Raw genomic sequence first — 72089 nt, 5'->3', positions numbered from 1 at the left:
TCGAGTAACAGAACCTTTCGGATGAAAGGGCCTTTTGCGCGAAATGGCAGTGGCCTTTCGTGCGAATGGGTGTTTCTTTTCGGGCGACTGGTCTGTTTTAAACGCGTAAAATTTGATCGTAAACTGATTTAAACATAAACAGTAGAGTAGTTGTTGAACCAATTGAAAACTGGAAAATAAAATGGCCAAACAGCCAAGTGAGGACAACCCAGGTGTGCCAACACGATATGGAAAGAGTGAACTAAGTGTCGGAGGCTGGACAGAGCTAACTCACTTTGTGACTAGCAAACTGTTTGGGGTTCATCACCGATGAACTAATATAAAACAGAAAACGAGATCGGAAACAGAACTTACGAAAACAGTCCCTTTCATGCGAAAGTGTCACGACCCCCGACCCCACCCTGACCGGAATCGGGAGCCGCGAGCAGTCAAGTGGTACCGGTGATTATTTTGAAAAAAAAACATTGCAGCGGAAATTTCATCAGGACCGTGAGTTAGGAAAAATTTCAGAGTTTAGAAACACCGGATTTTATTTAAATAAATGGAATAAATTCCAGGTTTTACAAAGGTAGCTTTTAATACGGGATAAACCCCAAAAACAATATTTCTTAAGTTGATTTAATTAATAAAATAAGCCACTTCTTGAAGTCCTTTCAGTGTTGGATCCAATCCTTACTCCAATATACTGTAATTACCTGAAACGCGTTTTAAAAAGGTTTTGTCAGCGGGAAATACTAAGTGAATCATTCTATTTATTTAAAATGACTCGTTTATTATAATTTACAGTATTAAGAGTTTTTACATATGTTTCTGATATCTACCAACTACCCACAGTATTTGTCACTCGACCGGATCTGTGACTATGGTCATATCACCATTGGCTGCCCCAATGAATGACGTATATCACTTAATTTTAGGTTCGCCCACCTAAAGTGATAGAAACAGTAGTAATGTGCACAATACCCCACATACTGGCTGTAATTTGGTGATTACATAAACTTAATTACTGTAATTATAATTCTGAAAATAATTTGGAGTATTGTAAAACATTTGATAAAAAGAGAATGACTCACTTTATGTAAGATTGAGTTATCAAGCTTCTTGATTCTACTTCTTCCGATAATTAAGCATGCACTTTATTATTCTGGATCTTCTGATGATTTAATAGTTTGTTTGATTGTGAGTGTGTGGTTGGGAGTATTATGGTAGTTAAACATATAGTTTAACAGAATGGAATACGTATTTGTGTAAAACCCAAATCAAACCTTAACAGTAGTCACGAGATTCGAACCTTAACGAATTTCACAAAGTATAGTCTTATTCAGACAGTACTTTGGTATCCATTTAATGAACTCACAAAGTATAGTACTTTGGATTCCGTTTAACGAAATTCACAAAGCACAACACTTCGGCATTCGTTAGATGGTTCCTGAATCGATCGGACAGAACATCGCATCGGTGATTATTGGTTAGAACACCAACGTATAGAGAGAAGAAGAAGAGAAATGAGCAAGGAAGAATGAAATCCTAGGCTCCTATTTATAGGTAAGAAGTATGCCTTTCTTAGCTAGGAAGATTTCTTAGTCATTAAGGTTCCTTTTATTTATTTAGTTTTTCTTAACTATTAAGTTTGCTTAACTATTAAGTTTTACTTAACCATTAAGTTTACTTTAACCATTAAGTTTCCTTAAACATTAAGTTTCCTTAACTATTAAGTTTACTTAACCATTTAACTAAATAACTTATTTAGCTTAATAAATCTTGCTTAGCTTAAATTAGCTTAATTAATCTTGATTAGCTTAATTAATCTTGATTAACTGGTTGATTAATCTTACTAAACTTAATTAACAAATTAATTAATCTACTCAGCTAACTTAACTGCTAAGTTTATTTAACTTATTAAGTTTTACTTAGCTTTTAAGTATTCTAGCAGCTCCCTGCTTACGAGTTCTAATTTCTAGATACAAGGGAACCCGTATTAGTGTATTAACTCAATTCAACTTTAACGATAATCACGAGATAAAAACCCTCACAACGATTTACAAGTGCAATACTTAAAAATTCAGCGGATTCACAACGAATGACAGAGTATAGCCCGAGTTCGAACAGCACTCAAACATTCAAGTCGAAATCCCGATGAATAACAAAGTATAACTCAATTTGAGCAGTACTCAGCCAATCGTTGGATAGTTATAATCGATCGGATAAAGTATCGTACCAGTGATTAGAGTTATTACCCTAATAACGGGCAGAGTTTAGGGATTTAGAGGGTAAAATCCCGAGCTATTATTTACAAAAATAAAAGCTGATGGAAAGAAAAGAATTGAACAGCGATCGAGTTAATACCCGGCATCGTAGCAGCACTTCGTGAATCGTGTGTGTTAATTGTGGTAAACATAACAGAATTCGGTGTGTATAATGAATTCCTTCGTCGTTTTTGTGCCCAGAATCAAGTGCCAATGTCTGCTATTTATACCCGAAATTGGACATGCTTACGGACCGTAAGCCTTATCCCTTACGGTCCGTAAGGGGTACGAACCGACTATAGGGTAGCCACGTGTGGGACTAGGCTTGCTGAGTCACTGAATTCGAGAAATTCTTAACTGACAACGAGAATTAAAGATAATCGTCCACTAGGGTTTACCCCCCCTGGGTTTTAGGGGCCCTGATCCAGATTCCGATTGTTCTGAAATTTTTTAGAGTTTATGCAGAATTACTTGGGTGTCTCAGTTGGGGTTTCCTTATTGGATAATTATCATACTAAATATTATTTTTAGTGAGAGTTGTTACAGAAAGGGTACACCCTGTCGCGCGAAAGGGATCTTCTTTCGGGCGACTGGTAACTACTACGATGAAAAATGTGTGTTAGATCCATCCAAATCAGATCATTCCTTGGTGGAAATTAACCCTAATGCAAACCCTTAACTATGAAATGAGTTGAGGGTCTGATGGGTTCCATCTAGATCGTACAGAAAAATAGAATGAAAAGTGAGAACAAGTTGTGAAAATGTTAAAGTTTGTAAATCTTGATTTGAATCTCATACAGTGATGCTCCAACATCAATTTGCCCAAGCAAACTAGTGGAAACCATCTTTGAGATGTATTTAAATCAAGAGGGTTTGTAAGAGAATTGAAGAATTAAGATTAAAATACAAGAAATGTTTAAGAAACAAGATTGGAATGCAAAAAATATGTTAAAGAAATGAAAGAGATGAAGGAAAAACATACAAAAACCTTTTGATCATAGAGAGAGAGAGTTGAGAGTGTTTATGAAACTTGAGCAAGAGAAATGAGTGGGGTAGCGTGCCTATTTATAGGCTTTAGGGCGAACTGGGACGAGAGGGTGAGTATCGGCGACAGGCCCATTCGCAGGAGAGGGGCATTCGTGCGAGAAGGGTCTTTCCCTTTCTCTCGAGGTCCAAGTTCGGTTATGTGTTTTAACCGGTTTTATGTGTAACGAACATAAATGTGTATTGTGCAATTATGAAACATGTTTAATAGTGTTCAAAATGTCGATTGATTATAAATGTGCAAACAAGTCTAACATAAATAACATGAATATGAATAAAATACTTGCGTTTTCATTATGATCATTTGTCTCGGATTACAAAATGAAACGAGATAGAATACGACATGAGTACAAATTTCTAAAAATAGAATGTACAACGATACTTGCTCAAACGGGAAAGTACAAATGTGCGAGACGTTACATTTATCTCCCTAATCCATTTCTCCTTACCATCACCCCCAATTCCCCTAATATTCATCGATAAGAAATTCATTGGGAAACCACATTATTACCTTCTACCACTGATGTGTGTTAGGTGTGTTATGTGTGTTATGTGTTATTATTATTTTAAGCTCTTTTTAACACATTAGCCAAGTTTTAATTTTATAAAACACGATATTATACTAACACTAAACACGCATATGGGCAAGTGCACCCATCGTAAGCGTAGTATAGCGTTGGTAAGATACCAAGGTCGTCCAAGGACACAAGAGCTTTTGGTACCGGTTTATCCTCAACGTCTAATCAAATCAAAATTTTTAGAAAAGGTTTTGACATGAAAAATAAAAACTAAAAATGCTGAAAATTAAAAATAAAATAAAACAGATAGATGTCACACCCCATTTTCCACGTGTCTCACCGGTGGGCCCGGTGGGGGATTACCGTGACGATGTTGGCAACAATATAGTCAAACCACACAATTATATAAGTGCACAGCGGAAGCTTAAAGATAAATATATACTTCAACCTCTGGTTGTAATGTCAAATGTATTACAGAAGTCGAATATATCCACAGCGGATCAAAATAATAAATATTGTTCATTCAGATACGGCATCGAGTTTGCGAGACTATTCGTGATGCTTAGGAAGCTAATACCAGCCAATTTCGTATAGTACCTGCACTTAATCTTTTTGGGGAAAATACGTCAGTTTACACTGGTAAATACATTCAACTGACACATTTGAAAATGTTTATTAAAATTGATTTGAATGCACAAGGCACAAACTCTTTTATAACTTGGGAAAATTATTAAAATCTTGTGAACGTTTTACATGTTCTTTTATGCGTTCAGTAGCCCGGGTCGTGCCGGGTTAAAGATTTATAGACACACCACATTGCGTAAAACCGTAGTATAATAACCAACGGCTACGTCTTTTAATTTAATGTCGACAATGTATACCGGGTGTACGCCTACACCGGGATGTCGATGGTCGTGGCCATTTCGTAAAATGATGCCAAGGATATCCGGGACAACGGTCATTAAACCCCCCAAAGGCTTTTAAGAAACAAAACTGTTTAAATGAGCCGATCATATTATTTAATTAACCACCTAAGCGATGGAAAAATATAATGCTCAATCAAGCGGTATTAACATACCGTAACCCAAGCCCGTATAGGGGAAATAAGTTAAAGTATTTACCTTTGCAAGTATTATTCCTTAGTCTGACTAAATCACCGATAGCTTTTACTAGGCTCCTAATCTGGAACGAAGGTTTTAATTAACCTCTTAGAATCCTAACGGGTCTTTATATTGGCCGTAGCCTAGACCGGTTGGTTCCGGAATATAAATATGGTTTAATCGCGCGAAAAGGCGAAAACCGAGAATGGAATGTGATTCTGCCCCAAACAAGTTCAGAGACTTGTTTTATATGGGTTCAAGGTTCACACTCTGGATTTTGGGGTCCAAATAATATAATTTGACCCATATCGGCTAATTTACGAAAACTAGTTTCATAAGCCGAACCGTGCGCGCAATAGACGAAACGGTTAACCATGAGAGTCTTACGCTTATTTCCTAAGTCAATATGCCTTAAAGAGGTTGTGGTATCAGTAGGATACCTTCTGTGATGCCCGTAACGAGTTTAAGTTAATATTACGCCCCGTAGGGGTTTTCCGGTCATTTTAAAGACTTTTAAAGAGCTTTTCGAGTTCTACAGGAAATCTGAGTTTCCCGAACAGTTTATACAGTCTAAAATACTTTATTTATTATTTAAAATCAGTGGCAACTGGAATCGGGTCAAAAGACCTTGTAGAACTCAAGTTTTGGCCGAAAAGGGCATATTCGGTATTTACCGAACCATAGCCATAACCGCAGGTTATGAGCAAGGTAAAAATTATTAAAAATCTTTAAAATTCCAAAAATATTATTTTATAACAGTGGATAAAAGTTTTGGTGACGAAATCTTGGTTTAGATGGGCGTTATGCTAATTGCGCCGTTAATTACAAAAGTTTACTTTAATTGCGCTTTTTAGCATAACTCTCATTCTAGACCTCGGATTGACGTGAAACTTTAAGGACATGCTTATAATTTAGTAAGCAAGGTTATGGTCCATTCACGTGTCCGAAATACTCGTTTTATTTTCAAAAGGCCGTTACGGTCAACTTTTAGGCGATTAACGGAAATGCGTAAAAGACTCGGACAATTCATGAACCGATCACAGAGGTCTATACCATCATGTAACCTGGTCCTAAGAGAGTCCTATGGTATATCTATACCTCACTAAAACGGGTCAGAACTGAAGTCAAAGCAAAAGTCAAACTTTTGCGACATTCGGCTCCGAACCGGGTCAATATAGCAAATGGCCGATTCAAACGAGCGTAAACAAGTTTATATACTTAATATCATGTTTTATGATCATCAAAACAGGTTTCATAACATATACATTACAGATTATGTACAAAACGGCAAAATGACTTTCTGTTGACTTTTTAAGTGCACGTTTGACTCGACATTTGACATAGTTAGAGTGGTGATCAGAGGGAACCTTTTTATGGATTTATTACCCACATTAATACCAACTCATAACCACCTTTGATTCGTCATAAGACTGAGCCATCTCGGATTTATTTTAAAGTCAAACCGTATTTACGACGGTTTGGTTTCTAGTGATTTTCTAAGCATAAATTGAACTACAAAGGATCTAATGAACTTACAGAAGTTAAGACTTGCTTAGAGAGCAATGAAGAACACTTGAGAGCCTTTAGAATGACCAGAGAAGTGTTGTTGTGTTGTGATGAAAGTTATGAACACAAGTATGCTATTTATAGCCAAAGTCAAGGTCCAAGATCATCACACAACACCCTACAACTGATCATAGATGGTTGGCATGTGTCCTAGATGGTTATGGGTCGAGTAGGGGGCACCCATGCTGCACTAATTGTCCAAATGATCGTTCACAAGTTCAAAAGACAAGTCTGTCCAAACATTCTGTATCTGGGCGTCCCACGCGGCCCGCATGGGAGTTCCATGCATGTTTTAATGCGGGTCACCTGAGATTCAAACTTCAGGCGAGTAAAAGAGGTGGCTCGCGGCCCGCCTCAACTTAACCCGAAACTTCACGCGGGACGCGAGAGGTTAGATTTCCAGAAATTTTAAATCTTTTGTAATGATTATCAGAATCTGGTAATTAATAACGAAATCTTTCGTAATGATTTACCTGACCTTTCGGGTTTGAAGGGGTAACTTTGCGATTTGGCCCTCGGTTAATTACAACTAAGGACCTCGTGTTATTTACCCGCGTTGTTAAGTCCCCGGTTAGTTTATTAATTATTCGGAAAGCCTTAACTTTCATTATTGACGCTTTTAACCCTTCTTATACGAATTCGATCACAACCTTCTCGTTTAAAAACGGAACTTCGCGGAATTTTATACAGTATGTTCTAGTGAGCGTATAATACTGTTACAAAGCCTCGGGAGCGTTAAAGGGTCACTCAGAGGTATAATTAAACATGTTGACACAGTTAACCCCTGTAGCTTGTAATCTCTCACTTTCTTCCGCGTTTCGCTTCCGTACGATCCATGATTTATTCGTTTGAAGGTACAAGCACCATTTAGGGTTATTATACAGTATATTTACCCTTTGTTGACATTTATAACCCTCGAATTTACATACTTTCAAGGTTTGTCAATATTAGTCCTTTATTTAATATCAATGCCACGTGTAAACTAATGACACATGTTAACACATTATTGGACACAAAAATTCGAGGTGTTATAATAGACAAGATGAATCACTTGGATCCGACTCGCCTTTAATGTAACCTTTGATGAGTTCCGCACTTTTGCACTTTTTAAGAGATTATCTTAGTTATAGTAGTAGGCCCCTCTTTTGAAGGTGACGTTACCATCAACCCAGTGGTTTGAGTCAGCAAGGATACAATCCCAAAGGGTCGGAATATTGAAAGATAATTAATTAAGTTATTAATGCGTAATGTGGTAGGCCCCTCTTTTGAAGGCGAAGTTACCATCGGCTAAGTGGTTTGAGTCAGCAGGGATACAATCCCAAGTAGCCGGGTTAATGTATTAATAGTAGTTTACATATGAGGGGATCAAGCCATTCACACCCCCGCCATCCAATACTAGTGGGTATTGAAGGAGGTCCTAGTAAGCTTGACCCAGGTCCTTGCAGGATCTATACACTGAACAAGGCAAGAACCTTACCAAACCATTCCCTTAACCCCCGACCAGGTAGCCAACATATCTCTATATAGACCGTAGAGATATGAGTGGTGAAAATCTTTTATTTTATATAGACAGTAAAATAACGCCAAGACACCACGGACAAATGATAAGGAAGTTTCACCTTCAACATAAGAAACTAGTTATTAAAGTCATTAATACAAAACCAAATAAAAAGTGCGAAAAGATTAAAAATCAAAAGTATTACATTAAATGCTTGTCTTCACCAAGTGATGTAAGAGACTTAAGCAAACATGGCCTTTGATTGTCAAGAACTCTTACTATCAATCTTGGATCCCGAGATTACTACACACACTCTAAGGTGGATGATGTATGATGGTGGTGGATGTGGGTGTTGTAGTGGTGGTGGAGTGTGGGTGAAGTGGGAGAGAGGTGGTTTGCCAAGGGATTCCTTTGAAGTGAACCAAGCACCCCTATTTATAGTCTGCACAAAAGCTCGGACACGGCCCCGTGGCCATCCACTTTCTCTTTCTTCATTAACTACAATTGTCTGTATGAGGCTCCACACGCCCCCGTGTTGGCTGGGCACGGCCCGTGTGTAGAAGCGTATCTGTACTATCAAGATTTGCAAGATTCTGCGTATCTTAGCGTTGACCACGGCCCGTGTTGAGCTGGGCATGCCCCTGTGCTAGGAATAGAAGCTTCTACAACTTTGTCTTTTCTGCAGTCACCTGGCCACGCCCTCGTGCTCGCTGGGCACGGGGCCATGGTCAGCCTTCTGTTTCTTGTTTTTGCTTGGGAAGATGTTGTCGAGGGGTCGGGCATGCCACGTTTATTCCTTTTCTTTGTATTTCTGTTAGATTTTGCTGCATATTTGTTCCTTTTGTTTATTTAAGCTCATTTGGTCCTGAAAATACAAAAGGAAGACAAAAGCACACTTTTTACAACATTAGTACTAAAAAAGGGTTAGTTTTATGCATCATTTGATGTAATTTATATGTTGCATTTTACATACATTAACCACTACCACTTCCTTGATTTTATCTTGAATCTGTTGAAGATTAGTGCCCACAATCTTACCAAAGTCTATCGTGTCTTGGACTTCCCTCTCAATGATAACCTCTTGAGTCTCTTTAACTCCACTTACGGTGGTATTGGTGTGCTCAACAGCGACCTCATCTAAAGCAATTGTTTCCTCAGATCTAACACCTTTGGAGTGGGGACTATTATTAAGATTAAATTCCTTGTTACCTTGGTCTCTAACCCCAGTAACGAGCCCACTACCATTAACCTCAATTGGCATAAGAGACTTATAAAGGCCCAAAAGCCCATCAACAGGGAAAGAGTCCTCCGATCTACACCTTTTTATGGGCCTAGATGAAGCAGAGTCAACATTCTGAGACCACGCCTTCGCAAAAAGGGGCACACCAGGTCCTTTTTTGATCCGTTAGTATTTTTTTCTAGGGAAGAAAAAAAGAAGACCTTATTGGGATTCGAAGCCTCTCCCCCATGCACCGGTTGTTGTTCCTTTTCCCCATGCATCGACTCCTCAACTTCCTGCCTAATCAAATTCCCTTCCCCTTCCTCGGAAGCCAGATGATAGGAGAACCCTCCCCACATGCGCCGACCTTTAACTTGACAGAGTTCATTACTTCTGCCTCATTAGAACTCGTAAGAACATCACTGTCTTCCAAAGAATCCGGGATCCAGTCAGCCATCTCTTTCGGAATCCATACCCGATACTTCTTGTCCTTCCAAGAGAGGAAAACCTCATCCATAATCTTCTTCCCGTCGCCTACAAGAATTCCAACACATTCAACTGAGAGGTCATTATAATTTTCTTGAATTTGTTCCCCTTGACTAGCTTCCTATTGCTGGAATAGGTTGCCACTAATCTTTAGTTACCATTAATAATCAGTAGCAACTTGCTACTGACTTTCATGCAGTTTTCGAGATCAATTTTCATATAAGTTATAGTCATCTATGCATATTTGATGCATTTCTAATGAAGCAACATTTAGGCAACCTACAAAATCGATGCATTTTTAAGTTACCACTAGTATTTAGCACGGCCCCAGCCAGGGTGATGTGTCTGAATAACACATATAATTCACGTTAATTTCCTTTCATTTTGGATTGTTTTTATTGCAATCTAATAAGAATTGGTACCATCTGAATTTGGCGGTTTTGAGAATCAAAAGATGAATTAGAGAAAGTTGGATTGGATATAGGATGAAAGTCAAATAGAGTCAACAAAAGGACACCCAGTATGATTTGTACTAGGTCAATAGTACGGCTCATACTCACATAACTGACTTACTTATTCAATCAAGCCCATACGACAACGGTACAGCCTGTACCACTTATGGGTACGACTCGTACTAACATCCTAAAAACCCTAATTTCACCTTATGTTAGCGAAGTTGCAGAATAAGGTTAAGGAGGTCGTGTTTGGAAGTTTTAATGGTTATAGGACGAGAAAGAAGGTTGGGGAACATTGCTTAGAACCCGGGAGGGGTTAAAGGGATAGAAAAATGAAGGCCGAACCATTCAGTTAGCATTCATGTTGTTGTTCAGTTTGAGTATCTTTAGTTTCTCCAGTCTCATACTTTTCTATGAACATGTTAGGATCTAGTTTGTTTGATTATAACTTTGCTATGTCCGGTTAAACTTCTTTAAGTCATTTGGATTAATTAATGAACGAACATAAACAAGAAATTTTGTTCGGTTAGTTAAATAAACGAACACAAACAGAAGTCTTGTTCGTGAACGTTCGGTAATGTGTTCGTGAACACATGTTCGTTTGTTTATGTTGTTCATTACCGATTTCTAGCATTTATTTATTTTATCTAAACTTTTTTTTATTCTTTAATTCTTATTTATCTCATTACTTAAACAAATAAAATAAGAAACCCTATCTCCACCTTGTTTATGCACCGTTACACTTTCTTTCTCATTATTCACATCGAAAAAAATACTATCGATGTCCGTTCAACAATTAGGGCTTCAGGGTCTAGCGTCGCTCTCTCTCTCTCACATCCACATCTAGTCACTGTCGTCTTTTCCGAATTTATCTATGTCCATTTGTGTTTGTGAATCATTCATGAACACATTCATTTCCTTAATGAAGGAACATGAACATAAAATCTCGTTCGGTAAGTGTTCTTAAACCGTTTGTGAACACATTATATCCTTAATAAACAAACACGAATAAGGCCTTGTTCGTGTTCGTTCAGTTCGTTTACAGTCCTAATTGTCGACCATTAATCTAAGGTAATAAAACTTACTAAAATAATAGATAAATCGATAACTTAAATGGTACGTGTGAGCTACTTAGGGAATACATCTGAATAAAAAGGGTCTAGGAACTATTTAGGGTTTTCTTTGTTATTTTGTTCATGAGTTGTAATTCGCAGTCGCTTATTTGTCCAGACTTTAATATAAACAAGTTTTAAGTTATAAGGGAAGATAATAAAACTTGCTTCTTAAGATTATGCCTTTAGTCTGTGTCTATAACAATGTCTTTCTAGTTTTATGGGGTTAACATGTCAGACTTTTATTCGTTCTAGCACTTCACACACTGTTGTGTAATTCATCTAATCTGTAAAACATTTTTCATAACTAGAACCAATTTAAACAATATTTCCAACTTTAACGATTCTTGTGACAACTATCAATTTTCCATGTAATTCCGTACATGTTAAACGGTAATTTGTGCTTTAATAACTATGCTTGATTTGAATTAATGGCATGAATGATTTCTGATTATTGTCATATACATAAAAGTGCATCACATGTTGCATGATTCCATATCATTATTGCATGCAACACATTATGATTCAATTAGTACACGAAACAAAGTTAGCACAGTTATCAGACAAACTAGAAGTACTAATGGGAGTTCAGTACTCAGACAGACATGATGTTAAGACACAGAATGAGCCCGAAACCAAGAGTTACACTAGTATAGTGTGTAGGAAAGTAGGGATCATAGAATTGCCTTCCTAGAGATAGTTTACGTGCCGGAAAGTGCCTAAAACTCACACAAACTGCAGAATTCTGCATTCTCATCAAAAATCAGCATTCTAACACTAAAATATAATGTAGAATGATGCTTTAATGGTCCAGAATACCTTCATAAGTGTTTAGCACACTAAACTGGTTAATTTAGCACTTTAACGAACTGGTAACCAACCGAACAACCGGACACTACCCGAAAAACCAAATTTTCACTAGAAGCACCGTTTTATCATTTCCGAGCTAGTTATGGTCACCAAACATCATAATGTATCCTATAATTACATAACACATATAAACACTAATTCTTATACTTAGAATCTAACTTAAACATCTAACTTACCATCACAACTCAACTATATCCCCCCCCCCATAGTTTCGACGGTCACCAAGGGTGGACCCACCCTTGATTTTTTTGCCATTGTTTATTTAATATGTTGTTTGCTTTAGAAACATATTACACAAGGGTTATGCAAATGTTGGGGATTTGTTATTATAAACCACAAGTTCATTCCATAAACTCATTTCACCACTAAACAACTTCACACTTCTCCTCCCTTCTTCCTTGTTCTCAGCCGTGAACCACCACCCACACCACCCCCATTTTCACTTCAAAATCTTGCAATCCAAGGTGATTCTAAGGTGCTAGGAACTTGATTAAGGAGCTTTGAGGCATTGGAGCTTGAAGGACCATTCTCTAAAGCTTTTATCCACCTTGTTCATCATCTTCTCCATCTTTAATTCTTCCCTAGCCCTTGTGCTAGTAGTAAGCCTCTTGTAACTTGTTTTTACTTCTCATTTTGATGGTTAAAAGATTATGTAAATGGTTAAACATAAAGATCATGAAGAAACAAGAAGATAATCCTTCATATAAAGCTTAAAATCATAAGAATCTATGTTGTTTTAGTGAATTTGTGATACTTGACGATTGATTACTTGTGATTATGATGTTGATCATCATAAGAAGCTTGCTAGATTGTGATTAAACACATGATCTAGCAAGTGAGAGGATGAATCTTGTGAAAATCAAAATGATCATCCTTTATGTGAACATGAACATGAACTTGAAAGATGAAGTTGTTTTTGTATATGATGATGATGGATACATGTTATCAGACTTATAAATGGATGATTTCAAAAATGATTTTCTCAAGAAACTAAAGTTATTTGCAAGATTTACAAGACCGTGATTTTTAAAGACGTTAAACATGCTTTAAGTGTTTAATCAAAGCTAGAAACATGTTTGTAACAAGAAAAATGCAAAAGAATTATTTTGAGAAAAATCATTTTGTAAGTTGTAAAAGATTAAATTTTACAAGAAAGGGATTTATGAACAAAGAACCATGGTTTAAAGGGTAACTAAAACTACTAAATAACATAGTAAGTTACTACAAGTTTTTACAAAACTTCAAGTTCATGATGTAGTGTAAATTGCATGATTTTGGATCGTGGTAAGTCTTGAATGATTTGTTGATGATTGATGATGATTTTAAAAGAAAATGATATGCTTTTAAAGCATGGAAACCTCCATTTTTAATGGGAAACTATGGCAAAATTTTTGTAAAATTTAAACACTTAGAAAATAATTTTTAAACAAGTGTTTACAAGTAAATTTTAATCAAGATTTTCATATAAAAATTTGCCATAATTTTTGTTACAAAAATTATAAATATTGGAGGTTGATTTTTGATAAATAAAAGTGACTAAGTATATATTTAGGAAAATATATTTAGAAGTCACAATTTGTGTGCTACTTGTATATTATGTGTATTAGTTATATTATTGTAGGACTTGAAAATAATACAACTAACCAAAATACCAAGAATCATAATACAAAGAGTTAATTACTGTTTTCGTCCCTGTGATTTGTCAAAAATCACTATGTCAGTCCATAAGTTAAAAAATTGTGATTTTATTCCCTGTGGTATCACTTTCGTAACCATTTCAGTCCACCTCCGTTAATCCCATCCATTTATTTTGTTAAGTACACGTGAATTGACCATAATGCCCTCATTAATAAAAAACAAAAAGATATCTAAAATGAGTTAATTGCGGTTTTCGTCCCTGTGGTTTGTCAAAAATCACTATTTCAATCCGTTAGTTTAAAAATTGTGATTTTAGTACCTGTGGTTTCACTTTCGTAACCATTTCAGTCCAGTCTCCAAACACCGTCTATTTTACCGTTAAGTTTTTAATGAAATACCTAAATTACCCTTATGTTAATTAAATATGGACTTAAATGATTTTATTATTGGACTTATATGATTTTATTGTTGTATGACATATGGACTTAAATTGGATTGTAGGGTTCGACCCATCATGTCAGTAGAAGTAGAAGCCTGACACTATTTTTACATATATGGTTCTAAAATTTTAATTTTGGATTTTAGAATGAGAAAATGTCCAGGTAAAGTAGATGGTGTTAGGAGACCAGACTGAAATGGTTACGAAAGTGAAACCACAGGGACTGAAATCGTAAATTTTTAAACTAATGGACAGAAATGGTGATTTTTGACAAACCACAGGGACAAAACAGTAATTAACTCATTTAGATATCTTTTTGTTTTTTTACTAATAAGGGCATTATGGTCATTTCACGTGTACTTAACAGAATAAATGGATGGGGTTAACGGAGGTGGACTGAAATGGTTACAAAAGTGAAACCACAAGGATTGAAATCGTAATTTTTAAACTAATGGACTGAAATAGTGATTTTTGACAAACTACAGGGACGAAAACAGTAATTAACTCTAATACAAAATAATACCGAAAATTCCAAGAAAATAAATATATGAATTATACACGAAGAATGGACAATCGGACAAACGAACGTATGGACTACACTTATATATATATATATATTCCGGCAATAGATTTATATTTTGACAAAAGAGTTAAACGGTATTTTGGAAACCAAAGAAACGGAAAATTATGATTTTTACAATTATTACAATATATATCATATTTTTACCAAGTAGAAAATATATTATTTTGAATCGAGAAAAATAAATATATTTTCTTGAACAATTAGAAGATATTATTTTTGAAGAAAATATACATCTTTTCTTAAACAAATTAAGAATATATTATTTTGGGAGAAAAATGGATTTATAAATATTTTCTAAATTAATCTTGAAAATATAATATTTTTGAGGTATATATGAAAGTATAAGTATTTTTGCCAAGAAAGAGTTATAGATATTTTTCTATAAAAGTTTTCTTAAAATACATATATTTTAAGAATATAAATTGGTGATTTTTAGTTGATTAAAATATACAAAAATTTAGTATAAAATACTTAATAAATATAACAAAAATACTTATTCTCGTATGTACAAATACACACCGGAATACGCCACCAATACATGGCAAAATACACAAGTATAATTATACCCATCATTGGGAGAATACATATGTATAAATACATAATACACCAAGTTAAAATATATTGATTTAACAAATATTCCAATAATTGATAAATATAATTTAACCTAAAATATTATTATTTTAACTAATAATTGTATACTTTGGAATAATATAATGCACATCAAGACGCAACTCAAAGAATGTTAAGTCATATCAACTAACGCCAAGAGTCGTTACACGACCTAGCCGTCTAATAAAACATAGCACGTGTGTAGGTAGTTGCACGACTTCAGGACATGACCTTTGAGTTACACCATACAACAAGACGCAAGATTGTGAGTTCATGTCCCACTTTTCTTTTAACTGTTTTCGGTTCATAACTTCGGGGGTAAAATACATGTTACAATTGTTTACAAACGTTTACAAATGGTATTGTAAGTCCCGAAAATCTGGATCAAACAACGATATCAAACGATCAACAAGGATGGGCGGAATCCAAACTTGATGATCTTCAAGAAATAATCAAGAACAAGATGAAGATTTAAGGAAGATTGTTGAATTGAATGCTTAAACTTGCATACAATTAGAATTTTCTAATACAAGTTTCTAAAACAAATCAACCAACCCATGCTCCTCATTTCTATTTCCTATTTATAGGGAGGGTTTCCCCCAAAACCCTAGGCCCATAATTCCCCCAAAGCCCACTCTAATACCCAACATCTTCTAGAAGCTAGGTCCATTTAGCCAATCCTACTAATCCATAAACCTATTGGGCCTAACAATCTCCCCCTAGGTTTACTGGATTAGTTGCTGAATTCGTCAGGAGGACCACCAGGCAACGGAGCCGGATCAGCAAACACACGATTCTTGAACTTCTTCTTCAACTTAACTTTCAACAGATATCAGCATACCCGCATCGCTTTGTAGTTGCTCGATCGTCTGATCTTTGCTTGATTCTTGAGCTTGCAAGGACGAGATCTGAGCTTCCTTTAGGGCAGCATCTTGTTCCAACACAATCACTCTTCGTTGCAACTTCGCTACATCAAATGTCGTATCATCATCACTATCTCTTTCGTCAATAATTTTCATTTTGTTGGCTGCAAAGTGCATGGCTGCCTCATCATGCTCAGAGAAATTAGCACCACTGGAACTTCCTACATTGAACCTGATGCTGCTTGAGCTTTCTGGTTGCAAATGAGTTGTTTCAGGCATATCGAGATCTTGCGTGCTTGTTTCTTGAGTAGCAACAGTGACTTGTTGATCGGCGGGCATAGTAGGCTATGGATCTGAGCTTGGGCCAGAGAATGAATATAAGGAGTTGTTTCGGTTCTTCGTTTTTTGTTGGATGCTTCTTCAGCATCATCTGTCGAATCATCTTCAATCTCAGGAATAGATACGGAAGGAGGGTTTCTGATACTATTCTTCAATGATTCAATCAGGGCTTGAAGGTTTTCTACAGTCATTTACGTTGATTCTCGAACGGGTTCCTCAGCTTTCTCAGAGACAATCACTTCCACATCACTGTCGGAGTCAGGTTCTTCTTCACTAGAGTCTGATTCTGAATCTGAATCAAGTGTCTCAGCTTTCTCGTCAAACACGTGTATGTTGCACGTCACATTCTTTGGCAACTGTTGCATCCAAATGGCTTTGGTTCGAAAGGTATCGAAATCTGCAAACTTTGAAATTCGAACAAGTGGTCCAAAATATAATGAGAGAATCCGTGGTGATTAGAAGATGAGATTAGTCTGAAACGTGACTTGAAAGAGAGAATGATTACCAATTAATAGTGTTTCGGATTGGGCCTGAGATCAAAAGGCCAAGCCCCAACTCAAAACAATGGTCCGAATAACATTCGAGAGCAATGGGCCGGATCTGATTCGTTTTATCCGAAACAGTGGGCCCCAATCCGAAACAGTGGGCCAGACTAATACTTTAATGTTTTGCTTTTTCAAGAAAGAAAACATCTTTCTCAAAATCAACGATCCAACCAACCGAGCAACCTTTTTTTTATTCGTCTTTTTTTTTAATCAGAAAAATAAAATAATAATAAAGGGGTAATATAAGGAGGAGCTGCCATGAGATCAAACCGTTTTTGAACTGATTAACGAACACTTTTCAGCTCTTCGCTTACTTGGACTGGTCCACGCGATTGTTAATATGCGTGTCCTCTTAAATCTAACGCTCAATCTTCAACTTTTAGCTTTGTGATACGCTTAAGGTAGAATTATACTGTAACATCCGTGTGTCCCATTCCAAGGCATACCCCCGCGATCAAGGTAAGCACAACAGTTCATCGTAGCAGGTGAGTATACTGAGATCATCCTTAAATTTTTCAATGCCAGACTTCCTGGTGAATAGGTCAGTACTTCCGTACAGCAGAGAGACAAGAGAAGTTCTGACGGGGGTGAGACAGATACCTTTAACAGTACGAATTTGGCTTTAATAGCACACGGAATTCTCTTTTTAGTGAGATTTCTTCCGTTTTCAGGTTTTGGCCCTTTTGTGGCTCTTTTGCAAGATATCCTGACTGTGCCCAGGTCTGCATATAGTCTGGATGCAACAGAGGGACAGCCCTGATATCCCGGATGATTCATCAGCATAAAGACCCGAAACCTTAGACGTTGGCTATCTATCAATGCAGGATTTAAGACCATGAAATCATACACCGTTGGTCTGGTACCCATGAGATGTCCAGTCCATTATGTTTATATCACTTGGCTTCTTTTTGCTTTTCGAGCGTTAGACCTATCAACACATCGCAGTGGATCCTAGCATGTTCAGCTTCAAAACCTTACATGTGTTAATCAAGTTCTTTAGCATGAAAATTCATTTCATTTCCCAGCAACCTTTTCTCCCCCTCAAACTATGCATATGTACATATATGGGTTTTTTTTTCTTTTTTCTTTTTTGCTTTTCTCCCCCTCAAACTATGCATATGTACATATATGTCCCTCCCCCCCCCCCCCTAAATTTGTGCATCACACTTTATGCACAAATTTACTTATTTATTTACCTTAGTATAAAAACACTGTTTTTTTTTTGTCGCTCAGTCGGTAAAAACGCATCATTTTCAAAAGATCCACAAGCACATTGAATCTCGAGATGCTGACAGATTTTGTAAATTGATCCGCTGAATTAGCATAAGTGTGGATCTGTTTAAGTTTAAACAATCCTCTGTCATAGCAATCTCGAATAAAGTGCACCTTGATATCAATGTGCTTGGTTTTAGAGTAAAAGACTGGGTTTTTGATAATCTAGATGATGGCATCATTATCAAAATAAGTAGTAGAGTTTAGATAAGTCAAACCGAAATCCTTGAGCTGGTGTTATATCCAAAGAACCTGAGAGCAGCAGGCAGCAGATGCTGCAATACCCTTTGCTTCCGCTGCAAAAGTGAGTTGTTGCTTCTTACACTGCCATGAGATGAGACTGTCCCCCAAGAATTGGCATCCAGCTGATGTACACTTTATATCCCTGTTTTGACGAACTTGCAAGCCCAGAAACATTTTCACTTCTCCCAACGAGCGCATTTCGAACTTCTTTCTCATCATACGAAAATACGAATGGCCTTTAGATGTGCCATCTATGCGTGCATCTCTCCAAGATCCGGACCTTCAACTTGTTCAAACCTTGAACTACCAATCGTGCCTTGTTTCTCACTATCACGTCGGGATCATCTTGTTTGTTTCTGAATAGTCATGAGTTGATGCCCCTTGATTTTGCTGTGGATCGCACACCAGCAGCTTGAGATTGAGAAACTTCTAGATATGATACCAGATTGCTCCCCCTCACTTGATGCAGTAGCGATGTTGATCACTAGAGGATCTACAATGCAATCTGGGGGAATTTCTCCCAGAAACAGAGAAGTTCCTTGAGCATTTGAGGGTCCTGAGGAAACTTCAGTGTTACAGACTGCATCATCGGGGATAGTTATCGCAGGTTCAGAAACCGGCTTCTGAATCGGTCGAAGAACGAAATTGCCAGTCACTCTCGGTGAAGAAAACCTCCATTCCTATGTCGTGCATCTGTGATGCGCTCAACAGGTTGTCCTTCAGCTCCTGGACTTAATTGATGTCTGAAAAAGGGAGAACTCCATTATAGACCGTGCTCTTTCTGGTGAAATTTCTGGATTCTCCTTTGCGAAGTCAACACATCCTTCGTCGAATACTTTTATGTCATTCAACTGGGACATGTCTCCCGTCATGTGCCTGTAACAACCACTATCAATAAACCAAAGTCTAACGATAGCCCTCCATAGTTGTTCCTGCACAATCCGGAATGAACTGTTACATCATGTGAGTGGTGGGTACAACACTTAAGATCATTAATCCTCGTATAAGGATCGAGGGACATGAGTGATAGATCTATTTGGGTGTTGCGAGCCCCACCCCTGGGCCGGAAGTGGCCGAAGGTGGTAAGTATGTCTTCCAGCCGGAAGCCCGGTACAAAACCCGCTAGGTTTGAGCCTTCCTGCACCATTGCACACATATTAATGACCTTGCAAATCATTAACTGATCTGTTCATATACGCTTTCATACCGGTTTACAAATGCATAGTTACAAATGTTTACAAGGTTATTCGTGCACACATACAAACACATGAACTCGCTCAACTTTTGTTGATGTTTTCAAACTACATGTATTTCAGGGAATTGATGGATCTGGCGAAGGTTGAAAGTTTTCAAGATGTGTCTACAATAAATGATGTCATCTACACTTTTGTAGGGTTTGACTTGGATGTTTTATCTTAGATATGACATTCAAGTCAAAGACTTGGTTTTAATTATGTCTTTTGTCCAAGTATTTTATGGAACTTCAAACATTTGGTTGGTTTGTAATCTAAACTTGAAGTCTTTGGTTGGTACTAAAGAATGTGGTTTGTATTATTTTGAAACTTATTAATGGATGAACATCATGGTTTCTATCATATAGTTATTTGTGATAATTGAATGCAATGATATTAAGCAAGTCACACATAATATGCTTCCGCAAAAGTCAGGGTGTGACAATTCTAAATCTAAATGGTTTGTTTCCGAAATTTGATCATTTCTAAAACTTTCTAAATTCATATTTGTTATGCAATCATTAGTTTTCTTCTATCTAAATCAAAACTATCTTGTTTTCATCGATTAAATAGTAACATAGGACTTAGTATTAAGAGCTATCATGTCCACAGACTTGATACTCAGTATCTTACCTTTACGTTACTATATAATGATAGGTATACTTGTCTATACTCGTGTATTATATTTAATTGTTGATTTATTGTTTAATAAATATGAAACTTGAATTTGTGCATTTGTTCGGTTGTACTTTCTATAGGTACCGTTTGCACACGTCAAGGGACGTTGCCCCTGGACTCCACAAAGGGCAACCCCTCTAGACCCCTCTAACGGGGTGGTGCGCCCTTAGTTCTCAAAAGCATGTACTCTACATCTCTTAACTCCCATCAATATTTATTGTGATTTCTCATTTGGTCCTTAAGTAAAACCTTATTACCCAAAATAGCATGATGATACTAAGATCACCAACAAATATACCTACCAAAATTAGGTGATATTGTTTTTTTAATGATAAATTTGGATCACTGACGTACCACTGGAGTATCATCGTGCCACTAGTGGAACCATTGAATCATATCCATCTTCACTAGGCTATGATGTCTATTTCCCAATTCAGGAGGAAACTCAATTTGGGAAAAACCCTCTTGTAGAAATCGAATTCAGGACCTCATGGTCCTATGCTTTATCACACCCATAAATGCCACTAGGCTATATGCCATGGGTTGATATTGTTTCGATTATTTTTTTTTTTTTTGAACATTCAACTTCATTAAAAAGGACAACCAATCCGCAAAACACGGACGGAAGCCAAGCCAATTACAACATGTACATCGGGTTTACATACCAATCACTCCATTCCAAACTATTACAGCCAAACCTATTTTTGTACCAAAAAAACGTTCTCGACTTTATTTGGTGGATATTGTTTCGATTATGGAATTAGATTGCATCTAATTTAACTTTAAAAATAGAGTAAATTGTCATTTTAGTCCTAGGTCTGACTAAATTTGCCACTTTAGTCTAAATAGTTTTTTTCTTGTCATTTTAGTCCAAATAGTTTTGTTTTCTACTATTTTTGTAAGTCCACATCGATTGATTAGGAGAACGAAGCTATCCTTATAATAGGGTGGAAACCTTCTCTACCATGACGCGTTTTACCTAGGCGAGCAACTTGTCGGGTGAAAACAAAATCGTGAGTTCCTGGATGGGCAACCTATCGGGGGCGGAGCGGACAATATCTTGGCACGGTTTATTTGAGTTGTTACAAATGGTATCAGAGTCAGGGGTCGGGCCGGTGTGCCAGCGAGGATGTTGGGCTCCCTATGAGGGGTGGAGATGTAAGTCCCACATCGGTTGAGTAGGAGAACAGAGCCTTCCTTATAAGGTGGTCGAAACCTTCTCTACCAAGACGCGTTTTACCTGGGCGAGCAACTCGTCGGGTGAAAACAAAATCGTGAGTTCCTGGATGGGCAACCTATCGAGGGCGAAGCGGACAATATCTTGGCACGGTTTACTTAGGCTGTTACAATTTTAGTCCCTGACTTTTGTCATTTTTTTTCCATTTTCATCTAACCCACTAACTCCATTCAAAAAAATTAGTTAACTTAGGTGAATTTTGGTCAAACCATATTTTTCTTTCTTTCTTTTTTTTTTTTTTTTTTGCAGGTGCGATGGTATGGTGATGGTGTTCTGCTGGTTTACAGTGAAGATGATGGCGGTGGTTGTTGGTTTTACGATGATGGCAGTGGTGTTGGTTGATGTTGTGGGTGGCAGAAAAGTGGCCGGTGGTGGTGGAAATGGTGGGTGGTGATGGTGGTGGAGTGGATGGGTGAGTGGTGACGGTGAAGGCAGGTGGTAGCGATGATAGAAGGTTGTAATGGGGTGGGTGGTGGTGGTCGATGAAAATGACAAAAAGTCAGAGACTAAAATGGCAGAAAACAAAACTGTTAGGACTAAAATGGCAAGAAAAAACCTATTTGGAAGAAAGTGGTAACTTAATCAAACCTTAGGAACTACAATGACAATTTACTTTTAAGAATAACCGTGCTACATTATATAATCAAAACTCAGGGAGTAGACTAAAATGACAATTTCCTCTTAAAATTAAAAATAACGGTGTTACATTAAGTCATTAGGTTCTTTTGGTAGCTTTATAATGCTAATCACAATACCATTGTTTTCAAAGGTTTTAGATAACCCCTCGTTCTTGAATGTTGCTTCCTCAATCACATGCCTTACAACCCTTGCAAATTAATTTATTTAAAATTCGAAGATCATTGACCATGTTGATCATTATGGATAATGAAACATTAACCAAATCTATATAAAAATAATTAATAGACAACTTCAACATCAAATAATAAGACTACTCTTCATTATCATTATCTTACAAAATAAAGAATTATAATAATGATTGGGAGAATAATAAGATATCAAATTTCCTGTTGAAGGTTCAAATAACTTTCCGAATCATGATTGAATAGATTGATCATCTTATATTATGCTACCGACAGTCCATTTATTATATTTTCTAATTTTTTTTTAAATTCTAATTGCCAAATATGCTAAGTCGTTATTTTATTGTGTAAAAGGAAAAAAAAGTATTAAACTAGTAAGTTCTACTAGCGTAAAAAAAATATATGTTACAAAACTATAGAGACCGGTTAACGTACAATATTGGTTATTGTGCGTTGCGTATAGGAGTATCTCAGCCACACGATTGACCTGCCCTAAGCCTTCAATTGAACGCGGTGGTACAATAGTAATTAACTTGACACAATTACGCACGTTATAATGCATAATTACGTATGGGTTGGGTTAAACCCTAATCACGCACGTCTTTGCATAATTACGCACGTTATAATGCATAGTTACACACGTTATTACATATTTAGTATTTACGCATGTTATAATGCATAATTACGCACGTTATCAGAAAAACAAAACCCGCATGCCACCAAACATGAAAATTACACATGTTAAACTAAAAATTATGATGGGTTGTTCCTAACCCTAATTACGCATGTTATAAAAAAATAAGAAATGACACACGTCTCAATCTCCTCTCCAAATTATAAAACTTAGTTACACTTGTATTAGATTTAATTACCTATATGGGGCCCTTTCTGTGATCAAAAGATAAAACCCAAAAACTAAAGTTGTGATATGCTTAGAAAGATAACGACATATGTTTACACTAATCGAAAAGCATAAAAAAATTCACTGATACCGGTTCTGATAATAATGCTATCGATGTTGAGTGGCATATGTTCGATTTGTTACCAATAAGATACTTTATATTGAATATAACTACGTTTTCAATAAAACTTACATCAGAATGTTGAGTAAAATAGATTAAACATAATTGTGTATTTACTTTTTTTAAAGTTAACATAAGTAAACTATTAAAGAAAATAAAATATCATAAAAATCGAATGAGTAAATGTAGATAATTTACCCATACGGCCATATGAGGTGAAATTGAAAACTAAAAAAAAGACATGTGGCATAACGTTACTCGAACATTTACTATCCATCGAAAAACAAATCTAATATACATAATTTTCGCCAATGAACTCTAGCTTAAGCGGTAGGAGGATTTGAGTTCTTCTTTGAAGACTTAAGTTCAATTCTCATTTGGTGCAAAAAAAAAGAGTGAGGTACTGGTGGGTAGTGATAGGAGACCCAGGGAAACATGAGTTCGATCCTTGCGCCAAACGGGTTTTACTGGTAATTTATCACCGTGCCTACGGGCGGGTGGGTTACCGGGTTTTCCCTGGAATTGGTGGTGGACTACTCGGGTTACTCTCGGAGTACTCCATTTGTCCAGTGGGTGCCTCGAGAGTGCTCAGGATTGATTTGTTGGCCGTTCAAAAAAAATATACATAATTTTCATTTATAAGAAAATATTTTACCTACACAAGGAAATGTTTACGTATTTTTAAGCAACGAAAGTGATAACTAATAGTATCAATGGTGACGTTGTTAGTATGAATTATCATCGACAACAAGCTATAATTTGGATTGTTGGATTCCAATTTTTCTAGTATTTTAGAACACGTTTTCAAATACAACTAAATTCAATTTTTCTAATATGTTCTTGGCATTATAAGTTAATATAGCAACCAATTTGATTAGATTGGACCCAATTGCGCATATTATCTATATATTAAAGGAACAACAAACAATCATTTAAAGACAAAATAAAGAAAAATGGGGCTGCACAGCTATGTCTTTCAACCACATATGTGGAGCTTACATCAAAACACCCGGTTATCAAAATCAATGTACATAAGCGTGTGATGAACAGTGAAGATTAAAGTATTTTGTACTCAAACCTACGATTGCGTGATCTCCGTTCACATATTCTGTAACTATTTCAGTACGCTCTGTTTCTGAGTTTAATAAACAAAAGAAAACGAGGAGAGAAAAGAAAAAGAAGGAAAGAGAAATATATAATTTAATTTTGTGTTCCGGTTCCAAAGAGAAAGAAGGAAATTAAAGGTTTTATCTATTAGGAAAAAAAAAGTTACAAGTTTACAACTATACCCTGAAAATTTATTTATTTAGTAATAGGTCGAGGGTAATTTGATAATTTGACAATAATACACATATTTTAGTGATAACGCTTTATTAATGTATTTTAGTGTTAATTGAAGAAAATGACTTGAATCAACAAAATAGTGATGTCATAACGACGGGTGATCCCAAATATCTCGGGTCTTTGTTGTTAAAAAAACATGTTCGAATTTCTAACTCTATCAAATATGAATACCCCAATAACGGATACACTAGTCATATATATAAGATCCGGATGTATTATCTAACCCGTCTAAAAGACCCATTGAGTTGTGGCGGTGTAAGCGTGGGGTTGGTTCCTGTACAAACCATATTTATTCTACAAACCGTAAGAACAGATCTTACTACTTAAAAAAAATTAAATTAGCACATACCAAAACAATACATACATAAAGTAGCACTTTTGAATTATATTAGCACATAAAAATTAATCAAGATAATTGATTTTAGCACACATTTGAATGATATCAGCATTTTTCTTAATCAGCACATTGCAAACAAAAAGAAGATCCAAATAAAGAATTAATTGCTTGTTAGCATATTTATAGTGAATTCAGTATAATTGATATTATTTAAGATATTATTTTATCATTTCTCTATAATTGGTTAGATGTCACGTGACACTTTTAAAATGGTTCTTACAGTTTGTATCCGAAATATGGTTTGTATTTGATCCTACTTCGTGTACTCGATGCTTTTAGATTACTTGGGTTGAAATACATTTTAGCATTTTCTATCTTGCCCCTTATAAACTCACGAATTCTTTTTTTAATTACACGATATAAGATCACCCGTCCAGAAAAGTTTCTGTTACTTTGTATATTTCTTATAGATATTCTCACTCAAAACTTGCAAATTTGTTTTAAGTTAGCTGAGTGAAGAAGACTCCCAAGAAATATGTTATGTTTACTACAATGGATATAGATTAACCTTCTCTATTACATTAGAATTCAAATTAAAGATAAAAGAAAAAAGGTGATTGTATGTAAGCTCTATATCAAGATAAAAGAATATATATATAATTGCCTATAAAACAAAAATATACTTGATGAATAAATGAATAATTATATCTATATGTTCATTCAAAATTCACATCACTCTTCTTCTGCTTTCATGTAAAAGTACCCCCTTCTTAACCTCTGCAACAAAAACATATAATTAATGAAAATTCATACAAGATGACGATAGAGGTGGCGATATACTAATGCTTTCTAAATCACTCTTTGAAAAGAAAATATATTAAAATAAATTTAGTTCGAGTTAACAGGGATGTAAACTTATGACATGACACATACCCAACACAAAATTTGCGGGTTCGGGTTTAGTCTAAAACAGGTTAGGGTCAGAATCTGGTTGAGCCCATAAACACATTTAGGCTTTAGCTAAACACGTTGAGTTGGCGGGTTCGGGGGTTGGCCCGTTTAACCCATTTTTTTAATGTGTTTTTATGTCATAACTTAAAATGGTTAAGAAGAGAAACTGAAAGCAACTCTTTAATCTAAACGTAATTGTTTTATATCCATTTGTAATTTTAGAGTATAAATATACTATAAGAAAATAATAAAAACTCGTCCTAAACGACCAAACGGGTCATGTTTGTGTCAACCCACAAATGTTCATTTCATATTTGGGTTCATGTGCCTAACATGATTTTAGGGTTCGTGTCGGATTCAATCCACCAACACATAAACACGACCTGTTTGGCACCCTAGTTGAGTACCTCTTTTGTATCTCTAAGGCGAAGCAGAGCCAGCCTTTCTTGTGGTCTCTGATTTGTTAAGGAAGCAAGCTGCAACAATTGTTGTTCATCACAAACTGCTTCTTATAAACTAAAAACAATATGTAAACATACATACCCAAAAACTAAAGGATTCAGGATCACTCGTCGAAGGCATGAGACCTTCCGCTCTATGCAATTCCATAAGTCTTGATTGATCTGCATGAAAAAATTCTTTAAAATATGCTCCAAGATTCGATTCAAAACCCTAGATTTTGATTATATTACCTCTTTGTGCAGCCTGTTGAGCCACCTTTATCCATGATCGCGCATATGCTGCTACTTTATTCGTCGTTTGCTGCAACTGTCAAGTCATTGGCAATCACTTATTCATTTTCAAGCCAATCAAATACGAAAAGTGTATGATATAAGTTTCGACTAATATAATGTTATTTTCTAAATCAGAAAATAAACAAGAATAAGCCATTATTTAAGAAACAAAATATATAAAAAAACGTATACTTACATCGTGTTTTTCTTTTGATCCTTCAGGTGGAGAGAAATCTTGCACCCATTCCACCTCCGCAACACGGTACCTTCATTGACAAAAAAAAAACATAGAGCCAAATTCAAAAATACGCTACTACAAGCAGTCAAGACACATGGATGGCAACAACGATGCTACTGACCCATCTTGATCCCAGTTACGGAGGATGTGAAATCTTCGGCGACTCTCAACCTGTACAGTTTTAATCTGTTAAAATGAGTGTAAAACGATAAATTGTAATTAAGTAAACCAACTATAAATGGAACACAAGGATGGTGGTGTTTCTGGTGTCACTTTTCTCAATGGAATACATTTGGACACAATACGAAACATATGTCAAGGGTTTTTTCTAAAAAAGAATATGTTCTTTAGGTGTATCTATTTTTTCAGTTTTCTGACTTTTTACAAGACTTGAGGCCTCTTTAAGATGAAAGAAAGAAAAAAAAATAAAGTATTTCACCTCCAGGAAAAAGCGGCCATCAGGAAGAGGCTCACAGCTGCATGAAAAGAAGAGGAAGATTAAATAAATTAGGTTAAAGATACGCGTAAACTTATGCGTCCATGTTAACCAAATCTTACTCAGTGATTTCCACTTCACAAGCATAATCAGCTACAGATCCTGTGGTGGAGTCAAGTATGACCTACACAAATTTAAAGAAAAATATATATCTAGTCAGAGCTGATCCACCAACCTACCTTAATCAAACGGGAAAGAAATGGAACACCGATTATATACCATTCCCATTCGGCGGTTTCCTTCCATAATCCTCCTCACCTGTCAATTAGCACAAAGGTCAAACATAAACGGTTTTTGTGAGGTTTGAAGAGATTGATAGAGGTGGCTGGCTACTTCTATACATTTACTTACCAATGAGTCGATTTGAGTTTTGTTTTATCTCAAAACCGTTCCAGCAGGTTAAGAGTTGCCCAAAGTCTACTTTTAACGTATACAGGCTTTTAAATGTTTTTTTTTAACAAGTTAGATAATTGTTGTAATCATAATTTAAAAATCAACTATTCATCAAAAAATACCTATTGTTTGCCGGTTACCCCAACCAGACCAGGCCCATTTTGACCCACACTAAAACTGACTCATTACCATGGTTGTAAAAATCCCGACTAGCATCCGATTAATCGCTAGTCGGAGGTTCACCTAGTAATTTTCCTCTAATCGACCAATTAACTGCTAGACTGTCAACGGCGGCCCTAGGCAGTCATAATCGGCCAAAAATTGGCGGTTCCAGACAAACTCCGGCCATTTTCCGGTCAAACCTTGTAAATTTCGGTGATTAATCTTGTCGACTTAAAACAAAATGAGCCGATGAGGGGTTAAAATTTGTCTTTCTAAAAAAGCTACACATAGAAATGTGTGTGTATATATGTATAACTGAAGATTACATATAAAATCCAAATCCGATTATTCGCTAGTCTGTACCCCACCGGCTGAATAGCGCTTAGCGATTTTTACAACACTGCTCTAACCTCTTGCTACCTCTACAGTACCCATAGTTGTCAATAGCGAATAGCGGACGATAGCGACAAGCTACCTAAATGCTACGTAGCGACAGCGATCAAATATCGGGCGCTATTTCATGTTTAGCGATACACTAGACGAAATTTTCAGAAAAATTTTGTATGTATATTTTACCAAAAAAACACAAATAAGCTAAAAATTTTACAAAAATCTCGCTATTTACCGCTATTTGTCGCTACCAGCTATATAGCGACACATGAACGCAACGCTACGCTATTCGCTATAGCGGGCGCTATGCTCGCTATTAATAACTATGACAGTACCAGACAACATAAACAGCATATGCCTTTTGAACCTAGGTCTTTTTCAGTTTATTTACAAAATAAGATGTTTAGTTATGAAGAAAAAATAGCCTCAAACTTTTTTCATCCAAACAGTTTTGTAGATGTTAATCTTCCAACGCCAACAAGATCATTTGAATCACTATATTTTCTTAAACAACTAACTAGTAACCAGAATCGGAGATAGGAATATAGGACCTTATATAACTCACCATAAGTCTGTAACGAGCTTCAAAAATGTTTAGATGTAACTTCTGGCAAGGTAGCACAACATCCATGACAAAAAGAGGTAACAAATCAGGACCCATGTTTGTCAAACTCTCGTGCTCTAGTTTCCTTTCGGCATATTCCTGTGGAAAGTTTCTCTCTATTATGCTGTTGAGCGTCACACTAAAACAACAAACACAACATGTATATTACACTCCATTGGAAGATTAAAAACCAAATAGAAATAAAAGCCGTTGATCTAGTATTGAATGGGGAAATGGACTCACCTTATTGCACAAGTTCTAGGACTAATAAACAAAACCGTTCGGCACAAAGGGCATCTGTTCCCTAGCATTCATCCAAAGGAAAGAAAAGAATTAGTGACGGAAACAAGCATTTGGTGTCAACGGTCAACCTGGAAGGAAACCAACCTCGGTCCATCGATTGGAAGAGGCAAGAGCGACAAAAGGTATGCCCACATGGAGTTGTGATTGGTTCATATAGTAATTTTAAGCAAAGCGTGCAATCGAAATCGTCGGTACGTGCTGGTCTCCCGTGGACTCTCCTCCCAAATAAATTGGATGTTATTCTTTCTAAATTCCGTAGAGCGTTACTGTGCCACACCAGAAACAAGAAAAAAAATCATATTACTATGCGACTGCATACTAAGAGAAAATGTGAATGCAATAAGTCATGTGTAGTTCACCATTATAAACATCGAAGTGAAAAGGAATGAAAGAAGATGAAGCGGAAAAGAATACACAACATGTACGTTATATTATTGAACGAGCAAATCAAACACATAGATACCACATAAAGTAGTGATGGCAAAATGGACATTTCATGCGATTTGGGTAACGGTTAACTTTACTGTATGGATGCGAAATGGGTTGACCTAGAACACTTTTGTCCCAATTTTTTACATTTATTACTAAAAATTAGTGTCAAATATATTTACAAAATTTGTACTATTTCAATGGTAGTAATCTAATTATATGAATATAACGATTTAGGAGTTTTAAACATTAAAATTACACATTGGGGAACTTTATTACCTTGAAGCATCAACGTGAAGACCGGAAATAATTACATCACGGGCTTGCTCGAATCTCTCTAACTGCCAACAGATTATTATTAAATTAGGCAATAAAATATAATCGATGCAAGAGTCAAAGAGAAAGGAGATGAAAGTAAGGGAGTCCCACCAAAATGAGCGCATTTGCCTTCAATATGTACGGAGTTGCTGATTGACTTCTGATGTTCATAAAATGCTCAGCGTCCTTCAATGCAAGCTAAAAACAGAAATTAAAAATATGAAGGCATCCCCCAAAATTTGGTAACTTAAGGAAACAAAGAATGAGCAAGATCATACAAAATAAACAAAGATCACATACGCCAGCATGAATTGTAGGATCAAGCCCGTTTAATGGTCTATGTTCAGATGCGGAAGGTGGCCTATTTTTTAGGAATTGACAGATCCTGGATAGAAAATTAAGGGGATATTCGTTCAGTGGAACATGTAAAAAAAGCATAAAAACATCATTGACATTTTAACATGTGTGTTTGTAAGAACTCAATAAGGAAAGATGAAGAACTAAAGAGTACACAGTGACAATTAAGTATTTCACCTGAGGTAAGCAGAACATCGGTTGTTAAGAATGATAGGATCATCTGGTTTAATATTATGAGCTCTCGAGAAACAATTGACTGCCTGGTTGACATATAAAAGTTAGCAATATAGATTATGGGACCCAAATAGCATTTAGCTGAGATCGAATAGAAGTACCAACAAAATACCGATCATATTCTATTTTGATTATAAATATACATTAAATACCACCGCATCCTCTTTTACTAATTAATCATGGACAACATAAGTCTAAGAAATGACTATTAAATTTCAGGCTTGGAAAATGGAAAATGAGGAATCAGCTTCTGTATAACACACTTGTGATTGTATAATGAAGAATTATAGTTCCATCATCCTAAACTTAGGATGGGAAACAACTTGGGTCATGACACACGTAAATATGGATAGATGAAACAACAAAACAGAACTCCATGCCTAGGTAACACTTTTACGTGCCAAACTTCTATACTATATGTCTATATTGCAGGGTTATGTGCACCGTTTTGGTAAATATGGGATCCACCAATTATTGGGTACATCATATATGTCAATGCAAAGTTACAAATCGATCAACCATCAATGATTTTTTCTCATATCTGTCTATAAAAGGAAAAAACACCACTTGGAGAAAAAATGTCAGTCCTACACAAATTAGCTTGGAGAGTCAAGCACAAAAACAAACTACGCAAGTTGGAAACTTGGTTTTAATAACAGTGTGGTGCTCCAATGCGTTTTGATCCCAAAAGCTGATGCGTGAGGCGCGCACATCACGTATGTGAGGTGTTCGTGATAGAAAAAATACTAAAAGATTATCTATTAAATAATATGTTAACTTCTAAATACTAAAATATAAGATATCGTCATCATCTTTGGTCTGATTTGTCCAAATGATTGTCTAATTTGTTCAAATACTCAAATCCATTGCTCAATCGAATGACAGATTTGTTCAATTGATGGTCAGATTGGAAAAACTCAGACCCATTGCAATCGATGGTCTAATTTGTTCAAATACTAGTCAACTGCGTCAGCCGCATCGCATGCTTGTCGTCAAATCGCTTCGCATTAACTGCAGCAATGTGATCTCATCATTGTATCATGTGCTATCCACATTATGTTGCACATTTCAAAACCAAGGTCGAAAAGATACACATAAGATAGATTCTGATAATGCCATGATGATTCTTGATCTTCACAATAAAAGTCAAGTAGAAATTATTTGAAACACAAGTAACACAGTTTCAGGAAAGCAAGAAACCCATGAGTGAATCACTCACCTCTTCAAACCGATTCTCTCTGAATGCTTTGTTGCCCATATCCATTAGATCATAAAGATGACTAAACCTTCCTAATGACATTGATTCCGAATCTCCTTGATTCCCCTGCATTTTTCCAACAACGCACTCTTATATTAATCACATAACTGCAAACTCTCAAACTTCACTTCCAATCAATTAACATAATTACCAGTTGTTCATAAACAAAAGTCAAAAGGTCAAAGTCAACTTTGTAGTTGACATCCAGAGTCAAATTAACAAAACAATATACAAACAAATTTCAAAATTCCACAACCAATCCCTATAAGCCGTCTCCTTCTGTATTAAATTCATCATATGCCAAAATCAATTATACTTGCAACATTTCCCCTACAATTAATCATAATTACCAGTTATTCATAAAACAAACTTAAAACATCAAAATCAACTTTGGAGTTGACATGCGGAGTCAAACTAACAAAACATCATGAACAAATTACAATATTCCACAACCAATCCCTACAAGCCGGCTCCTTCTATAAACCTATATTAAATTCACTATAAACCTTATATTAAATTCATCATATGCCAAAATCAACGATACTTGCACAACATTCCCATTGCAATTAATCATAATCAACCTAATTACCAGTTGTTCATAGACCAAATTCAAAACATCAAAATCAACTTTGGAATTGATATCCACATTCAAATTAACAAAATATCACGAACAAATTTCAAAATTCCACAACCATAACTACAAACTCCCAAACTTTACTTTCAAATTAACCAATTAACCTAATTACCATATTTCCATAAACAAAACTTAAAACATTAAAATCAACTTTGTCAAATTAACAAAACCTCACAAACTTCAATATTCCACAACCTAGATTCTACACGCCGGCTCCCTCTATAAACCTATATTATATTCATCATACACCAAAATCATAGATACTCACATAACATTCTCACTACAATTAATCATAATTAACCTAATTACCAGTTGTTCAGCTTTGTCAAATCAACAAAACCTCATGAACAATTTTCAATATTCCAAAACCTATTTTATATTCATCATACGCCAAAATCAATGATCCTTACAACATTTTACACTACAATTAATCATAATTAACCTAATTACAAGCTGTCCATACACCAAACTTAAACAGATCTCAATATTCTGCAACCAATCCCTAGGCACCGGTTCCTTCAATAAACCTATATTAAACTCATCATACGCCAAAACGAATCATACTTAACAACAATTTAAACTAGAATCAACCATAATTTAACTAGTTAGGTGATCACAATAACCTAAAACACAACAAACTGAAAAACTCACCCAAACGAAGTCTTCAACATCATCAACTCCTTCGAGATTCAATCCAGACGACGATGAGTCATCTCCGGTAGCCATTAATGAGCAACGAATGAACTAAACCTGCAACTGTTACCTAATCGGAGATGATGAAGCGATTGAAAGTTGAGAAAATGAGTGTCGTGTTGTTCACTGTATCGTTCAGTTGATACATGGACGATATTCGTTTACGTGTTCGCTCTCACGCTCATTGTTTTGTGTATAGTTGTAGGCATATGTATATATATGCACGTAGTTACTGTTTGTGTACAAGTGGTGATGCATGATGTACAAGTGGGTTACGGTCTTATCTCACTTTTTTAGAGCTTTCGTTCTCAGAAAAATCCATTCGGCGGAGAGAGAAAAGTGAGGGGTTTATTGATTCAAAGTCATCAAGTGTGTGATTGTGTGTCTATAAAGAGATTATTATTATTTTCTTTTTTATAAATTAAGTTTTTAATTTGATTACTAACTACTAGTATTTAGGACTCATGTGTTACGATAGGACTGTTAAAACGAACAAAAAGTAGGCGTAAACTGGAAAAATATGTGTAAAAACGTTGAATCACAAACGCGCGTTGTAGACTTGTAGTGTTTTAACTCACAAAATTTATATAAAATCGTAAAGTGTTCTCGTAAAAAAATAACTAAGTTGAAACGATAAAAAACACATGTAGATAACCTTATCTCAAGTGTGTATTCATTCTTTAATATGATAGATACGGAAGTTATGTTTTATTTTTTACTTTTTAAGTCAAACTCGGCCCAAGTTGGCCTACAATATCTGATTTTGGTCGAGGTTGACCGCGTTTGATCGATTCCGAGTAATTAGGCGGAATTGAAGAAAGTCGTCTTGACAGCCTACCTTGTAGCGATACTCGGGGCAGGGGCGGACCTAATGTAGGTTGGGGCGTAGCACGGGCTACGGCTCAACTTTTTTCCGGTAGTGTAAAATTTTATTTTATTTTTCGATTTTTATACTAAGGACACCCCTCAACAAGTACTAGGACACCCCTGAAAAAAAAAATTTACAAACTGAAATCAACCCCAAATAATACTGATTATATTAGCCCAAAAAAAACAAATGATAGCCCAATAGTAATTAGACCAAATAACCAAATAATAACCCAATAGTGTATTAGATTGTTGTGCTAATTGTGATTGTAAGTTGTGAGTATTCTTTATCTCTTTTCTTCTTGAGTTCTTGAATTGTTTAATTTTGATCTAAAAATTAAAAATAAACCTAGCCCAATCTAATATCTAAAAACTTATTGCCAATATTAATTCATAAAGCCTAGCCCAAATGTGATATGCTCAATATTGATTCGTTAACCTAAATACTAATAACTTAAAAAAAAACTAGTTTATAAAATTTAATTCGGTAAGGCCTAAGGGCATTTTTTTGGCTCACCCAGGGCACTTTAATTTTCAGGATCAGCCCCGCCCCGTAATGCAGGTAAAAAAAAAAATCTGTTCTATAAATGTATCGTAAAAAAATTTAGGATACCTCTGAATATTTCTTCTAGTTCCGCCACTGACTCGGGGAGTATTCGGCCTCTGAGACCTTGTTTTACAGCATTGATATAAAAAAGGTGGTACGCAATCATGACATAAACCACTGTAGGCGATCTTTAACTATCATCACATATCCTGAATAACTACCACGTACATCTTTCATCATGAACACTAAGACAAATGTAATTTTAAAAACATAAAATAGAGCATACCAAGTTCTAGGTTAAGAAAAAAAACATTTGAATGTTAAATGGAAACTATCTTTGGTGAATTTTTATAACAAGTTTTATAGCATGCAAAAAAATAAGTTATACACAATTACACATGGAACGGATTGATGATACCCCAATAAATAAAGTATTGTTTTCTAATAGTTGGAAAATATAGGGATGTTTTATATTTGACCCGGTCCAATATCTTAGGGGGAAGACAGAAAGCCGTTTACTATCTAGATTCGATATAAACAACGTCGTTAAAAGCTAAGCTAAGCAAACCACAACAAACAAGCACCACTATACAAACACTTTCGAATATCAACCCAAATATTTGTGTTTATTTAGAGTCAAACAAGTATTTTTGGATATATTTAATTGTTCTTATGGAAAATTCTTTCCATTTTGTCCATGAAACTATACTTGTCGTTACTTGAGACTCGTATATTCTTCAAAAAGGATTTTTTTTACATAATTTTAAATTTAAAGACTAGTCAAACGAATTTTTATTGTTTTGAGGTGAATAAGGTACACATATATATATTTTTTCTATCCATCTTAAGTTCTCAAAGTACATCAAATAGCATATTATTTTAAAGTATTTGAGGCTTTCAAGTTTAACAAAATGGGCACATAGTTAAAGAAAAAGAGTGTAGGGGATTAGTGAATTAATAGATATTCTTGTTTGTAACACATCCGTGTATGTCTGTATAATGATACGGATTCACTGAGTACATAATGTCTAAGAAATATAGTAATAACTTGACTATGGACAAATGTTGTTTCAGACCTAGTGGTGCACAAATCGGGTTTTTTTAAAAACCGGGTCAGGTTCGGGTCCGGGTTCTCTACCAAAAATGTATACCCTATATACCCGGGTTCGGGTAGGGTTCGGGTCGGGTTTTATAAAACCCGGGTATTATAATACCCTATTTCCGGGTTCGGGTATTCATCGGGTAGGGTTCGGGTATGCATCGGGTTGGGAAAAAACCCACACCGGGTATTAAAAAAACCCGACCGGAACTATGCTAATAAAATGTATCAAACATAACTCTCATACATAGACATCAAATCTATTGATAAACAGAGGCACAATTTATAAACAGAGGCACAATTTATAGTTCTTCATGTGGTTATTCTTGAACTTTATAAACAGAGGCACAATTTATTAAATACAAAAAACTAATAATGATATTAAACAAACAAAGAAAATAGAAGGGCCAACATATATTGGCATATTTGTTTCCACTTGTAATGAAATATACTAAATAATTAAGTAGCGGTGGCCAATATCATTAGAAACATAATAATTAAACAAGATTACATCAAAGTGCATACATAATTTTGTTAAATCATAAGAACTAGAAGTCTTAATGCATACATAATTAAACAAGATTACATCAAAATCGGGTTTTTTTTAAAACCGGTTCCGGGTATTTATAAAACCCGGTTCCGGGTTCGGGTATTTATAAAACCGAGTTTCGGGTATAAACCGGGTATAAAAAAACCCGGTTCCGGGTTCGGGTTTTAGATCAAATATGCATACCCGGTCCCTACCCTACGGGTAGGGTCGGGTTCGGGTTCGGGTATAAAAAACCCGGGTTTTATAATACCCGGTTCCGGGTTTTTTTTTCGGGTCCGGGTCCGGGTTCGGGTTTTTTGTGCACCACTATTCAGACCTATGAAGAATGCAGAAGCTTAAAGTTGTAGAAAATGATACTTGTCTTGTACAATAGTTATCATTAGGTAGTGGATTTTGCAGATGACCGTTCTTGGAGTTGAAAGGGCTGCCAGGCACAATATAGCATGTGAATTGTTCGGCTATGGTTTTTTTGGGGGGACGGGGGCATGAGGTACCCATGCGGGTACCCTCCCCGGGTTCATTATGGTGCCACAACACTACCGACACCCACAAGGATAGGGCTAGCGGGTTGTTTCTTTCTTCAAGAGTACCCGTGAAACAATGTTGTTGTTCGAGGAGGTTGTCGACCTTGGGATTGGTTGATGAGTTTTGAATGGTTGGGGCATTTGACTTTATTAAAAAAATAGTTTTTGGCAAGGGTAAGACGTTGCCAGTGTTTTGTGGCTTAAGAGTAGTTTTTAAGATTTTTGACATGACTAGATTTGATTGGTTAGGGCAAAGATACTACCTTTGGGCGTTCTTTCCCCCTTAGTATTGAGATAGGCATTATTGCCTAGTGGAGATGGATATGATCGGGTGGTTCTGCTGGTGGCACGATGATACTCCAATGGTCCATCAGTGATCCAAATTTGCCGTTAAAAAAAAAAAAAGTATTGAGGTATTCGACTAGGGTTTGATTTAAAGATAATAGATGAACCCAATCGAATAATCTAATTTTTTCACATCCGAACTTCATGATGAGTTTCATAAAAGATGAAGTATAAAAGTTGTATCAAATTTTTTATGATTATTTTATATGTTATACTTTTCATCATGATGAGTTTCATAAAAGATGAAGCATAAAAGTTGTATCAAAATTTTTTTATGATTATTTTATATGTTTTACTTTTATTACTAGAGAATTTTTGGTTGGAAAACCGAAGGCCATATGTGGCACTAAGTGATTGTCTTTACTTGGCATAGTTTACGGCACGTTTCATGATCAGTTTTCCTATGTTTCCACGATTTGCTTATTATATTCTTGCTTAGCAGTTAACTAGAACCAACAAGTTTTTTTTAGTTAAGATAAAAAAGTGTGATAAAACTGTTTTCCTTTACAATGACAAACACAAACCCTCTCTTTTTGTAAAATTTATTCTTAAAATCCAACTATTGTTCAGTTTGTGGCACTAAAAATCACATTTTGATAAAGATAAACATATAGTGTCACCAAGTCTGAGGCCACTGTCTGCAGGGGCGGACCTAAGTGTCTGCGTGAGTGGACGCGCACACCCCTTAAAAAATGCTCGAATCACTCATCCGCACCCATAACAAATAATTTCTAGGTCCGTCACTGATCGTCTGTCTTTTAATATAAAATTTATTATAAATTGAGTTGATCTAACATAATGTGTCATATTTAAGGATACTGTGTCACATATAATAACATTGTGTCATATTTTCCTGTATCATGACATTGTGTCGTATATAATGACACTGTGTCATATTTTCCTGTCAAACATATCGTTCAAACAAGTAAGAATTATATATGACATTGTGTTATATATAATGACATTGTGTCATATTTTCCTGTCAAACATATTTGATGCTACATATCATTCAAACAAGCAAGAATTATAGGTTGTAAATGTTAGAATTTTTGTTTATTATCATTTTGTGTTTTCTATATTTGCGTCATTGTGTCTTTTTTTCTAGGCATTGTATTATCTATTACTCGACATTGTGTCTTTGTACACTTTTTTATTTTTTGGAGTTTTTATAGAATAATTTAACCAATTGTTAATTTTTATTTATTTTTGTAGGCATGATATGGTATTTGAACCTTTCACTGGTATAGATAACCACAATAGGAATGTTACGCTTGGTGTTGTGCTTCTTGGATCAGAAATTGCTGACTCGTATAGGTGGTTGTTGAGGATGTATGTCAAGGCGTTTGGTGTTCTACCTATTAGTTGTTACCGACCAAAATCCTGCCATGAAGAGGGCTATTTTAGTTGTTTTACCAGATAGCCGTCACAGGTATGTGGCACATATGGGAGAAATTGACTCCGAAGATGTCATTTTAATTTTGTTTTTTTAGATTTTTTATTGTTTAATGTCACTGGGTCTTTTATTTCTATTTTTTATCATTATTGTGTCATTTATTATGTTCCTTACTGATATTTTTTTTTTGTAGTTTGGAGCGGTTTTGTGTAACACTACAGATTTTATAAAAAAACATTGGCGAAGGTTGTATGGTTAGATTCAATTTTACGTGATGAGTTTGAGGAGAAGATTGTAGCGATACTCAGGGAGTACTCGGTCTCCGAGACTTTGTTTTACAACATTAATATAAACAAGGGTACGCGAACATGACATAAAGCACTATAGATGATCTTTAACTATGGTCACATATCATGAATAACTACCACACACATCTTTCATTGTGAACACCCTTAGACAAATATAATTTTAAAAACATAAAATAGAGCACACCAAGTTCTAGGTTAAGAAAAAAACATTTGAGTGTTAAATGGAAATTATATTTGGTGAATTATAATAACAAGTTTTATAGCATGCGAAAAACAAAGTTCTATTACATATGGAACGGATTGATGATGCCCCAATAAATAATGTTTTCTAATTATTTGGAAAACGTAGGGATGTTTTATATATGACCCGGTCCAATGTTTTAGGGGGAAGACAGAAAGCCGTTTACTATCTAGATTCGATATAAACGACGTCGTTAAAAGCTAAGCAAACCACAACAAACAAGCACCACCATACAAACACTTTCGAATATCAGCACAAATATTTGTATTTAGTGAGAGTCAAACAACTATTTTGGATATATTTTACTGTTCTTATGGAAAATTCTTTCCATTTTGTCCATCAAACTATACTTGTCGTTACTTGAAATATTCTTCAAAAAACGATTTTTTACATAATTTTAAATTTAAAGACTAGTCAAACGAATTTTTATTGTTTTGAGGTGAATAAGGTACAATGACATATTTTTTTCTTTCCATCTACAGTTCTCAGTAATAGCATATTATTTTAAAGTATTTGAGGCTTTCAAGTTTTAACAAAATGGGCATATAGTTAAAGAAAAAAGTGTAGTGGATTAGTGAATTAAAAGATATTATTGTTTGTAACACATCCGTGTATGATGGATATGGATTTACGAAGGAAATAATGTCAAGAATTAAGAAATATAGTGTTTGATGATATAGCAACTTAACTCTGGACGAATGTTGTTCCAGACCTACGAAGAATGTCGAAGCTAAAAGTGAATTATCATTAGGTAGTGGATTTTGTGGATGACCGTTCTTGGAGTTGAAAGGGCTGCCAGGCACAATATAGCATGTGAATTGTTCGGTTATGATTTTTTAAGTGGGGGACAGGGCACCCATGCGGGTACCATCCTCGAGTTCATTGTAGTGCCACAACACCGCCGCCACCCACAAGGGTAGAGCTGGCGGGTTGTTTCTTCCTTAAAGAGTACCCGTGAAACAATGTTGTTGTTTGAGGAGGTTGTTGACCTTGGGATTGATTGATGCATGGGTTTTGAATGGTTGGCGCATTTGACTTTATTAAAAAATAGTTTATGGCAAGGGTAAGACGCCACCAGTGTTTTGTGGCCTAAGGGTCGTTTTTAAGATTTTTGACATGGCTAAATTCGATTGGTTAGGGCAAGGGTGCTACCCTTGGATGTCCTTAAGTATGAGGTCATTGTCTGTCTTTTAATATAACATTTACTAGGTTAATGCCCGCGTAATACGCGGGATTCAATCAAAATCATATTATTTACTTTGAAATGAAATGTTGTGTACAAATACATACATTGGAAGAAAAAAAAAAACAAAAAACTATTCAAATGCCGGAAAAAACTTCCTTGTATACTACATTTGTTGTTTTACTCGTTACATTCCCATCTTTGTCTAGTATAAGCAATTTCACACCGCCTCTGCTTTTAACTCTTGATAACGCAACATAAAGCTGACCATGTGAGAAAACTGGATATTTCAAATACAATCCAACCCTTGATAGAGACTGTCCTTGACTTTTATTTATAGTTATTGCAAAACATACATTTAAGGAGAATTGTCGTCGTTGAAACTTGATAGGAATTCTTTTATCCGACGGTGTCAAACTGATTCGTGGAATAAACGTTCTGGTCCCTATGTTTCCGCCAGATATAATCTCAGCCTCTGTAACACGTTTATAAAGTTTAGTAATCCGTAGTCTCGTACCGTTGCATAAACCATTTTGTTGATCAATATTACGAAGCAACATTACAGGTACACCAACTTTAAGGACTAATCGATAATTAGGCAGACCAGAAATTTTAAGACCATTCAGAACATCGGGAGAATATAGTCTCGCATGTGCTTCGTTCTTTGCTTGATCAGTTTGACAAATACTATCAGAACTCAGATACTCGACTTCATCGCCAGGAAAAGAAGCAAGCAATCTTTCATTAATTTCTTGAACAACCTCGTCTGTTGGTGCTAGTATAGCTCTTTCAGCAAAATAATCTTTATCTTTGTACAGTTGGAGAAGTGAAGGATATACAAAGTCGATTAGATCTGACATAGGATCCTCAGAGCACTTGATTAACAAATCTTCAGGAATATCTATAACCACCTCACATGTAACGCCCCGCGTTTTCATAACTTTCCATATTTAGAAACCATTGTTCATATTTCTATCTTTGGAAACCTTGTGTCCTTGTATTAGTCGTTTTGTTATAATCGTCGAAAATATTTCTTTAATCTAATTCGTTATAAGAATGGTTATCTATTTATGGTTTAATTAATTAAATTAATTGATTTTACTATTTTAAAGTTTATTTTTATAATAATCAAATTAGTCTCGTTGAACTTTAAAGTTAGAAAATGATACAAATTAACCCAGTTAATTTAACTGTAAAGATTAGTTCTTTTAGAATATACGTATAACCTAGTTAGCTATAGTAAATCAAACTCAAAACCAAGATAAGTTAAGTTAACTATTTAAGTAACTCCTAAACTTGAGAGGCTATTTGTGTATTTACCTGAATAAATAAAATACCCAAACCCTAACCTTGAAAGCATCAGCCGACACTTGCATTTCCCTGCCTCCTCTCAATACTCCGGCGACCGGAGTAGGGTTCCGACTAGAATCCGGCGCCGCCCCCTTCATCTGTTCATCTCCGGCCACACCCTACACACCACCACAACCTTCTACTTCCTCACCCATACCCCTCTGCTTCCTCTCGTTCCCTCCGACGAAGACCACCGGTAAAAACAACGGTGTCCGGTGACTCTCCGGTGCCTCCTTCTTCTCCGACTACGCACGAACACCGCCCCCCTCGCTCATCTCTCTTCCTCTCTTCAGCAGCGGCCGACACCACTTCTGGTGGCAGCAGCGTCGGCGGCGGTTTGCCGACGATAACGACGGATGTAGGTGGTGAACGGACAGGAACGAAGACAGTGGAGGTGGCGATCTGGTTCGGGTTCGATTTGGGTATGTTATGGTTCAGTTTCGAATCAGATTTGTAGATTGGTCCAGCTTGAGTCTCGGTCAAGTTCGAGTGCCGATTCTCGTGTCAGGTCAACGTCAGTCAATTTGGTCAACCGGTTCAGTCGCGGCTCAGTTCCGGTAAGGGTTTCAAGCTTTATACGTTTAAACTTCAGTTTTGTTTTGGGTTACGGCTTGAGGTTCGGGTCGACGGTCAAGGGCAGTCAACGAGTCCAAGCGGGCAGTTTCGGGCGCGGGTCATAAAGTCATGCTCGGTCAACGACTTCGGTTCGGTCAACAATAGTCAACAGTCCGGCTTGTTCGGTTCAGCAGGTCTGATGTTCAGATTCGGTCAGTCAACTCGGCCAACAGCACCGTTCGGTATCGACTCTTTTCACTCGTTTCGTTTCAATCTACTCTATATTGTTGTTTTGCTTATCATTGGTAAAACTGTTAAACATACATTAAGTCTTGCACAAGAAAAAGAGATTATAATACCAACATGTCGTTACAAAATTATATGTATTTGTGTTATTTGCGATATCATACGTCATATATTACGCATATATTGTTATTGTTACTGAATTGATTTTGAATTAATTGAGTTTTGAGAAATGTAGAGACAACTTGATTGTCGGATCGTCCAAAAACAGAGGAAACTCTGCCCGTTTTTCATAAAATTTAATATAACGAAATGCGTTAATTTTATAAGTCGAAACCTATTAAATTCGTTTAATTTTTTTCTTATAAAATAAATACAAATATATATTTATTTGACATCATTTCATCAATTCTCTTGACAAGACTCGATTTATAATTCTTACATAAACTATATAAATATATAGTAATGTATTCATCTTTATATTAACTAGATATACCCTAAATTCCAATTCCGTTCCTCCATCATAATTCCGAATACTCATACACCCCCGTTTACCCATATAGGGTGACTTCCGGTGTTCCATCCGCCCAATCTCATCAACTCGTCATATGGATAATCGGAAGACTTAGCAATTCGGTGAGTATATTCGATCTCTTTTTCCCCTTTACACTTTGGGATGCAACATGTATAATTATGCAAACATCTTTAAACTAAACTAAACATACTCAATCCTTGTACAAACATGAAACTAATGTGCTTTACTTATGATTCTTGTATGCTCTATTTGAACGATTTGGAACGTATATGCTCATTAACTTTGCTAGCCCACCTTAACAATTATAGCGCTATAGGATTTACGCACCGCCCGTTAAACTTGGGGTATTGTTAAGTTAAACATTTACCATCCCGCTATCAATTGGGATTAGGCTATTTTATGCGTTGGATTCTTGGGTTTGATCGTAGTGTACGCCAAAATTGCATACTAGTAATTCACATATTATGAATCATGTTGGATTTGAGCCTTTTATTCTATTATGCTATGTAAACAAACTTGTATACTCGCTCATTGCCTTTGCATTGAAACTCTACTTTAATACATGTTGCAGGTTGACTAATGAAGTATGGATGATTGATGAAACAAGTTTAGGGTGGACTAGATACACACCTAGATTAATCTATCGTTTGTTTGTTATGTTATGATGAAACAATGTTGTCATTTCTTTTGAATCTTGTATGACTTTTAGTTTTGAAATGAAATTTGAATTTAATTAAATATTGTCACATAGTGTTATGACGTCTCTAGCAATCTATACACACTTCGTCTCATCCCGATGTTTCCGCCATCAGTTGGGGTGTGACATCACAATCGTCACTGCCACCAATTTTTCCCTCCCCCAACTCGAGCAACCAATTCGCAAAAGCTTTAATCTCTTCTATATCAGATGCGTTTGCTCCTACGGTTAACCTCATGTTTTTGGTTAACGTAAGGACCTTGCAACTACTCCAAATATACGACGAAGTGATTGAAGCATTCACAATTTCTCGCCTACTGCCATTTGGTACAACCAGAAGTATCTGTCTAAAGTCACCACCGATATAACAACCCTCGGTAAAACCGACACTCTCATAATATTTCCGACACCCTAACATATCTTTAAATATATCAATATGTCTTTATATGCACCCCGTATGTGAAACCGAGCCCAAATTAGAATATAATATATAAAATAAATTAAAAACAATAATTATTAAGCTGAGGCGGGCCGCGTAGGGCCTCACCTCAACTTAACGCGGACCGTGTAAGGGTATAACCAGACTTCGCCAAAATCTTAAGTTAAAGCGGGCCGCGTACAAGATTGCTTAAGTTAAAGCGGGCCGCGAGCGTTTTAAAATCTGGCAAAGCCCTGGGCCGCCACGTGGCCCAACACACGGCGAACCTAGGTGGTGACCGGGCCAAGCTACGCGTTGACCCAGCATTGACGCGGGCCGCGTGAGCTTAGCCCATTATTAACGCGGGCCGCGAGGGGACAAGATTACAGCCCTATAAATAGAAGGCAACGGCCTTCAGTCCGTCTCGCTCTCAACTTTCTTTCTTTCTTAATTTTCTGTAGTGGCGTTACTATACCCGGGCATTATACCCCCTAAAATAGCGAGGTTCTGCTACGATGTAAGTATTATAACCCCTGGAGACGTATTAGATACGCTGCCCGATTGATCTAGGGTTCCGTAACGGCTGTCGTGGTTCTGCCCGACGTAGTCGTTGGAATACCGTCTCGGGGAGGGTATTACTAATGTTAAAATGGGTTATTATACTAACACACGTGCATTGTGTAAATTATAGATATTCACCAGGAAACCCTAAAGAATAACCTAAAACAGCAAAGTGAGTAATCTCCTTTTTGTTAACTGTTTTTACAAAACCTTACATACTTTTCCATGCGAATGACAGTTATTGAGTATTTGTAAGAATACAATTATCGTGGGTATGTTGGGGTTTTGTATACAAAATTGGTTACAACCTGGTTAAGGAGTAACATTTCCACAAGTCGGGTGTCGACAGTACCAACGGGTGATAATTGATATAACTTGGAAACAAGTGTAATTGCGGGATCGCCCTCAATACTGTTCACTGTGAATTTTATTTAAACCTGATTAAACTGGGATTCACTCACCAGTATTTCCCACTGACAAAATGTTTTTAAAACGCGTTTCAGGTAACAAAATGTGAAAGCCAAATAGAAGCCAGCTGGACAGCACTGGAGGCTTGGAAAAGTGGCAATAAAGTTACCTAATAATAAAATGGATGTTTTTATTCAATAAATAGGATTTATTCCTATGAAACGTGTGTATTGAAAAACTTGGGTTTTACCCATATGTTCAATATTATAAATCATAGTGGTTTACTCTGATTAAGATATTTCCTAACTACGGTCCTGATGAAAATTTCCGCTGCCAAATTGGATAAATAAATGTGATACCACCGAAACTGGCTCACGGCCGCCCGTTCCCGGGAACTAGGGACCGGGGGTTGTGACAGAAGGTGGTATCAGAGCTATGCCACTGATTCAGCCACAGAAGTGTTCTGCTGACATCAAAATTCAAAGTGTTAGGAAATAAATTACGGAAATACGTGCATAATTGTAGATGCAATGCCATTTATTATTCAAACGGTTCAAGAAGCGAATAATAAAAGTAAGCATAGCAGTAAACGAACAAGTGAACTGGAAAACAGCGTGAACAATGGACCCATACTTCAAGCGCCCATTCCCAAAATAAGAAGAACCATGCCATATGGTTGTTCTTACAAAGAATTCTGGTCCTGTAAACCAATAGAATTCTCGGGCAATGAAGGACCCATTGCAGCCTTACGCTGGATAGAGAAAACTGAGGCCGTTCTAAAAATAAGCAAATGTGCTGAAGAAGATAAGATAATGTTTGCTTCAAATCTGTTTAAAAACGCAGCCTTAGAATGGTGGAACATTATCCTCCAGTCAAGAGGAAGTGATAAGATTTATAACATGGAATGGGAGGAATTTAAAAATATGGTAGAAAGGAAATTCTGCCCTCCCAATGAAAAGGAACAGATAGCAAATAAGTTTCTGAATCTTAGAATGACCGGCGTAGACAGTAAGGGTTACACTACCACATTCTTTGAGTATGCTAGGATAGTACCAACCCTTGCATCACCTGAACCGGTATTAATCTCCCGTTATATCTGGGGATTAATTGGAGAGATTAGACATGTAGTCAAGGCAGCTAGACCCCAAACTATAGAAGAAGCTGTAGAACTAGCCAATACCTTGACAGATGAGTTAATCCGTACTAGAGAAGAAGACCAGAGGAGAAACCTAACCCAAAGGCTTACCCAAGAATTCCGTTCTGGGAATTCCAACCGTAGAAATATAGGTTCTACCTCTGCACCATACTGCAGGAACTGCAAGAAGAAGCATTTTGGAAGATGCTCTACTTACTGCAATTACTGTAAGGCGCCAGGACACAAGGAAGAAAATTGCAGAAGAAAAGCCAGTAATGGAATGTGCTACAACTGTGGAGAAAAAGGTCATATTAAGACCAACTGCCCAAAATTGACTCCAGCTGCAAACAACAAGAATACTAAAAATGCTAGAGCATTCGTTTTAACTGCAGATGAAGCCAGGATGATTCCAGATGTAATTGCTGGTACGTTTTTAGTTAATGATATTTTTGCTAAAGTATTATTTGACTCTGGTGCCAACCAAAGTTTTATTAATACTTCATTTTGCAAACTCCTAAATCAATCATTAACTAAACTACCACAAGAATGTTTAGTAGAAACCGCAAATGGAGAAACCGTTAGAATTTCTGAAATCTTGCAGGGAGCAAGAATAGAAATTTTTAATCAAAAATTTATTGCAAACCTTTACCCAATGAATCTGGTAGGATATGATGTCATATTAGGAATGGATTGGTTAATAGCCAATAAAGCAAATATCTTATGTGATCAAAAGTCAATACAGATAAAATCACCAAGAGGTGAAAAGATCACAATTAAAGGAGATAAGCCATCTAGATCCACTAAATTCATCTCTGTGATGAAAACTGCAAGTTGTATAAGGAAAGGATCTATAGTGTATTTGATTTCTATAATCACTAACACTAAAGGAAAAGAGTTAAAAGACATTCCAGTAGTGTCCCAATTTTCAGATGTCTTTCCAGAAGAATTGCCAGGACTACCGCCAGACAGGGAAGTTGAATTCAGAATTCACCTGTTACCAGGGACAGCACCGATTGCCAAAGTACCTTATCGTTTGGCACCCCCTGAAATGCAAGAACTGAAGAAACAATTAGACGAATTGATGGAGAAAGGATTTATACAGCCAAGCTCATCGCCATGGGGAGCACCGATTTTATTTGTCAAAAAGAAGGACGGATCAATGCGTATGTGCATTGACTACCATGAGTTGAACAAAGTCACGATTAAGAACCGGTATCCATTACCAAGAATCGATGATTTGTTTGATCAACTTCAAGGAGCTCGATTTTTCTCTAAAATCGATTTAAGATCAGGATATCATCAATTAAAGGTACAGGAAGAGGACATTCCTAAAACCGCATTCAGAACAAGGTATGGTCATTATGAATTTACTGTCATGCCATTTGGTTTAACCAATGCCCCAGCCGCATTTATGGACATGATGAACCGAATATGTAAGCCATATTTGGATAAATTCATAATTGTTTTCATAGATGATATTCTAATTTACTCTAAAAGTAAAGAAGAGCATGCAAAGCACTTGCACTTACTTTTAAGTTTATTGAGAAAGGAAAAGCTTTATGCTAAATTTTCAAAGTGTGAGTTTTGGTTAGAACAAGTACAATTTCTCGGACATTTAGTTAACCATGAAGGAATTCATGTAGATCCAACGAAAATCGAGGCAATTACCAAATGGAAAACCCCAGAGTCACCAACTGAGGTTAGAAGTTTCTTAGGATTGGCCGGTTATTATAGAAGATTTATCCGAGATTTTTCTAGAATAGCCATTCCTTTAACTAAGTTAACCTGTAAATCTGTTAAGTTTGAATGGGGACCAAAACAAGAAGAAGCCTTTAGAATTCTTAAGCAAAGATTAACCCATACACCGATACTAGCGTTACCAGAAGGAACTGAAGACTTTGTAGTCTTTTGTGACGCTTCTAAGTTAGGTTACGGATGCGTATTAATGCAACGCCAAAAGGTTATAGCTTATGCATCTAGACAGCTTAAGAGTCATGAAGAAAATTATTCGACCCATGATTTGGAATTAGGAGCCATAATTTTTGCCCTTAAGATTTGGAGACATTATCTTTATGGTAGTAAGTTTACCATATTCACGGATCATAAGAGTTTAAGATATGTCTTCGGGCAAAAAGAGTTGAATATGAGACAGAGACGCTGGATGGAGTTACTTAGTGATTATGATTGTAATATCCAGTATCATGCAGGAAAAGCCAATGTGGTGGCTGATGCTTTAAGTCGAAAGTATCACGAAAAGCCAAAAAGGGTACGTTCTCTTAAATTAAATCTACAAGTAGATTTAAACAATCAGATTAGAAAAGCACAAGAATCAGTAATCAAGGAGGATACTGAAAAATTAAAGGGAATGATTAAGGAATTAGAACAAGGAACAGATGGAATTTGGAGGTTCCATAAAAAGAGAATGTGGATACCTAAATTAGGAAATTTACGTCACTGTATATTAGAAGAAGCTCATAAGTCTAAATATACGATGCATCCAGGAAGTGATAAAATGTACCAGGATTTAAGGAAAAATTTCTGGTGGATAGGAATGAAAAAGGATATAGCAGCTTATGTTTCTAAATGTTTAACTTGCTCACAAGTTAAAGCTGAACATCAGAAACCCTCAGGTTTGTTACAATAATTAGAAATACCAGTTTGGAAATGGGAATTGATAACAATGGATTTTGTTACCAAATTGCCTAAAACAAGGAAAGGTAATGATACAATCTGGGTGATTGTAGATAGGTTAACCAAGTCAGCTCATTTCTTACCAATGAAGGAAACCTTTAGTATGGAACAATTAGCCAAATTATATGTAAATGAAATTGTTTCATTACATGGCATTCCTTTATCAATTGTTTCCGATAGAGATAGCCGTTTTACTTCTCATTTTTGGTCAAGTTTCCAAAAAGCAATGGGAACCAGGATAAATCTAAGCACAGCTTATCATCCTCAAACGGACGGACAAAGCGAAAGGACAATTCAGACAATGGAGGACATGCTTAGAGCTTGTGTAATTGATTTTGGAGGTAATTGGGACGAACACTTACCTTTAATAGAATTTTCTTATAATAACAGTTATCACACAAGTATCAATGCTGCACCATTCGAAGCACTTTATGGACGAAAGTGCAGAACCCCAGTCTGTTGGGCAGAAATTGGGGAAAAACAATTATCTGGACCCGAGATAGTACAAGAAACAACTGATAAAATCATTCAAGTCAAGGAACGACTGAAAACAGCACGTGATCGACAAAAGAGTTATGCCGATAACAGACGCAAACCATTAGAATTTCAAGTGGGAGATAAAGTATTATTGAAAGTCTCTCCCTGGAAAGGAGTGGTAAGATTCATCAAAAGAGGAAAGTTAAGTCCCAGGTATATTGGACCTTTCCAAATTCTTAAAAGAATAGGACCTGTAGCCTATCAGCTACAACTGCCAGAGGAAATGGTAGGAATACATGATGTATTTCATGTATCTAATCTCAAAAAGTGCCTAGCTGATGAATCACTCGTAGTACCTCTCAAAGATATAGAGGTTAATGAACAACTCAAATTTGTAGAGAGGCCTCTACAGATTGAAGATAGAAAAATTAAAAATCTCAAGTATAAGAGATTAGTTCTGGTCAAAGTGAAATGGGACTCCAAAAGAGGACCTGAATATACATGGGAACTTGAATCAGAAATGCAAAAGAAATATCCACACTTGTTCCAATAGATCTCGAGGACGAGCTCTAAAACAAGGTTGGGAGGATATAACAACCCTCGGTAAAACCGACACCCTCATAATATTTCCGACACCCTAACATATCTTTAAATATATCAATATGTCTTTATATGCACCCCGTATGTGAAAACCGAGCCCAAATTAGAATATAATATATAAAATAAATTAAAAACAATAATTATTAAGCTGAGGCGGGCCGCGTAGGGCCTCACCTCAACTTAACGCGGGCCGTGTAAGGGTATAACCAGACTTCGCCAAAATCTTAAGTTAAAGCGGGCCGCGTACAAGATTGCTTAAGTTAAAGCGGGCCGCGAGCGTTTTAAAATCTGGCAAAGCCCTGGGCCGCCACGTGGCCCAACACACGGCGAACCTAGGTGGTGACCGGGCCAAGCTACGCGTTGACCCAGCATTGACGCGGGCCGCGTGAGCTTAGCCCATTATTAACGCAGGCCGCGAGGGGACGAGATTACAGCCCTATAAATAGAAGGCAACGGCCTTCAGTCCGTCTCGCTCTCAACTTTCTTTCTTTCTTAATTTTCTGTAGTGGCGTTACTATACCCGGGCATTATACCCCCTAAAATAGCGAGGTTCTGCTACGATGTAAGTATTATAACCCCTGGAGACGTATTAGATACGCTGCCCGATTGATCTAGGGTTCCGTAACGGCTGTCGTGGTTCTGCCCGACGTAGTCGTTGGAATACCGTCTCGGGGAGGGTATTACTAATGTTAAAATGGGTTATTATACTAACACACGTGCATTGTGTAAATTATAGATATTCACCAGGAAACCCTAAAGAATAACCTAAAACAGCAAAGTTAGTAATCTCCTTTTTGTTAACTGTTTTTACAAAACCTTACATACTTTTCCATGCGAATGACAGTTATTGAGTATTTGTAAGAATACAATTATCGTGGGTATGTTGGGGTTTTGTATACAAAATTGGTTACAACCTGGTTAAGGAGTAACATTTCCACAAGTCGGGTGTCGACAGTACCAACGGGTGATAATTGATATAACTTGGAAACAAATGTAATTGCGGGATCGCCCTCAATACTGTTCACTGTGAATTTTATTTAAACCTGATTAAACTGGGATTCACTCACCAGTATTTCCCACTGACAAAATGTTTTTAAAACGCGTTTCAGGTAACAAAATGTGAAAGCCAAATAGAAGCCAGCTGGACAACACTGGAGGCTTGGAAAAGTGACAATAAAGTTACCTAATAATAAAATGGATGTTTTTATTCAATAAATAGGATTTATTCCTATGAAACGTGTGTATTGAAAAACTTGGGTTTTACCCATATGTTCAATATTATAAATCATGGTGGTTTACTCTGATTAAAATATTTCCTAACTACGGTCCTGATGAAAATTTCCGCTGCCAAATTGGATAAATAAATGTGATACCACCGAAACTGGCTCACGGCCGCCCGTTCCCGGGAACTAGGGACCGGGGGTTGTGACAACCGAACACCATAACTTTACGACCAAAGGTCATCTCACATTTGAAAATATCTTTCATTGTTCGGTCAAGTGCTTCAAACACATGTTTATGATTCATCGGTGCTTCATCCCAAATTATCAATTTCGTTTTCCTTAATAAATCAGCAACGTCATCATCCGGTTTAATAAAACACATCGAGCTTTCTGTTAAATTCAAAAGTATATGAAACCTTGAATGTGCAGTACGTCCACCAGGTAACAAAAGAGATGCGATACCACTTGATGCAACATTAAGTACAATATATCCTTTACATCTAACAGATGCAGATAATGTCTTCCACATAAACGTCTTCCAGTCCCTCCGTAGCCATAGACGAAGAACACACCACCAGCATTACTATTAACTGCTGCAATTATCTCATCAAACACTAAACGCTGCTCATCGGTTAGGCTTCTTGAATTATTATCAAATTCGATGGCAGTAGCGCTTACATCGTACCGAAGCTCGTCAGCAACTAAACGGTTGTCTGCTGAATATATTGACTCACTGTCGGGTTGAGGCATAGACGGAAACCGACTTAAACTTGAGTTGTTACGTAATAAGTAACGCTCAATTTCCAGCAACGTTAGGTTCCTTATTTGTTCTTCTGGAAGAGACAAACCTATTACAATTATATGAAAAAATTATTTAATTATTAAAATTCTTATAAGTAATAAATGAATTTCATAAACACTTATATATAAGACATAAATGTGAAAATATTAAATAGCAATTTGCGTACCTTCGATCCTCAAAAGCTTTTGACGATTGTATAAAATACCATCCGAAAGGTACTCCCATGTGTTTTCCCAAACATGTTCCGACCTTGATAATGTATTAGACGCCAACATTGTAGCAAACAGATTACGAAGATAGTATCCTGAACCTGTGTAGTATGCCTCTTTGATAACTTCTATATACTCCTTATCGTCGTCTAAAAGGCCTCTAGCGTAGCACGCATCTCTAAATGTTGGGAAGACTTCTCCATTAACAGTACGAATCTCTTCTAAAGACTTAGGCCCTTTTACCTTATTAAGAAGGATTCTTAAAAAGTAAGCCTCGCCCATAGAAGGATTAACACAGTGAATTCGACCAATGCTTTTGCCTATTATCCGCTTATCCCATACCCTTTCCTGCTGCTTCCAAACAAATTTAGTAGGGAACTCAATGTAAGTAAGACTGCGCGCCAACAGATCTTTTTCGTTCTTTTCCATCCAACCCAAAAACATTGCAGAAGCAACAGATGATTTATAAAGAACACTATCAAGATCGTTATCAGGGCCGTATACAACGTTTTGTTTATCTGGTAGATGAAACGGAAGCCTCATTACGGATGGATACCGGTAATGAACATAAAATGCAAAGATGCACCATGTAGCTTCGCAAGCCGATAGATATCTGCAATCGTAATACTCTTTGATTTCATCTTTACTATCTTCAAGCTGACCTTCATCGGCATTTTGTACAAAACCAAATTCTGCCATATCTGGTCCTTTATTAATGTATTTAAACAAATACTTTATGGACGCAACCTGGTTACACCATTCGACGTTAATGTGTGCCTGATAACGTCTCAAAAGGGTTTTGCTATACGGAACCACACTTCTGTTATCAAGCTGAATACCAGATTTCTCAACAAAAAATCCAGAATCTGCTCGTCTATATACCGGATAACCATTCGAATCTAGAGTAGTCTGCTCAGAGAACTTCTTTGGAAATTTCTTCGAACAGGTACCTTCAACCATACACGGACAATTTGGTTTTGCAACACCACAAGGACCGTGAATCATGTAGTCGCTGACAAGATTATACAGATCTGGATCTAAGTTTTTGTCAGGTATCTCAGCAAAAATAAAGTTGTCAACATGGTCAACCGAAGGAAGCTTGCTTTCGTCATTTAAGAACAGACAGATATGGGCATGAGGTAGACCTCGTTTTTGAAACTCTATCGTATACACAACTGCAACAGGATAATTAATATTAAAATACTAATTTTTATTAATATTATAATAAAGTAATTCAATTAAATGGATGCTTACCTGCCGATGCGTTGCCGAATAAAGATTTTTCTTGCAAGTCTTTAATTATTGCGTCAAGCTTAATTTTGAACAATCGACATAGAATGTCTGGTCTATCCTCCGGATTAATGTTCTTGTCCTTCAAAAATCATTTAATCTCCGGCCATTTCGGATTACAAGTTATCGTAATGAAGAAATCGGGGTAACCAAACCATTTACAAATGGCCATCGCGTCATAATAATTCTCCCTCATATAACGCGATCCTCCGGTAAATGAAGACGGTAGTAGTACGCGTGTTCCAACATTTGCATATCTGGATTACCATTTTGTCCAAGCTTCTTAAGGTTCTCATATGTCTCAGATCTGAGATTCCTTTGCTGTAGACGTATGAATAGTAATCGTTCACTTTCTATCATGGTATAAACGTCAACCAAGAACTGTTGCAAAAGTCTTCGAGCATTAAGAATCAAAGAAAAATGATTGACTCTATCTTGAACATGGTAAGAAAAATACTCTCTCATTGTACATTTTGACTCTTTCTTCTTAATTGATGCCCTTCCTTCTCTATGAAGAATATCAATTCGGTAACCATCTTCACCAAAAGGGAAAAGCAGTGGATACTGAAGAGCGAGATACGATGGATGAAGCTCGCTAATACGCTGTAGACCATCTTTCTTTGACTCAATAACTACATCACGATTATCAAGAGCTTCCTCAATGTTTCCAACTATAAGCGCAGCAACTTCGGACGACGTCGGTAGGTTGTATGTACGGCCATCTTTAGACCTATTTGCCTTAAGCCGTAGTTTTAGGTCAACATGAGGATTATCAACCAACCAATCTCGTACACGCCTATAAGTTTTCACCAGCTGATTATTTGAATCTAAAACCACCTTAAGATACTGTATGAGTTCAGTGTCAAGCAAATCAGAAGTTGCGGAAGCTGCTTTCTTTGAGTTACTGTAATGCAATTGTAATACAAACGCTACATGTATCGGTAAGTGTTTATATAACATAAAACCAATAATAAATCAAACAAAGAAATAATCAAATGGTTTGAAAGGATACCTAACTACGGTTTTCCGATTACACACTTCATTATCTGTGTCGTAAATGTAAAGCTGCACAAATTTTGGTTCAGCACCTTCTTTAGGAAGAAGACTTCCCAATGAATGATAATTCTCGCCACTAATTCGGTATACATACGGAGCATTTCCTCTATTTATTTTCGAATCAACTTTACCACCCATTGAAGTGAAAGCAAACATAGAATTAAAACGACGAATATTCAGTAAGAAATGCTTGCTCTTGTCGTCTAAACTCTTGAAAAGATTTTGATATTCCTCACACGTCTCTTTAAAATCTGGAAGATGTACTTTTCCATAACCACAACAAAGCGTGTAACTTGTTCTTCCTAAGTAAACCCTTCCTTTTCCGGCTTCAAATTTCCACAGCTTAGCGTTACATACGCCACATACAACTACTTGATCTCCATGATCCAAATAATCTATTATACAAAAATATAAATATCAAATTGTGATCATTGTTACAAAAATAATATAGTGAGGTTCTTCAAATGAAATTTAAAGTAGTGAGTGTGTACGCTACTTACTATTAGAAACTCCTTTATAAGGATCTTCAGCTAATTGTTGAGGAATAATAGGATCGTCGGAAGATAAGTCAACCATTGGAATAGGATGTACGCATCGACCTTTATTAGACAACCTTTCTTTACCTCTACGTATCGTCTTCAAATTTGATCTTTCACTTGAGAGCGAAGGTTGATTTATTGAATGTGGAGTTGATGAAGTTGTATTTATTTGGAATGTAAAACATGGACTCATATAAATATTCACATTGTCTTTGACACCTATACATTGATATCAAGGAAATAAAATAAAAAAGTCAAAATCATAATAAAAAAATCTGAAATCCGTTAAAAAATACCACCAACCTGAAGTAGATGCTTCATACGGACTTGTTAAAGGTGTGGTTGGCCAAAAACGTCGATCGATGGTATTCATATAAGACGATGAACGAATTGGTGTTACGATCGGGCATCCAATTGTAGTGGAGGTTGAAACGTTGGATGACCGAGTAACATTTTTTGAAGTGGAAGATTTGTTATTCACATGACTTCTTTTATTATCTAAATGTGACTTCCTAAATTTTCTTCGTTCAGCTGATTGTTGACGATCAACATCATTAGGAGCAACTGAAATAAAATATGGATATCCATAAAAAATAAAAAAAATACATTTAAAATTTTAAACCTATCTAAAAAAGTAAAGAGTTTACCATTTGTAATGTCAGACAAAGGAATTCCTCCAGACTCAAGTGCAACGTTGGTTGGCCGAATGACGTTCTGTGGAATGGAAGATGAACGAATTGGTGTTACGACACGACATTCATTAGTATTGGATACTGAAACGTTGGTTGGCCGAATAATGTTCTCTGAAGTGGAAGATTTATTATTGGCATCACGACTTTTGTTATCTGAATATACTTTCCTAATTTTTTTTCGTTCAACACATTCTTGATGCTCAACATGATTATGAGAAACTGAAAAAAAGGAGGTATGTCAATCAAATATCAAATTATAAATGAACAATTGTATTCATTCGTAAAAAATAATAGAATTTACCATTTGTAATATTAGATAATGGACTTCTTCTATATTTAACTGCAACAAAAAAAGATAAAATGACGGTATGAAATATGTATATGGTTTGTATAATTGGTTATGTTAATCAAAAGAAAGACATTAATAATAAACACATTTTCAATATGTAATTAAATAAGACCAACCTGATGTATACGCCTCGTACGGACTTGTTAACAGTATGGTTGACAAAATACGTCTATCCATGGTATTGATATAAGAGGATGACCGAATTGGTGTTACGACACGACAATCATTTGTATCGGATATTGAAATGTTGGATGACCGAATGACGTTTTGAGAACTCGAAGATCTATTGTATGCTTTATTATTATCCGAATATAGTTTTCTTAATTTTCTGCGTTCAGCATAGACTTGACGCTCAACTTGATTAGGATGAACTGAAAAATAAAATGCATATAAAAAATAAGACAATTTATAAAAACAAACTTAGTTCATGTCTACAAAATTGGATACATTACCATTCGTAATGTTAAACAAAGGACTTCTACCAACACCAACTAAAATAATTAAAGTAAAATTAACGGTACGTAACATATTTAGATATTATACGCTTTTTTATTATATTCATAAACAGAAATAAGAATAAAATACGTACTATTCGAAGGTTGGGCAGCAGTAGGAAGTGGAAATGAAGGTAACGTTTGAGGCTTTGCACGTTTAGGCATTGCCTAATGTTGTATCAATATAGAACATTGAAATGAATTAAGATAGGTATTCGAATAAGTTAGATGTATAAATATAACACAGAAAGACAACACTTACGTGTATGAGAAATTACGAAACCTCAAACTTCAAAAATGTTCTAATGTTGTGATAGGGTGTTTTGTTTTTAGACTAAAACATTAAGTGTGTGTAGTATGAAATAAGAAGAGAGCTTCTTATAGTGTTGGAGTGTATTGTAAAAAAGGAAAGTTTAAAATTTAAAAAAAAATCGGTTATAAGTTTTAAAAAGGAAACGATTTAAATCAAAATAATTTGGAGGTAAATCTATAAATATTTGGCTGATTTTATTATGGAAAATTGAAGATTTTCGGTTATATAATTTAAAAAAGGAAAAAATTTTAACAATTTTATTTGTTGGTAAATTATTTAAAAATCGGCGGTTTTTTTACTCATATTATAAGTTTGAAAATATTGAGGACCCTTAAAAATATAGTTTTACTATTTATAAAATTAATACAGTATTTAAATTAGTTCATATGAAATGTGTAATTGCTATTTAAAACTAAAACAAAAGCAATAACACTTTTAACAATAATACTTTATAAAACACAAAATTTATACCTGGATAATCATTTTTTGTCTATATAATAAAACTTGACAAATTTGCAAAACAATAAAACAAACATAACTTAACCAAAATATAAACCTTAAATTATTATAAATCATATGCAATATTCAAAAAACAAACAGTACTTTGTCCAAAAACCAACCATAACAACAATTGTCCAAACCAATCAAACATCCAAACCAAACCAAACAATCAAAATAAGGAAAACAGCCAAATTGTTTTTGCAACACATACTTCAAACATGAACTACTTTTCAATCTTTGGAACCAACATGATGGTTTCCACACCATCAATTGCGACATCTGCGTCACCAGTCTTTTTAACCTTCGTTGATAATAGAGACGTGGTTTCTTCAACTTCATAAACGTCCGCAAGGTTACGCTTCAGTTCCGCAGATAAAGTCTTTGAACAATCTTTAGATGTGCAATCGGGTGTGAAGCTATCCCCAATAGAATCCACAGCCTCCTGTATGAAATATTCAACATTAGAAACTAAAAAAAATCTATAACAAATTTGTTATTTTATGAAATTAAGATTTGTTATATACCTTTAGAGCAAAAGGATTTTGAGTTGATAAATCGCTAAGTGAAACATCAGCATCCGGCTCGTCCACACCCTGCAATTCATAAAATAATAAATTAGAGACAACAAAAATAATAAATTTTCTAAGATGTCTTTAATTAAAAGGTTGGTAGATTTAACCTGATCAGCTGGAATTCGTCTCTCCAAAGATTCAATAATAGCTGGATCATTCACCAGCTTATGAACAGCATACCCATCAGTGTGGTTGTCAATATTGAATTGACTAACCTAAATCTTGAAAGCATACTTTTTATCATTCAAAATTTTAAACTGACAGGGCATGATTTTCTCTTCCGAAGATGCCTATAATACGTGAATTAAAATTTATTGACAACATAAATATCATATATCGACATTAATAATATGTACCATATATAACAACTTATAAAGAAACTGATTTAAAATAATTTACCTGTTCCACTTTTGACTTCTCAAGCAGCTGAATTGCAGTCATGCCAAACATTTTTCTGGCTTCACGGTCAAATAAAGTCAAATAAAGTCAATGACGCAATGGCTGCCGAATCCTGTACTCTGATCGGAATCCTAAAACTAAATGGACAAAAAGTAGTTCACAAAATAGATTCAATTAACATTGGTAAAAACTGGTAATATAAGCAAAGCGATTATAAATTAACAACAAATACCATTAACTTACACTGGTGTCGCACCGACAACTTCCTTTGGACATTCAGGATTTGAACAAACCAAAACCTGCTTAAACTTGGGTTCCTCAGCACCGTCCTCAGCCTCATCTATGACCAAGGTTGTTTTCACCTTTCTGTTGCATTCTTCGCAACCAAGGTAATACCAATCGTCTTTATCATCAATACCCAAGACGGTACCAACAACTATGACCTCACATCGCTGAAATTAAATGTAGGAAAATAGAGATTGAATGTATAAATTGATAAAAATAGTGTCTTTAATGTATTTATTTAAAATATTTAAAATTGGATACATACCTCTTCAAACAAAGTAACATCACGGAAATTGGAAAACGGATGCTTAACTAAAAAGTCGTCTGTAACACTGATACTTCCTGATGAACCAATTGATTTCTGGCCATTAGAGGATGTTTTACATATCTTCTCCACAAACCTGTTTACAATAAAATAAAATATTAAAATTTTAACATCAATGAGTAGTTCATATTAATTAAAACCATATTTACTTGGTTTTGAATGACCGAATCTCCTCTATGTCCGCATTGATAAACAGTCTTGTTATATGGAAAGCATTAGAGAGTGTTGTCTTCCCTGAGTAAAAAAGTTAATATAAATTAATGGATATTGAAATTTAAAAAATCATATAAGAAATTATGTAAAATTAACCAAGATTGTAAACAACAAAATACCTTTATACTTGTTGAAACTACCAAACTGCACAAGAAGAACAACATGGACTTCCTCTTTATGGCTCTGAATGTAGTCAAACATCTCATCACAGTACTCGTCCCATAAGGTGCAGTTTAATTTAATACCCCTACATGAATAGAAATTTAAAATATCAGAGGATATCATAAAAGAATAAATATATAATACTAAACTTTGAATGAACAAAAATTAGGTAAATCAATAAACAGACTCTTCATCCAGCAATTGCAAGTTCATGTATTTGCTATCTTTTCCGATCTTTGTTTTCGTCGCCTCTGGTTCAGACCATTCATCTACATATCCAATAAAATCTGTAAAAGAAAAAAATTGATCAAAACCAAATATACTCAGCACAAAAGCCATAATTTTAAAAAAAATATGTTCATATTTTCAGAAATGCCGATGTGGTTGTTATATATGATGAAGTACAAACCAACTCGATAGTTGACATCGACTTCACCGGTTTTAATGAAAAAAAAAAATAAAAAAAAATCGTTAACATAAATATCAACAAATAAAGTCAAATAAATTTTTAAGATTAAAATGATATTCAAACTCTAACCTGCTCATCCATCAACACCATCTCAATAGCAAGTACTTCGCCTTCTCTCTTTGGATTCACACGCATCCAGAGTCTTAAAACTTTGACCTTTATGGTAAACAACTTTGATTTCCAATCAAGATTGTTTAACATACTCACATTATTTTCATCCATTTCGATGAAATAGAACCAGGATATGATGAAACTGTTTTGAGGATGAAAGAAATTGTAATTAGTAAGTTCATATATATAAGAAATCAGCTAAATTATTTATGTAAAGTTGAAAATTAAAGTTATTAATAAAAAAAATAATTACCGTAATTATAATGAGTTATTTATAGAAATGGATTGACTTTAGTAGAATTTCTAAAAATTGCAGTAAACTTGAAAATAAAAAAATACTTACCGTAATTATATACTATTATTAATAGAAAACTGAAATTTATAAAAAAATACATTTATTTTGAATAATCATAAAACTACCAAAATACATACACAACATTTATTTAAAATAATCATAAAACTATATTCTATATAACGATTGGAAATTTACTTTCCAACTTTTCCCTAACTTTTTTTAAAGTTAATAATAGTTGTGAATTACGGTGGATATCATAATATTTAAAATTTAATAATTTTAAGATTCACTTATAATTATGATATGATTGGTAGTATATAAATGTAATCTTTTGGTTAAAGTTGTTTTTTTAAATAAAATTTATGGATTAATTAAATGTTGAATGATTTTAATGGATTATATAAATCATTGTTTACATAAAAAACATAACCGATCAACCGCCGGATCCTAAAAAACTTCCATATTAGACTTTTAAAATCTGTTTTTTCCTTCCAAAAATACATAAAACAACATTAAGAATTTTGAAAGTCAAAACCGTTACTAAATTAAAATTTACAAAAGAAATATTTGATTAAAGGATAAAGTTTAAAGTTTTTAAACAACTATACAATTAAAAACAGAAACTTCACAATTAAATTTTTTTTACCAATGACATTTCTTGATTTAAAAAACTGAAATTAACCAAACATAATCCAAAACTATTGTTCACCAGTTTCTACCAATGCTTTAAAAGTACCGGTTACTATAACAAACACAAAAATTTCAATCCTGGATCATAATGACCGCACAAAAAAAATACTACTAATCATTGTCTAAAAACAACCTGCTTGTTCAACATATACTACCAACATCTACCACATACCTTTAGCACCTCAATTGTAAAGCAACATACCTTCTTCTCTGGATAAGCAAACTTCTTAATCCATTCACTATAATCAGCAGGAAGTTTCAGTAAAAGGAAAAGGCAAACTCGTTAATGGCAATTATAATATTAGTGATATTGTAAATGGTTATAATATCTATACTAACCAGCGATTTTTTGTTGTTCTTCCACACACGGGCTGCGAATCCTTACACCATCTCTGCTTCAAACGATATCCAGACTAATTAGTAAAAAAAATAAACAACAAAACTCTGCGTATCAATTTCAATATTCAGTATCAACAATCAATGTCTTCTCCTAAAACAAAAAACAACCAGTCCATACGAAGAGACTTTTCACATAACATTCAAGTTGTAAACAAAAAAAACATCAATCGCGGTTTAATCCTCAACAATAACTAACAACAGAGGATGTGTTCATCAAAAGATGGAACCAAAATCATACAATCAAACCAAAAGAAATCTTCTGCATAAAAAAAAACCAAACAGACAACATAAATTCAATATCTAACAAACATTCACTAACTAACTCAACATTTAACCCTAATATCGCTGATTAAAACCCTAACTATAATCATAATAAATCAATCATTCAAAAAAAAAAAACTCAATCAGTAAACAAAAATCATAACAACATTTTCAACGACCAAATCATAAGAGTATTATCAGAAATCAACTTCGTACTATCAATGTCGATGATAAACCCTAAATAACATCGCCGTCGACTAAAAACCTAACTATCATTAAACTGTTATCGAAAACAGACAAATCGAACTACAAAATAATAGAATCAAACCACAAAATAACGATTACCGTTGAGTTTATATTCTTGAAATCCGTTGAATGATGAACGAAAGATCCGATTGAAGGTTCGACTAAAAACCTAACTATCATTAAAGTGTTAACGAAAATAGACAAATCGAACTACAAAATAATAGAATCAAACCACAAAATCACCATTACCGTCGAGTTTAGAGTCTTGAAATCCATTGAATGATGAATGAAAGATCCGATTGAAGGTTGTCGCTGATGGTATAGAGAGAGAGAGACGCAGACGATTTTTTATTAGAGTTTAATTGGAAAGAGAGAGAGTATAATGAATCGTATGAGAGAAGCTATTCCAATCCTTCAATTTTAGCTATGCCACATGTACTGCCATATATGCAGCTTATTTGGCTTAAACCAATGGGTGACATGTGTCCCCCAATGGTTTTGTTTATTATATACTAGGTTGATGCCCGCGTAATACGCGGGCTTCAACCAAAACCATATTATTTACTTTGAAATGAAATATTCTATGATACACGGGTTGAACACATAAGAATTTTCAATGGGTGGGAGGCCACATTATATGATGACGTCACAAGAAATATATGTAAGTGGCACATTATGCACTAACTAAACATTTTGATACCTTAATAATATAATGAAAACTACTAACAAAAGTACATAAATAACATTTTGAACCTCTAAAGTATCATCTTTCCCTTCTCCACCACATATTTTTAGTTCTGTTTCATAAGTATCCCAACTTTGCCTCCATATGTATTCAAAGTTTCCATGTAATACCTACATTTTTTTGATATCCAGTTAAAAATATAAGGTGATTCAAGTGTTTCGGTTCAGGAATTGAAAATGATAAATTGAAATCTTACACCTAAAAAGTGTAGTAGCAGACTTCATATCAAACCCGACAATAAGAACTGGCAATATAAAATATTTGACCCATTGAATAACTGTATTCCAGTACCTGAAATCTACTGAGAAAGACATTTGATACATCAGAAAAGATGACATCCCACATAAGAATCCCAAAAACAGTCGGCCAAATTCCACTTTCTGAATGAACACCTTGCCATCCACCTCCATATTCACCTGCATAATATTGCAAGGCAAGTTGCTCTACCCCACACTGTTCTCCATCTTCACCATAAAAATTGCTCTTTATCCCACTTTTACAATTGGCCTACCTTGAACATGAACCTAAACAATAGCTCCAAAAAAAGAGGCTTGTAAGTGAAAAACAAAGAGCAAGCATTAAAATATAAAATCTCGTAGATGGCTCTACTTCATGTCTACAAACTAAAACTGATAAAGAGTTCCTATCGGGTCCAAACATAACAGTAACTGAAAAATATAAATAATGGGAGCCGATTACCTGACCAATCAGAAATTGTTCAGTTTCGTTCGGCATCCGATTTAGAACTGTTTCGTTCCCAAACCTTCGAAAATATCTTAAATTTGAAGTACACACTAAAATACATGAATCCAAAAATAAAAATACCTACATTTTTTTATATCCAGTTAAGAATATAAGGTGATTCGAGTGTTTCGGTTCAAGAACTGAAGATGATAAATTGAAATCTTACACTTAAAAAGTGTAGTAGCAGACTTCGTATCAAACCCGACAATAAGAACTGTCAACATAAAACATTTGACCCGTTAAATAACTGTATTCCAGTACCTAAAATCTGCTGAGAAAGACATTTGGCACATCAGAAAAGATGACATCCCACATAAGAATCCCAAAAACAGTCGGCCAAATTACACTTTCTGAATGAACACCTTGTCATCCACCTCCATCTTCACCTGCATAAGGTGCGCAGCCTCGCGTACAAATTCATTTTCATCCGCAAGATCTGATTACAAACGTCAATTGTATTATGAAAAAGAGCATTGAAATGAAATAAACATAAAATAGACATTTTTAACAGCTTGATATCTATCATATTCAACAAAAAGTCTAAATAAAATTAAATTGTAGAAAAATGGTTAAACAACGGCTTGGGTTTTTGGTGACGGGTCATAATGGATTCTAAGCAAAATGAGTTAGAAGTCAAAATAGGCCATTTTAAATGTCTCTGTTTGGTACGCGTTAAATTAAGTGAATCACCGATAACATGATATTATTACATGTTTAAATGAATAATGATTCTTATAGCAGCTTTTATGTGACATAATGTGCCTGACTTTAAATTATATAACAGGCGCCAATGAAGGGTGATCAGCAATATATCCAAGTCTCCAACCACTCATTGCAAAAAACCTAAGGAAATGCAGATTAAGTGAGCCACGACTAATATGAAAATTGAATTATTAAAAGAATACAACTTTTAGGTGCCTTTTCTAGGAAACCAAATCATTAATGCAACTATATCCTTGGAGAAGCAGTTGACCGTTGGTGTATAAATGTTTGAGAAAGTCTTATAACACCACATAAACATTAACATCAACAATCTATAATATAACAAAAATATGCTACAAATAAGTAATTTGCAGCTCAACCCTACCTGGCATGACCTATTTCAATCCAAACCTATTGCGACCCCTTATTTAACTAACTTGGCCCATAACAAAAAGAAAAAAAAAAAGAAAATGACTAACCGGGTATTTATTCTGAAGCTTCTTCATAAGCAAGACCACATCAGGCTAGAAGATTGAAAATGACATGAATTTTTGAAATAACAAAACTCTTTACGCCTACCAGTATAGTCACAAAGGATTCATTCACTTAGCAATAAAAGAACAAAAGCAAAACCCAAGCCAATATTAAAAATTGCAGTTATTTGGCTTTAACCAATGGGTGACATGTGTCCCCCAATGGTTTTGTTTATTATATATATAGATTATAAATTGAGTTGATTTAGCATAATGTATATTTTTCGCCTCAAAACTTGCATTTAATTTCATCACAAAAAAAACAACTTTCAAACGATATACATATACATAGTGGCGGATCTAGAAAATCCTTATAGGGGTAATGAAATCTAAAAAACATAAAATTTTTCCAAAATTTACACTACTGCCGAAGCGTCATAGAGTAGTGGGGCTACCCTTATTATAAGGTAGGTTCGCCCTTGCATATACGTAAAATAATATATCGGGAGCAAAAATATATCATGTATGAATAGAGACAAGTATTTTATCAAAAGTACATCGAATCCACTTTAACAATATGCTAAGTACACACAAAGTAGTTTGAAGAAGCACGGAACTAATTCTGGGGTTGATTAGTTTGGTTTATGTTTCTACCATAAGGGTTAATCTTCTTATCACTTTCTGAGCCTCATAATGATCCGTTAATCCTGCAAAACAGAACACCGTTAGTTCGTTAAGAGGCGAATATGGGGGTTTCCCTCTTAACCAGACTCCAGCGTGAGAATAAGTATCTGCTTTGAGGAGATTTAAGTGTGTAAAGAGTGAGAGTAGAGGAAATAGAATGGTTTTACCTGTGAATGAAGGGTCCTATTTATAGCCGGAGAGGTGTAAGAGGATGTGGGCTGATAGGCCTTGGGCCGGAAGGCGACAACATAGCAGATATGCTCCTCGTCTCACTGGTGTCGACCGTTAGTGTCTTTTAGAAGTTCTCAGGTGCTGGCGCACCTTGATTGGAGCCACGTGTCACTGTTGTCGGCCTTGTTGTCCCTCTGCCATCAGCAGGTAAGTGGAGATCGTGGGGCAGATATCTCTGCCCTGTGATTGGTGCCACATAGGCGTCCTTGTGTACTCTCTGTCTCCTGCACGTCAGACGATCATGGAGCACGATTGAGCACTGCATGGAGGACGCGGATTGGCTCTTCTTCTGCCACTTATACCTTTCGTACCTTCTGAAGTGGGCCTGCGGCATAGTCCTGCGCGACCTCTGCTGGACACGTAACTAGGCTGCGCAGGGTATGTGTGGTTGAAGGCTCTTGTTCAGAATGCTAAGTGTTGAATTTGTTGTTTTATCTTGTTTATACCTCGCGCGCGGTCAATGTGTGATGACGGTAACCGCGCGAGGTTGGTTATAAGCAGATTGATGAATAAGGAGTATGGTCATGCGCGCGACCTGGATAAAGGTCTGCGCGGCTTTCTAGGACCATACCCCTTCAAGTCCCCCCAGTCCAGTGCTGCACCATGCGTAAGGCAAGTGGTTGGAGCTCTGGACTTAGAAAAAGTGCTAAAAATGCTTGCTTTATGTTGGGTAGGCGCGCACGTGTAAATCTTTGACATTTGCTACGGCGCGACTACTATGCCTGGCTGTTGGTGATTCTTTGCTTTTGATTGTAGGCGCGCAGGCTTGTTGTATAATATTAATATGCGCGGCCGGAGTAACTTCTGCATGAAGTTTGTAGTAATTTCGGGCGGGAAAATCCTCGAATTTTGAAATCTGACAGGTTGGTAATAAACGTCGTCGATGGCAATGTTTGAGTTGACCGCTGACACTCCCGTCATCAAGTTGTCTCTGACGGTTTGGTTCTGTCAAGAGAGTGAGGTCCACGCGCGCGTGGTAACTGTTGCTCCGGGATTTGCGATTGACGTGGCAGTCGCTGATTGGGTACGTGCGCGGTGAACCCGACACGTCTACTCATCGCATAAAATGCGATGAGTATAAATAACCGTGGAGATGAAAGAGGAGGTCACTTTCTCTTCTACTGTTGCTATTTTCTCTCTTATCTCTTCTTCAAATCTTCAAACTCAATAGCAGGTCTTTAAAATTCTTAGCAGATCTTCAAGCTTTTCATTAGTTTCGAAGTTTCGTTGAATATCAATGGCTGAAGAGCAGCATCAGGAAAATCTTGGTGAAGAAGGTCCCGTTCCTATTCTTAAATGGGACTTAGGGTTGTTCGAGCAGATTTCACGGAGTTTCCGGTTTCCACCGGAATGGGATGGAAGGTACCCTGGTCAGAATCAGACGGCCGCCGATGCACCGCTGGGGTATATCACGTTGTTTGAAGATTTCTTCTTACAGGGTAACTTCCGGTTGCCGGCGACGGAGTTCTTGGCCCACATACTTCAGTTCTATGGGTTCCATGTTTCGCAAATGAGTCCACCTGGAATGGTTAGAGTTCGACACTTCGAATTTCTCTGTCGATCCCATGATATTGAGCCGACTGTGGAAAGGTTTAGAGCCTTCTATCAACTGATCAGAAACATGGGCTTCTACTCATTTACCAGTCGAGGGGCTGCGAAGAAGATACTTCTGAACCCTCCTAAGAGTTTTCATGACTGGAAACAGAAGTTCTTTTTCATTCGCGAGGAGGTGATACCGGTTGCCATGATCTTCCGCCCATGGTCCGAACCGATCGAGAATGAGGAAATGGCGATTCCCAAGAAGGAAGATTGGTATCTGAAGCTTACTGCCACTCCAAACCGAGTGTTTGGTGAAAATGTTCTGGTCGCGGCGCAGATGAGTGACCAGTGGCCGCATGATAGCGAAGAGGTTCCGGTTTTGAAGTTTGAGGACAGAGGTTAGTTGCTTCCTTAATTTTCTGCTTACTTTCGTTGCGTTTAACTGTTGAATTTCGAATGTAGAGACACAACTTTACCAAGCTGCCTTCCCAACTTTTGTTGGATCCATGGGCGTGCGCCCCGTTGAGGTCAGGGGAGCAGTATTGGTATGATAGGATCAAGCCGCACTTCATGTATCCAGTTCCTGGGGCTTTCGCCGATCCGCCTACTGCAACCGAAGGTGCGCATACACCTAATCCTCGTCCCTATAGCGCTTTGACTTCTGCTGGGAAAGAGATTATCTATCTTTCCAGCGAGGAGTCTGTGGGATCTTCCAATGGAGAGCTAAATTCCTGGTCTAACATCTTTGCAGGTGTGTTGCGCGACCTGGGTATTGACCCCGAAGAGAAGAAGAAGAAGAAGAAGAAGAAGAAGAAGAAGAAGAAAAAGAAGAAGAAGGTTATCACCATTGATGCTGATGTGACCAGCAAGAAGGGTGGGAGTAGCCGCACAGCGCCCGGTGCTGCTGATAAAGGTACTCTACGCTTTCGCCAGAGTAACTTGGAAGATTATGTGATTATCAGTGACTCACTTGAAGGTTTGTCGCACGTAGTCGAGAAGAAGACAGGAGCTGCTGGTTCAAGGAGTTCAGGGAGCGCGGGTTCCCACAACCCAGATGCTGGAGCCACTCCGTCTTCTCTCGTGCATGATGAAGAAGAGGAGGAAGAAGAGGAGAAGGAGCCTGCTGCAAAGTTGGTTAGCAGGAAAAGGAGCAGGGAGACTACGGCTGGTGCTTCGGTAGTGCAAAAGCCTGGTGGAGTCCCTCTTATTGGAAAATAGAACAACTTGCGCTCTCTTTATGTATTTTCTCCTGGTTAGTTTCTTGATTTCACTTTACGTTCTTTTGTTATCTCTTTTTAACACTCTGTTTCTGCAGAGGCCAAAAAGAAGACCCCTGAAAAGAAGGGTGTTGTCATCACAGATCCCCCAGAACTGGCGCAAAAGAGGCCTAAGATTACCATCAAACCCTTCAAGGCTGTTGGGGTAGAGGCCGAGAAGGAGAAAGAGAAAGCTGATGAGAAGGAGAAAGAGAAGAAAGCTGCTGAGAAGCCTGTTGGCAAGACTGCTGAAAAGGAAAAGGAAACAACTTCTGGGAAGCCTACCGGTGAAGCTCCAAAGGGGACCAGGACCGCTGCTGACACTGCTCGTGATAAGGCGCAGGGTCCGGAGGTTGTTCACATTACGGGGCTTGACCAACTCCATCATGCGAAGTAACTTCTACTACTGGGGGGTCAGGTTAAGTAACTTCTACTACTGGGGGGTCAGGTTCTGCTGTTCACAAGGAGAAAACTGCTGCTGCTGGTGGCGTGAGTTCTGGTGGCGCTGGAGGGTTTATGCCGCAATCTCCTATCGGTCCTAAAGATACTGTGGGTGATCTTTATTACAAAACCTATACCGAGGAGTCGCGCGGCAACGCTCCACACCAAGCTCCTTGGGGTCTAAAGCAGAAGGATACATTTAATGAGTTTGCAGCGTGTCGTGATTGGTTCTTAAATTCCTTCCCTCCTGGTGAAGTTAACTGCCAAAGGGCGCAAACCCATCATGGGCTGTACCAGGCTTATGTTGTTGAGGAGGCCAACACTCACGCCGCCAATCACCAGATCGTGCGAGAATGGCGTACGATGGTCAAGGAGCGGGTGGACTGGGAGAGGTATCGTGAGCGCCTGGTGAAGCAGGTTAAAGATTATGAGAAGGCTAAGGCTGCCTTTGTTGAAGAAAAAACCAAGTTTCAATCTGATAGGAAATCAGAAGAGTGGGGTCGTGAAGGCCTTCGGGGCAAACTTCGTGCTGCTGAGGAACTGCTGGCGAAAGAAAAGGCTGAATGGAAGAAAATATGCGAGAAAGATAACCAGCGCATGTATGCGGCGCGCACGAAGATTACTGAGCTCGAAGGCAAGGTTGCTGAACTGACCGGTAAGGTAGAAGATATGCAGGCTGCTAAGGAGCATGCTGAGGTTCGAACCGAGTTGACCCCTCTTTTTTTGTTGCCATCCTTTTCGTTTGTCGAGTTAACTAAGTCTTAATCCTTGTAGGCCGAGCTTAAGGCGCAGGTATCCAGTAAGGATAGGGACCTGGCGGCCAAGGACATCGAGATTGCCGAGCTAAAGCGTCGCCTGCAAGAGCAGGTTGTCAAAAGTGAGTCCTTGGAGATAGACCTTGAAGCTGAGAAGGGTAAAGCTGCCTCTGCTGAGGAAGCCAAGCAAAAGGCTGAGGAAGCGCGTGCAATAAGTTCAGCTGCCCTTAATGTGGCGCAAAATAACTATTCTGAGGTCCAAGGCATTGTTGACACGCTGGTCTCCGAAACTGAATGGATGCGTGGCAGAGGAGTAGTTGTGACAACTCGTAATTCGAACCTACTTTTGTGTAACGTTACGTGCTTACGTGAACTATGTTAATTAAATGAATGTTATGTTTTGCTATATGTAAATGTGTATGTGAATAAATGTGTATGTGAATCCGAATCGCACAACCATCACTCGAACGCATAAGGCCTTTGGGCCGCATTACTTGTATTCGGACTATAGGGCAGCCCAAGTGTGGGTTCGGCCCAACCCTTCTTGATTGATTAGCACCTAGAGTTTTGGTAACCTCCTCATTTGTTACAAAACATCCTACACGCACAAAATCCTAGCTCGTCTCTCTCTCCCTTTCACGAACTTGAAGGCAGCCGCACATCATCGGAATTCATAGTGTGCCGGATTAATTCCCGTTTCCATTTTATTCGGTTAGTATGTTAACTATTGTTTGATGGTTTTATGATGTGTGCTTCATATGCTTGTTATGATTGATTGAATAATATGTGATTAGACATAGATAAATGTAACTGATTATATATGCGTTGAGTTTGAAATCCGAAGAGTTGATGATAGTGTTCATATAATCGGCCTTCACATATGTGCGATAGATATTGTTCATATGAATCGGATTGTTCATGTTGTAATCGGCTTGTACGTGTGTTTTGGAATATACTTATGTTGATCGGATTGTTATGCCATGGATTCGAGTATTAGTATTGATCAGTTATGAGATTGTTGTGTTTTAAGGTTTAATCCGATTGAATGATTATAGGATGTGTTCTTGAAACATGATTAGGGTTTGTATGAGTTACATGTCACAAAGCTTGTTTGATCGATCCTGGCCTACTTGGAAACTGTTAATTGTGTTAATTGGTTGTTGTAAATTTGGAAACCCATTTACTTGTGGTAACCGATTGCTTAAATCACAGGAAATAATAAAATGCATCGCACAAGTCAGTCTAACCGCACAAGCCCCCTTTCGGCCGCACAAGATCCGATCACCTAGAATCTGATCTGAATCGCACAAAGACTGATCGCACAATGCACCCACAGTCGCACAAGATCACTGGACCGCACAAGTGTTGTGTTCGCTTAACTTTTGGGCCGGATATTCTGATTGGGCTGGGCTAATCCGAACGTACAAGCCCATCCGAACCGCACAAGGCCTATCAGTCGCACAAGGCCGGTGCAATCGCACAAGTCATCTATGTTGTTATTTGGGCCGTACACGTTATTGGATCACTTATGTTTATTTGGGCTGGGTTTGTTGAATCGCACAACATGATTGGACCAAGTACTATTGGGCTTATGTCGATCGCACAAGTTGTATTTTCTTGATAGCTTATTGGACCGCACAACATGCTGTGGATCGCACCAGGCTGTGCCGATCGCACAACATGTTGGGCCGGATATTATTGGGCTGATTTATTTATTCGCACAAGTTGAATGGAATGTATGACTGTTATGTGTTTGCCATGATCAATTCGAGCTTGTAACGTGATAACTTGTGTGAAACATACGTGCTTTACTTGAACCAAACCTGACTTGTATGGTAATCCTGTTAGGACGTGTTTGATCACTTTTAATTCAAGTAACTTTGGTATAATCTGCCGAGCAAACCAAGGTGAGTTCAATGCATTTTCTCAAGCATGCGTCCCAGTGGTTTGGGGACAACTGGTAAACATTTGGAAGGGAAACATTGGGTAAACAACTTAATCGGTTTTGGTTATTGCCTGGAGGGCAATGGGGTAATTAGTTGATAGCGCTATTAGGTGGGAAACCTCACACCGGGCTGTAAGGACGGGCGTGAACTAATTATCTGGGTATGGCTATGGTTGTTAGAGGCACACTCCTCGGATACATATGGGCACACTCCCTAGGGTATTTAACGAAGGCAACATAGCAATCGGTCGTTAAGGGGTACCCACTCCCCGGATACACATGGGCACACTCCCTAGGGTATCTAACATGAGCAACATCGTAACGCAACCTTGAATCGCATTAACATACATCTGGTAACTCAACACGTTAACAAAACCTTGAACTCACCAGCGTAGTCTGACACACTTGTTTGCATGCTTGTAGGTCATTAACGTTTGGGAAC

At 36.5% G+C, this 72089-nt stretch overlaps 4 protein-coding genes and 1 long non-coding RNA gene across 6 annotated transcripts; all 5 read right to left on the bottom strand.

Moving 5' to 3' along the window:
- Window positions 1–25875: 25875 nt before the first annotated feature.
- On the bottom strand, window positions 25876–33816 carry LOC110936447 (LON peptidase N-terminal domain and RING finger protein 1). Of its 2 annotated transcripts, XM_022178839.2 has the most exons (18): window positions 33469–33815; window positions 32145–32249; window positions 30869–30951; window positions 30635–30719; window positions 30446–30532; window positions 30296–30357; window positions 29672–29853; window positions 29528–29588; window positions 29246–29423; window positions 27955–27993; window positions 27798–27859; window positions 27679–27715; window positions 27361–27410; window positions 27198–27267; window positions 26960–27035; window positions 26811–26890; window positions 26675–26743; window positions 25876–26093 (listed from the first exon to the last, which is right to left on the bottom strand). In XM_022178839.2, exons 1-18 carry the CDS (start codon window positions 33541–33543, stop codon window positions 26049–26051), a joined length of 1446 nt encoding a protein of 481 aa, XP_022034531.1. In that variant the 5' UTR covers window positions 33544–33815; the 3' UTR covers window positions 25876–26048. The 2 variants fall into 2 exon arrangements, with proteins under 2 accessions (XP_022034531.1, XP_022034532.1); XM_022178840.2 differs by lacking the exon at window positions 25876–26093 and having other exon boundaries at window positions 26447–26743; window positions 33469–33816.
- A 6888-nt stretch (window positions 33817–40704) lies between these two features.
- LOC110933416 (ATP-dependent DNA helicase PIF1-like) lies at window positions 40705–41505 on the bottom strand. Its single transcript, XM_022176640.2, has one exon. It carries the CDS (start codon window positions 41503–41505, stop codon window positions 40705–40707), a length of 801 nt encoding a protein of 266 aa, XP_022032332.1.
- Window positions 41506–42064: 559 nt separating this feature from the next.
- Window positions 42065–57056, bottom strand: LOC110933417. The gene is made up of 13 exons (XM_022176641.1): window positions 56987–57056; window positions 56850–56888; window positions 56514–56768; window positions 56350–56388; window positions 56004–56267; window positions 55660–55920; window positions 55318–55575; window positions 54774–55212; window positions 53963–54665; window positions 53726–53843; window positions 52429–53646; window positions 51959–52308; window positions 42065–42319 (listed from the first exon to the last, which is right to left on the bottom strand). Exons 1-13 carry the CDS (start codon window positions 57054–57056, stop codon window positions 42065–42067), a joined length of 4269 nt encoding a protein of 1422 aa, XP_022032333.1.
- Window positions 57057–58080: 1024 nt separating this feature from the next.
- Window positions 58081–58553, bottom strand: LOC110934661. The gene is made up of 3 exons (XR_002588530.2): window positions 58385–58553; window positions 58230–58298; window positions 58081–58147 (listed from the first exon to the last, which is right to left on the bottom strand). It is a non-coding gene; the product is annotated as an uncharacterized LOC110934661 (long non-coding RNA).
- Window positions 58554–59034: 481 nt separating this feature from the next.
- LOC110933418 lies at window positions 59035–60352 on the bottom strand. Its single transcript, XM_035989319.1, has 7 exons — window positions 60200–60352; window positions 60067–60091; window positions 59849–59948; window positions 59619–59746; window positions 59436–59520; window positions 59227–59362; window positions 59035–59112 (listed from the first exon to the last, which is right to left on the bottom strand). The coding sequence occupies exons 1-7, from the start codon at window positions 60350–60352 to the stop codon at window positions 59035–59037; spliced, it is 705 nt and encodes a 234-aa protein (XP_035845212.1).
- Between the last annotated feature and the right edge of the window lie 11737 nt (window positions 60353–72089).

This window comes from Helianthus annuus, chromosome 4 (genome assembly GCF_002127325.2).
Source record: "Helianthus annuus cultivar XRQ/B chromosome 4, HanXRQr2.0-SUNRISE, whole genome shotgun sequence".
Lineage (NCBI taxonomy): Eukaryota > Viridiplantae > Streptophyta > Magnoliopsida > Asterales > Asteraceae > Helianthus > Helianthus annuus.
The sequence above is the reverse complement of the archived record's forward strand: the minus strand, read 5'-3'. Positions and strand labels throughout refer to the sequence as shown.

Excerpts from the sequence above, each read along its gene's own strand:
- LOC110936447 (XM_022178839.2), bottom strand. The coding sequence starts at position 33,543 with ATGGCTACCGGAGATGACTCATCGTCGTCTGGATTGAATCTCGAAGGA. Across the intron at positions 30,720-30,868 it reads CGATGTTCTGCTTACCTCAG|GATCTGTCAATTCCTAAAAA; the intron begins GTGAAATACTTA and ends TTTTCTATCCAG. Across the intron at positions 26,891-26,959 it reads TCAACAGGCTGCACAAAGAG|ATCAATCAAGACTTATGGAA; the intron begins GTAATATAATCA and ends TTTTTCATGCAG.
- LOC110933416 (XM_022176640.2), bottom strand. The coding sequence starts at position 41,505 with ATGAAAACGCGGGGCGTTACATGTGAGGTGGTTATAGATATTCCTGAA.
- LOC110933417 (XM_022176641.1), bottom strand. The coding sequence starts at position 57,056 with ATGCCTAAACGTGCAAAGCCTCAAACGTTACCTTCATTTCCACTTCCT. Across the intron at positions 56,389-56,513 it reads GTACGAGGCGTATACATCAG|TTAAATATAGAAGAAGTCCA; the intron begins GTTGGTCTTATT and ends TTTTTGTTGCAG. Across the intron at positions 55,213-55,317 it reads TTATAAAGGAGTTTCTAATA|ATTATTTGGATCATGGAGAT; the intron begins GTAAGTAGCGTA and ends TTTGTATAATAG.
- LOC110933418 (XM_035989319.1), bottom strand. The coding sequence starts at position 60,352 with ATGGATGAAAATAATGTGAGTATGTTAAACAATCTTGATTGGAAATCA. Across the intron at positions 60,092-60,199 it reads TGGTGTTGATGGATGAGCAG|TCGATGTCAACTATCGAGTT; the intron begins GTTAGAGTTTGA and ends AAACCGGTGAAG. Across the intron at positions 59,363-59,435 it reads ATTCGGTCATTCAAAACCAA|GTTTGTGGAGAAGATATGTA; the intron begins GTAAATATGGTT and ends TATTGTAAACAG.